This window comes from Arvicanthis niloticus, chromosome X (genome assembly GCF_011762505.2).
Source record: "Arvicanthis niloticus isolate mArvNil1 chromosome X, mArvNil1.pat.X, whole genome shotgun sequence".
Taxonomy (NCBI): domain Eukaryota; kingdom Metazoa; phylum Chordata; class Mammalia; order Rodentia; family Muridae; genus Arvicanthis; species Arvicanthis niloticus.
The window spans coordinates 36841604-36913692 of NC_047679.1; the positions used below are offsets into that span (position 1 = coordinate 36841604).

Here is a 72089-nt window from a genome sequence, read left to right on the forward strand (position 1 = left end):
AATGTTGTTGATGTCTTTTGATAAACCTACCTTTTCTGGAATATAGTGATGATAACCTTCATATTGATGTGAGAAATCCTAGCATTGACTATAATTTTCTTCTATTCATCTATTTTAACTGAGGGTAATTATAACCTTAGACAATTATTTGGGAATTATTATCTTTTCTTTCTATTTTCTGGAAGTGATTATAGTAATAGATTTTTATTTCTTCCTTATTTTTTGTTTGTTTGCTGATGTTTTGGCATATTCAGTACTGAAAATTCTTCATATATGAACATTATTTTGGGGCAGAGGATAGTTTTATTTATATAACTAAAATAGCTGTGATGTTCTATTGCAGTACTAAGAAGACTAAGGGGTTTGGTTTGGGAAAACAGAGACAGGAGAAGGCCTGTTGGCATCCTATCTGTTTTTTTTAGAATTCAAATTTATAAATTAATTACAATCTTTTCTAATCTTAGGACACCTAGAACTGGTTTTTGTTTGAATTTTCCATTTGAGTGTACTTACAAATGACTTACTTATTTACATAATCAAAAATTTCCAACATAAATGTCCTATTTTGAAAACATTTCTACATAAATTTATTTTTTTGTAAAAAATAATAAGAAAGACAATACTTCCATTTAATATTAGGTATAAAATTCCAAATATGGTCATTGTGTAATTCTTTTATCTTATGCTTTGATTGATTCATAATGAATAGTCAATATTTATTTAGTTAAGGGAATCTACTAATTCTTTAGATGAATTCAAAGAATAAAAAGTGTTGTGAATTTTAAATTGTAGGGAATAATAATAATCAAGTTTTTGCTGTTTGCTCTGTTCCTGCTGCTGCAAGCTACTCCAGAGTCTTTGGTCTAAAAACTATTTTGTTACACCTACATACTTTGTCACAAGTTTCAGTAGAATGCATGTAGCTTAACTCTTATATCCATTGACTTCATATTCATGTAGGAAAATGCAAAGATTAAGCATGACTTGATGTTTAGGGTAGAACTGTTTTGTATGATTGTTTACTTGTATGCCTAATGATGGCTGATTTGACTATCAGTTAAGAACAGTATGTAAAAAAATACTATATGTCTGTAGATTCTCCCTGTGATTTGACTTATGATGCCTCAAATATGATAACCTTTGGATATCAAGACTTCATACACAATTCACTGAAGTCCTATCAGTTTGTCAAAATTGAAGATTGTGCTGTTACTCAATTTCAGAAATCATATAGAATCATTTTACCTAAGTGTCTTTGTCTTAAGTCACTGTTTGTCTGCACTCATGGAGTATATGACAGTCTTTATTTCTCAATGATACAAAAAACCTGATCACCCTGATCTGATGCCTATGTCAATACACTCTTGCTCATTATGCATTAATACGTTGTTAATACATATTTGGGAAACAAAATCAGGAACAACCAATTAGAGGATGAAATCCAAAAGGTTTGTATATTGTTTATATCCACAGTTTTACCACTGCCATTCTCATTATATTTTATACAAACACACATTATGAAGGTTAAGAGAAAAACAACTAAGGATTAGGGGAATGTGATCTCCAAACTGAGAGAAAAATTGTGAAAGACCATACATATATTATTCAATATGTGGTAGTTGATTTTTTTCCTTTTTATTAGATGTTTTCTTTATTTTAAATGTTATTCCCTTTCCTGGTTCTCCCACCCCCAGAATTCCCCCATCTCATCCCCCATTGCTTCTATGATTGCATATGTAGTAATTATTAGAAGTCATTTCATCACCATGAAATTGGGAACAGATATCATGGGATAGGTTCTAATGATAGACACGAAACAAAGGAAGGATTTGAGCCTCTGTAGCTTATCACTTACTTTACATTTTGGCCTGATAAGATGCAAATTAATTTCACTAATCCCTTACTCATTTACTCAAAACAGAATTTTTACAATAAATAATTTTTAGTTCTAGTATTCTTTCGTAGTAAGGCTTGTTGCAGTTATTACAAATGTGAATTCTTTTCACAGTTACTTACTCTATTTTTGCTTTGATAGTCTCTAAATTTAAGAGCTCACAACTGCTAGAGAAAGGTACACATGCCAAAATTGAGGTGAGGTAAGATATAAAAGTAATTATAAACTAGAATGCCTAATTTAATCAGTATTTTTTTTTAAATCCCCAAAGGTATGGGCCTTAAATTCCTGATCTCTCCAGTACTTTAACATTAAAGGGGTGTTGTCTTTTGTCAAATGCTTTTTCTGCATCTAAGTGGTGATCATATGATTTTTTTCTTTGACTTTGTCTATATAGTGGATTACATTAATGGATTTTCATATATTGAACCAATATATGAAAACCATCCTGGGGATGAAGCCTACTGATCATGGTGAATGATAGTTTGATGTGTCCTTGAAGTCTGTTTGTAAGAATTTTATTGAGTATTTTTGCATTGATATTTATAAGCAAGATTGGTATGAATTTTACTGCAAAACAACAGTCAATATCAAATTAAATGAATAGATACTTGAAGTAATCCCATTAAAATCAGGGACAAGACAGGGAAGACCACTCTTCCCATATCTATTTAATATAGTACTCAAAGTGCTATCTAGAACTATAAGACAACAAAAGTAGATCAAGGGGATACAAATTGGCAAAGAAGAAATAAAGGTATGATTATTTGCAGATGATATGATAGTATATGTAAGAGACCCCAAAAATTCTACCAGAGACCTTCTCCAGCTGATAAACAACTTCAGCAAAGTGGTTGAATATAAAATTAAGTCTAATAAATCAGTAGCTTTCCTTTATACACATGATAAACAGGTGAGAAAAAATAGGGAAACAACTCCCTTCACAATAGCCAAAATTAATATGAAATATCTTGGGGTAAGTCTAACCAAACAAGTGAAAGATCTGTGTGACAATAACTTCAAGTCTCTAAAGAAAGAAATCGAATATCTCAGAAAATGGAGAGCTCTCCCATGCTCATGGATTGGCAGAATTAACATAGTAAAAATGGCCATTTTACCAAAGACAGTCTACAGATTCAATGCAATCCCCGTCAAAATTCCCACTCAATTCTCCAAGTATATGAAAAGAACATTTCTCAAATTCATCTGGAAAGGCAAAATACCTAGAATATAAAAAACAATTCTTAACAATAAAAGAAGAGCTGGGGGAATTACCATCCCTGACCTCAAGTTCTGCTACAGAGCAATAGTGATAAAAACTGCATGGTATAGGTATAGAGACAGGTTGATCAATGGAGTAGAATTGAAGAACAAGAAATGAAACCACACACTTACACACATCTGATCTTTGACAAAGAAGCCAAAAAATATACAATGGAAAAAAGAAAGCATCTTCAATAAATGGTACTGGTCTAACTGGCTGTCTGTATGTAGAAAAATAAAAATAGACCCATATTTTTCACCTTGCACAAAGCTCAAGTCCAAGTGGAGCAAGGACCTCAACATAAAACTAGATATACTGAATCTAATAGAAGAGAAAGTGGGAAAGAGCCTTGAACTCTTGGGAACGGGCAAAATTTCCTAAACAGAAATCCAATGGCTCATGCTATAAGATCAAGAATTGATAAATGAGGCCTCGTGAAACTGGAAAGCTTCTGTAAGGCAAAAGACATAGTCAATAAGACAAATCAGCAATCTACATATTGGGAAAACAATCTTCACTAACCTCACATCTGATAGACGGCTAATATTCAAAATATATAAAGCACTCAAGAAGCTAACCACCAAAAAAAAAAAAAAAAAAACCAACAACAACAAAAACCCCCAATCAAATAATAGGGTATAGAACTAAATCAAGAATTCTCAGCAGAGAAATCTCTAATGGTTGAGGGGCACCTAACAAAATGTTTAAAGTCCTTAGTGATCAGAGAAATGCAAATGAAAACAACCCTGAGATTCCACCTTACACCAATCAGTATGGCTAAGATCAAAACCTCAGATGACAGCACATGTTGGTGAGGATATAGAGAAAGAGGAACACTCCATTGCTGTGAGATTGCAAATTAGAATAATCACTCTGGAAATCCAACTAGAGGTTTGTCTGAAAATTGGAAATTGATCTACCTGAAGGCCCACAAATACCACGCTTGGCAATATACTCAAAAGATTTCCCACCATGCCACAGGGCATCTGTTCCACTATGTTCATAGCAGCCTTATTTGTGATAGCCAGAGGCTGGAAACAACCCAGATTTCCCATGACAGAAGAATGGATACAGAAAATATGGTTCATTTACACAATGGAATACTATTCAGCTATTAAGAATGAGGACATTCTGAGTCTTGCAGGCAAATGGATGGAACTAGAAAATATCATGCTGAGTGAGATAACTCAGACCCAAAAGGACACACATCGTTTGTACTCACTAATAAGTGAGTATTTGTCCCCTCCCCAAAAAGTACAGAATACCCAAGATATATTCCACAGAACAAAGATCAACAAGCTTTAGGGCCCAAGTGAGTACACCTCAGTCCCACTTGGGAGGGAGAAGAAAGCATCCACAAGGTGGGAGAGAGGGAGGGACCTGGGAGGGAACGGGGATGGGGGTAAGGAGAACATGATCTGATATTGGATGGGGGGGGGATGACTGAAGCCCTGAGGACCATAAGAAAGATTGAAAACAGGCAACCTTGGGAGGTAGGAGGTTGGGGGAATACTCCAAAATGTACCAGAAACCTGGGAGGTGAGAGACTTTCAGAACTCAAAGGGCGAGACCCTAGATGAAATGGCCTACAGTGGGGAGAGTGAACTTGTAAAGCCTACCTCCAGCAGAAAGACAGGGTATCAAGTGAGGGATGGGGTTGCTATTCAACAGTTAAAACTCTGACCCATAATTGTTTCTGCCTGAAGGAACTGCAGCGATGGAAATGGAGAAAAGCCTGAGGAAAAGAATGTCCTGTGGCAGACCCAAAGTGGGATCCACCTCAAAGTGATTCCCTAATGCCTGACACTATTACTGAGGCTATGGAGCACTCACAAAAAGGGACCTATCATGATTGCCCTCTGAAAGACCCAACAAGCAGCTGAAAGAGTCAGATGGAGATATTTGCACCTGAACAGTGGACAGAAGCTGGTGACCCCTGCAGTTGAATTAGGGAAAAGCTGGAAGAAGCTGAGGAGGAGGGCAACCCTGTAGGAGGACCAGCAGTCTCAATTAACCTGGACCCTTGAAATCTCTCAGATCACCAACCAGACAGTATACACCAGCTGATATAAGGCTCTCAACACATATATAGCAGAGGACAGACAGGTCTGGGTTCAGTCAGGGAAGATGCACCTAACTCTCAAGAGACTGGAAGCCCCAGGGAGTTTAGAAGTCTTGTGGGGTGGTGGTGGGGTGGGGACATGCTTGTGGAGACAGGGAGGCTGGGAGGAGGTGTGTGATGTGGAAGAGTCAGAGGGTGGACCAGGAGGGGAATAAAATCTGGAGTGTAAAAATAAATAAATTAATTAATAATAATAATAATAATAATAATAATAATAATAATAATAATAAATTATTCAGAAAAAAATTCCCAAAGGAAGAAGACATGTGTATATCTAACATATTGGTATGGTTTTTGACCTCTGTATATTTACATTTATTATAGGTGGGAAAGGAGATCCTTGGTCCCATGAAGGTTGGATGCCCAGTGGGGGGGGGGATTCGAGGGTGGAGAGGTGGGAGTGGGGGGGAAGTGGGGGCACATCCTCATAGAAGCAGGAGGAGGGGGATGGGATAGGGGGGGCACATCCTCATAGAAGCAGGAGGAGGGGGATGGGATAGGGGGTTCCTGGGTGGTGGGGATGGGGTAAGGGGATAACATCTGAAATGTAAATAAAATATCCAATAAAAAAATTAAAAAAAAAAGAAATTTGCTCTCTCTGTAGATGATTATTTTTATACTTTAGAACATTTTGCAAAAGTATAAATTTGATTCAGCTGTTTTTAATAAAGAGATGGCTGTATGTGAGTAATAATCTTATGGATATTGAAAATTTTAGCAAAATACACATATGACCAAACTTTCAAAACATGACCTTTCAGAATATCAGAAGAAAAAAAAAAAAACCTTTCACTGGCAAGATGTAATTTTCTGGGAGTTAATTTATAGCTATAAAGAACTCTATTATTGCCTTAAAAGACATAATCAAGTTTGAGTAATTCTGGCCCCCTAACCTAAAAGCAAGATTGTTAAAGTGATTTTCATAGTTCTTGCATTAAAAAAATACAAACATATTTCAAAAGTTTTTATTGTTATTGTGCATAACTTTATTTTTACTTAGAATTTTATTGTAAAGAAATTGCAAATAAAATAATGAAATTAGTCAGACCAAAAGTTTATACATTTCAATGTATACAAGTTTATTTAGTGTATATCATTTTAAAAACACAGAATAAAATTACTGCCTTAGATTATAGTAGCAGTTATATTAGTTTTATATATGCCAAACATATTTTAGGTAAGCTTATGCCATAAATGACTGTCTTAGGATTTCTATTCCTGCATAAACATCATGACCACCACGAAGCAAGTTGGGAAAGAAAGGGTTTATTCAGCTTACACTTCCACGTTGCTGTTCATCACCAAAGGACTGGAACTCAAGCAGCTCAGGAAGCAGGAGCTGATACAGAGGCCATGGAGGGATGTTACTTACTGGCTTGCTTCCCCTGGCTTTCTCAGCTAGCTTTCTTATAGAACACAAGACTCCCAGCCCAGGGATGGTACCACTCACAATGGGACCTCCCCGCATGATCACTAATTGAGAAAATGCCTTACAGCTGGATATTATGGATGCATTTTTCTCAAGGGAGGCTACATTCTCTGTGATAACTCCAGCTTGTGTCAAGTTGACACACAAAACCAGCCAGTACAATGACCAAGAGCCACTCAAGAAATAAGACTCTTCAAAAAAAATGGCTGATACAGCACACAATACACATAAGCATATTATAGTAAAATATTTTATTTTATGGACCCAATTGGTATGGGATAAATTAATTGTCTTACTGATTCACTATTCTCAGAATAAATTTCTAAATTCAGTAGTTAGGATTATTTTCTAAGGAAAAATGTACTAATTAGTATTATTCTATTTGTATTTAGGAAATGTAGAAATAACAATAAAGAAAATTTAGGCACTCTTAAACATAAATCCCAACACTATTGCAATAGTTGTCCAATTCTTAATTTTTTATCTTAAGAGTTCCTTTTACAATTGTGAAACATATACAATCATATAAAAAACAAAATTAGAAGGTAGAAGTGGAAAATATGTCACCAAGATTATGCATGTATGTACTTTGCAATAGACAAATATATCTAAGAAATTATTTTCATATTTGCATCCAACACAGAGTAAGGTTTCTTTTAGTCATACTTCTTTTATTTTGTACTAACTTATTCCTTCAGGTAGTGTACTAATTATGCATAAGTCTGCCCACTCTCACCCTATCAATTCAATATAGGCCTTGTAGTTTTAGCCAGGGCAATTAGACAACAAAAGGAGGTCAAAGGGAAACATATTGGAAAGGCAGAAGTCAAGATATCACTATTTGTAGATAATATGATAAGTGACCCCAAAAATTCCAGGAGAGAACTCCTAAACAACTTCAGCAAAGTGGCTGGATATAAAATTAACTCAAATAAATCAGTAGCCTTCTTCTACTCAAAGGATAAACAGGCTGAGAAAGAAAGAGCAAGTCTCAAATTCATCTGGAATAACCAAAAACCCAGGAGAGCAAAACCTATTTTCAACAATAAGAAAATTTCTGTGGGAAATCACAATCCCTGACCTCAAGGTGTATTACAGAGCAATAGTGATAAAAACCACATGGTACTGCTACAGAGACAGTCAGGTAGATCAATGGAATAGAAGTGAAGACTCAGAATTAAACCTACACACCTCTGGTCACCTGATTTTTGACAAAGAAGCCAAAAAAACATCCAGTGGAAAAAAGATAGCATTTTCAACAAATGGTGCTGGTTCAACAGGTGGTCAGCATGTATAAAATACAAATTGATCCATTCTTATTTCTTTGAACGTAGCTCAAGTTCATGTAGAATCTAACAGAAGAGAAAGTGGGAAAGATCCCCAAACACATCAGCACAGGGGAAAATTTCCTGAACAGAACACCAATGGCTCAGGCTCTAATATCAACTACAGACATAAATAAAATTGATTTTATTTATAAAATTGAAAAGCTTCTGTAAGGCAAAGGACACTGTTGATGGGACAAAACAACAACATACAGACTGGGAAAAGATCTTTACCAATCTTATATCTGATAGAGGGCTAATATTCAATATATACAAAGAACTCAAAAAGTTAGACTCTAGAGAACCAAATAACCCTATTTAAAAATGGGGTACAGAGCTCAACAAAGAATTCTCAACTGAAGAATCTCAAATGGTCAAGAAATACCTAAAATGTTCAACATCCTTAATCATCAGGGAAATGCAAATCAAAGACACATGCTCCACTATGTTCATAGCAGCATTATTTATAATAGCCAGAAGCTGGTAACAACACAGATGCCTCTCAACAGAGGAATGGATACAGGTAATATGGTATGTTTTCACCACAGAGTACTACTCAGCCATTAAAAAAAATGTCTTCATGAAATTCGCAGGCAAATGGATGGAACTTGAAAATATCATCCCTGAGTGAGGTAACCCAGTTACAAAGAGCACACATGGTATAGATTCACTGATAAGTGGATATTAGGCAAGAAGCTTGATACATGATACAACTCACAAACCATATGAAGCTCAGGAAGAAGGAGGACCAAAGTGTGGATGTTTCAGTCCTACTTAGAAGAGGGAACTAAATAATAATGGGTGTGGATCCCTGTTCCAGAGGGCATCCCACGAAGATCTCTGGCCCTTCCGGATGCGGGGGGTCGGGGGGGTCTGGGCCAAGGGGATAGAGTGTGAACAGGGAGGGGGAATTGCATCTGCTGCCTCTGCTGCTGCCTCCGCCAGCACCAGCGTCTCTGCTGTTCCTACCCAGTTACTTCCAGATTCTGCACCAGTCTCCCTTTGGTGAACTACTTGGGCTGGGCCGGTGAGAAGCCAGCTAGCTAGCACGAAGGGGAGGGTCCTGAAGACACTTCAGGAGAGCAGATCTCTTCCCAAGTGTTACAACCCTTGCTACAGAAACTCTTGGACAATGGGATGATCCTCACACATCTTTATTTCTCCCGAATAGGGCTCTTTTATACAGTTTTGCAGTGGGTCAGAGTCAGGAAGCAGATAACCCCTATTGGCTTGGTCTGAGAGCTTTGAGATACCTCATCTACATGTGGGAGAGCCTGAGACACTGTTCCTCATGACTGATGATGACCTTAAACCTCTCTGTGGGAGGGGCTGTGGAGGGTTGAAGCTAAATGAAAGGAACCAGGGCCCAGGAGCAGAGCTGAACACCTGCAGTCTGATTAGGGTCTGGGTTAGAGACCTGTGCTCGACCAGGCACCCACCTGCCTCTCACAACCCACTGCCCCATACATGGGAAGTAGAGGGAGGGGGAGATCTGGGAGGAAGAGTGAAGGAGGACAGAAATGGGGGGGGGGGGGCAAGATCAGGTGTAGGAAGAGATGGGGAGAAGTACAGAGTGTCCAGCAACTGAAAGTAGTTGTGTAACAGTAGGGGATGGGGAACTGCAGGCAGCCACTATAAAGTCCCAGATGCCAGGGAAGCAAGAGGTTCCTAGGACCCAACAGGAATGACATTAACCAAAGTACCCAACAAAGGGGAGATAGAACCTGTAGAGACCATATCCAGTGGTTAGGTCTGGTCTTCGTTTGACTGACGGGGGCCACTCATCTATCTCAAAAATACTAAGCCAGAATTGCTCCTATTTAAAGGAAATGCAGGGAGAAAGAGTGGAGCAGAGAGAGACTGAAAGAAAGGCCATGCATAGACTGCCCCACCTAGGGATTCATCCCATTTGCAGACACCAAACCCAAACACTATTGCTGATGGCAAGAAATGCTTGCTGAAAGGAGCCTGGTATAGCTGTCTCCTGAAAGGCTCTGCGAGCTCCTGACCAATACAGATGCAGATGCTTGCTGCCAAGCATCGAGATGAGCATGGAGACCCCAATAGAGGAGTTAGAGAAAGGACTGAAGGAGCTGGATGGGTTTGTGTCCCCATAGGAAGAACAATATCAATCAATCAGACTCCTCAGAGCACCCTGGGTCTAAACCACCAATCAAAGAGTACACACGGAGGGACCCATGGGTCCAGCTGCATATGTAAAAGAGGATTGCCTTATCTGACATCAGTGTGATGGGATGCTCTTGGTCCTGTGGAGGCTTGCTGTGGAGGTGTGATGGGAGTGGGGAGCAGCACTCTCATAGAAGCAGGGGGATAGTATAGGGGGTTAGCAGAGGGGAAACTGGGAAGGGGGATAACATTTGAAATGTAAATAAATAAAATTACCCCCCAAAAAGAAAGAGGAAACTTGAGGTATGATCAGTATGACAAGATATAACTGAAGCTCTGAATGTGTGTCATGAGGGAAGTTGTTTTAGGCTTGAAGTTTTGAGATAATCCTTCTCTGAAGAATAATTCAAAGGCTCATAATGATGGAAAAGGTAAACAACATATGGAGAACATTGAAGGCAGAAGAAAAACACAAGAGCAAGTGATGATGAAAAACCAGGTATAGAAAAGGTACTAAGAAGGCCACAAGGGATGACAAATTTGGAATAAGAAATTATTGAGGACAGAAAGGAGCTGGAGAGGTTAGCAAGATGGTACAGGAAATATTTTGGAGCTGGGAGGTGGTGGCTCATGCCTTTAATCCCAGCACTTGGGAGGCAGAGGCAGGTGGCTTTCTGAGTTCGAGGCCAGCCTGGTCTACAGAGTGAGTTCCAGGACAGCCAGGGCTATACAGAGAAACCCTGTCTCGAAAAAAACAAAAAACAAACAAACAAACAAACAAACAAAAAACAACAAAAAAAGGAAATATTCTGGAGAAATCAGTTCATTTTAAAGAAGGCAAACTAAATCCAAGATTTGACTAAAGGTACTGAACAGTGATTCAGAATGAGCAAGGGCTTCAGCTAAAATCTTAAGCTAGATTGACCCTTTAGGGTTGTCTATTTGGGGAAAAGATGGTTTAATTTTTCTATTTCTCCTTTGTTTCATCACTAAATGCAGGCACTGGACCAAGGAAAGAAGACGAAGCTTTAAATAAATCAGGTCTCTTTAAATGAAAGCAGTTTCCAGGGAGAGCTGATATCTTAGTACTTTTCTCTCTCCTGTAGTGTTTTTACCAAGTCGGCGTCCATCTCCCACAAATTGGACAGTGACAGCAAATATATCCATTTCTAATATTTTTTTCAGGTTTCAGCTTAAGTGCCATTTCTTTCTGGAAGCAATTTGGATAGCCATAAATATTTTTCTGTAACAAGAACATAACCCCCTCCGACACACACACACGCACACACACACACACACACACACACACACACTTTTTGTAAATATTCCATATTCTTGCCCTCACTGTCTGCTAACAGCATTGGTTAACCTGAGTACAATGACAGCAAAAATTGTTCAGTCATAGACTCTGTATTAACCAACAATGTCACTATGTAAAAGATACTATGAAAATACTCCTAGGAAAAGAAATGTAATTCCCAATGCAGGTTGGTTTCTACAGAAAATAACGAATAAACTAATGATGCTCTTAATAATTATTGAATATAAATTTCCTTCCAATTATACCCAGTAGGAAAAGGCTACCTTAGTGTACTCTTTATGGAGAAATATTGACATATATAACTAGTTACTATTTCCAAATGACATGGTATAAGATTTTTATGGTATTCTCTGGCTGGCCTGATATTCAGTATTTAGAGAAGCTTGGACTTGAAATCACAGAGATCTCACTGCCTCCTCCTCCTTAGTGCTAAGATTACAATGAAAGTGCCACAAACTCAGTTTTTAGAGTATTTTTTAGAAGGTAGAAAAATTTTTAGGTCTAGATAATAGTTTTCTTACATTTTTTAAAATAAAGCCACTGTTTCCAAAATAAAGCCATTGTATTTTTTAAGAGGTTTTTCAAAGTAAAATTTTACTGTACTGAGTTGGATTTCTCTTAATGGGGTAAGCAGCTTAAGAAAACTATTCTTGATATGGATGAAAACCATGATTTTTCAATAATTTTCAATAATTGAATAAATATTCTACAAATATCTGTGAAGAACCTTACAAATTTTGCTAAGCAGGATCACAAAGTGAATTTCCATATATTTGAGAGATAATTGATTGCACTATCCTACTTGTTAATGATGCTTGCCTCAACATTGCAAAATTATTTTATCTTTCTTACATTGTATATGGTCATTTTACATAAAGATTGAGCTTTATTCGGAACATTTTCTGAACTGGGAATCTGCAACTTTGGTGCATATGAGAAGTAACTAAACAAATATCAATTATATATCTTCCATAATTTTTGAGAAAAATTATCTTTAGTCCTTGATTTTGAAAGTAGTGTTCAGAGTACTACAGTGATTATATTGTGTAACTATTAGCCTTTCTGTACTATTATTATGTGTGTAATTTGTTGAGAATCAAGGAAGGAAATAATTCCTATTTATACACACACACACACACACACACACACAAAGACACACAGGCACACACACACACACACACAGAGAGAGAGAGAGAGAGAGAGAGAGAGAGTCAAATGTTGCCTAAATTGTGCTTGCTTTTTATAGACACAATTAAGTAACTGAATTATCAGTTATAGGAGTTCACAGTAAAAAAAAAAGTATCAAAGCTCTGAATGACATAAAGAAAATCTCCAAAGAATATCCCATTAAATGAAATAAATGAATCTTGAAGAAATCCATTGCATTTAGGCTGCACATGGCAACCCAACAGAAGGAAAAGATCCCCAAGACTAGGCATAACAATCAGAGACCCACTTATTCACATAGTCTAGTACCATAGAAATGCTAAGCTGAATGTTAAGTTCTTGCCTTATCTTATTATATTTTATTTTGTTATGTTTGGTTGTCATCTCTCAGAATGTAGTTCTTTTCTAATAAAAGACAGAAAGGGAGTGGATCCAGAGGGTAGGAGACATGGGAGCAACTAGGAGAAATAGAGGGAGGGGAAACTATAGTCAAGATGTCATTTGTGAGTAAAGATTCTATTTTTTATAATAGGGAATAATGCAGGAACTAAAGGTCATCACAATTATCTATCTGTAAAATGCAATTGTCATATTTTGTTCATAACTCTGTCTAAAAATTGTCTGCACAATAAATATCACCATGCTACCATGCTATCTTTAGGATCTGAATAAGGAGCCTTTCATATCCTTCTGTATGTACAGTTTAAAATAGATGATAATATCATTCTCTTTGATACAATTTAAGACAACTTGCTAATTATGGTGAATTCTTCTAAAGTAATTATTGTTCATATTTGACAAGTAAGCTTATTCTAAGCATATTATTTCCCTGTGATAAAAGAAAAATTATTAAATAATTACAGTGCTGAAGGTATTTTTCAATTTTCTCTAAGCATTTAATTAGAAAGTAAATTCTAAATTTTTAGTAAATTCTAAGGTTTTATTCTCATATATTTGTCTACTTTCTCACAATCCAATTTTAAGATGATTTCTAGATGATGTATTTATATACTCTAAGTTTACAAAATAAGACAGATATAAATTAATTTCTTTAGACTAAAACTCAGTTAAATTTTGTATTTTTATTGACTATATTCATGTTTTTGATGCATTTGTGACAATTCTTTTAAGTAACTACAGGAAAATAGAGTATATGTGATTCAGAATCAAATGTGAAAAGATTTATTATGTGTTGTAACATTATTAACATAATATCAATGGTTAGCATACTTAAGTTTGGGAAATTAAAATGATGTCTCACCAAGGGACGGTGCTACCTATTTTAAATTTATATTGTGATTACAATTCTATATGAGATAGTTATATTGTGTTTAGGTGTTATTATGACCTGTATATTTTTTTCATTTGAAAATTAATCATGACAAATAGGTAGGATTGTGTATCAAGTTGAGAAGGGATGGATTTTTGGTGGCTATTGATGGTTGCTAACTCTAATACATCTGGAATGAACTAAATTCCAGAAATGGAGGACACACCAATGAGAATTATTTTTGACTTTCTGTTCACAGCCAGTCATTGTTAAATTAGATATACTGCAGCATGTAAGTCATTCCAATAGAGCCAATATATATATATATTGATATAAATGAATATATATATATTCATTTAAATATATATATTAAATATATATTCATTTATATATATTCATTTAAATATTCATATATACATATGTATGTATTTATTATATGTTCTTTCCATAAGTTCTGATACTCTAGAGAACCATGACTAATTAAATATAAATTTGATTTGTTTTCTTAAAATGTTTTGTAAGGCATTGACAACTCTATAGCACCAATATTAATTCTATCTTTAAGCTTATTTTAGATGATTAATGATACAATAAAGATGATGAGTGTATCCAGCTTACATTCCTTTTGTGGGAAGACCATGTCTAGGGAGGCATTAAAAGTCTAAAATCACATTAAACCTCAAGAAGATGAGTGAGGGGTGCATAAAAATGGATGATGACATAGGAAAACTGCACACCTAATTACACTTAGTATTTTTCTCATCATTCCATTCAAGTCTCCGTTTTCTTCAAGAATAATACCAAATTATATTTTCATGAGAAATGTCTTCCATAGTGTGAGGAGAGCATTTTTTTTTCTGGTGATATAGGTGGAAATGGGGAAAATGTTTGTTAAGCTATGTGATAGAAACTTTTGTCTAGATTCACCAGGAATGGAACAAACACCAAGGACTGAAGAAGGCTAATTAAGGAATACATTTCAGTTTTATATGTTTTCATTATAAAAAAAAGTCAATGTTTTCAAGAAATTATTTTAGGCATGATAATTTTGAGCACAAGTTGTTATAATGAATTAGAATAAACACATAATAGAGTTCAAAGTATCAAAGCAGCTCATTTTTTATTTTTAATGATATTGCTGTCAAGAATAAAACTACTTAAAATTTATTTGCAGCAAATTTGAACTGTCCTAAATTGAGAATATGAGACCACCTAAATCATTATTCATGGTGACTGACATTTCCCTTATTCTCTACTTTGTCTTTCCTGTGAACAACAATATAATAGACAAATTGTTATGTTCAGCATACATGAATTAATTCAAATTTATTTTTGTAATGGTTCTGGATATCCTACTTATTTTAATGTATTGGAACACAAATCCACACCTGTTAACACACATTTACATAACTATAATGAAAATTTTTTCCAGATACAGTAATAACAGAGTTGTTGTGACCATAGTTGATAAAATATCTGCCTAGATAAGATATATGCTTTGCTTTCTTTCCTTTGTTAAGAAAAAAAAAAATCACACAACAAAGCACTCAAGACAGCTTTTATTCAGAAACTGCTACAATGGAAAAAAATGACTCCAGTACCCAATTTATTACAAACACAAAGCACAGAAACCAATTATGATTATAAAATGTATAAATGGCTATTCATACCCAAAAGACAGGTTAAAGAGATTACTAGGTTTAAATTGGTGGAAGAAAATATTATGAGTAGGAGAATTATATGTTGATTTACTTTCTGTGGCTAGGCTTGGTGAAGATATACACAGAAGCCAAGGTTAAAACCTGACAAAGAGACAGCTTAGAAGATGTTCTCTAATTTTAAAGAGAGAGAGCTTAGTACTTCTAACTCATTTTAACAGAGATGGTATATAGTCTTATATCACATTAGATTTTTTCGACTTCAGATTTTAGTAATTCTTAACTACAGTGGACATACAGATATGGTCAAATATATTTTCAATAAAGACATCAGAGGAGGCTGTTAAATATATTTGTAGTTTTAAAAAACATGCTACTTTAGTCTTTCATTGAACTATCCCATCTCTACCAATAGTCAAAAAACCAAAAACTTGAATGTTTCAACAAAAATCACCCTCTATTTTTCTTATTTTCTTATACTTATGCAAGTGAATACATTTGGTATACAGTGTCAAAGCCAAAAACATCAAAACCAGTGGACCAAAGAGTGAAGGATTTTTATTAACTGCAGGTAATACAGCACAGCACTCAAGGAAATCATGCTTTCTGCCAATAAAAATAAGTTGAAACATTTACTATAGCAGTGTGTACCTATTCCATTCACTTGGAAGAGATACCTTAGAAAGGAAACCTCACTGCCTATGCTTAATTTGTACTAAGCATACTTCTGAGCATGTTCATTCAGGGCCATAATTCAACAATAAAAACAGTAGAAAGGAATGTCCCCATGCATATTAGAGCAAAATTGTAAGGGAATGGGCAGATGCTCAACAGGGAAGGAAATTTGCTAGCCTCATCTTGCTTCTATCATCAGTTAAAAAGGTGGACTAGGAGAAAAAAAGCAAAGGTGGAGCCAGCCAGACTTTTGAAAAGATTAACCCCTTTTCCTAGCCCTGTTCCAGCAGTCTCAGCCTGTATGTCCTTGTGCTAAGAAACATTTCTCAAATATTTTATTTTTCATCAAGGAAAAACACCCTTAAAGAGAATGAAAACAGATTTCTTGGGTATCTTGTACTTTTATGGCTAATAACACTTTTGTAAGTTGTTAGAGCAAGGGAGTTCCTAACTAAAATTATGATATGGAAGCTGGAGAACTGGCTCAGTGTGTAATTGTGTTTGCTTCCCAAGCATGAAGAATTGCATTCAGATCCTAGTACCCTCATAAAAAGGTGGATGTGGTCATGCAGATTTATAATAGCAGCAGTGTGGGAGGTGAAAGCAGTTAGATCACTCAGATTTGTTGTAAGCATAGCTTCACATTCAGTAAGAGATACTGTCTCAAGAAATTAAAGAAGAGAGTGACAGAGCAAGTCATTTAATATCCTGTTTCAGCTTCTACATGTATGCACAGGTGCTTCAACACACCTGTGTTGATCACACCTATGTACACACACACACACACACACACATATTTCTGTGTTGCAAACATCTTGCAAACTGAAAGCTTTCCAGGAAGGAACCAAACTCTTCTTAGCATAGGGATGTTGGGTAGAACTAAGAATACTCTTTTGTTAATTTTTTTTTCACGCATAAAATCCATCCCAACCACTGTTTCTCTTCTCTCCCCCCTGCTAATTTTCTCCACCTACTCTCTCCTCCAGATCCATTGCCCTTATGTTTCCTTTTAGAAAACAGCAGGGTTCTGAGTGATATCAACTGATCTTGGCATAACAAAATGTAATAAGATTTTTAATGTAGATGTGAATAGGGTTGCATAAATAAGGCAAAAAAACCCACAAGAAATTGAGTTTTGCAAGAAGAAATTTAATGATTCCCTGGTGCAGTAATAACACTTTCTTTGGTGGTATATAAAACATGTAGTAGGAGTTTATGTTTCAATACTATGAATATCTAAACTCTCAAGGAATAGATAATGAATCTCTTGCCATATAAGCACTCCGCAGACCAATAGGCCTACTGTGAAAGCAGAGATATCCTCATAAATTGGTACTCCACTACATTCATGCTCTTCCCTTCAAAACCCCAACACTGAGCCTTCTCTCTTCTGAATGCCCAATTTGTATTCTTCCTTAATGTGGCATAGTAATGTGGCTGGAAATGCTGACAGTTCCTTCTGGCAGAAATTTAGGCATGGTGGCTATGGCTACAGCGGCTCATTAAAGGCATTTTCAGGGTTCTTCATGGCATGGCCCTAATGACTTGAGAAAGTCCATGGGTTTCCAAAATGGCTTTATTGGCATGACTGATGATGGTTGAATCTGGATGTGCACCCCCATGAAAATCAGGGAAAACCTGAGTTAAATAGAGAGGGAGAGAGGGGGGAGGGGCTGGAGAAGAATACTTAATTGGCTCTGCCTTCTGGCCTTCAGGCATCTCATTAGTATGTAAATCTTTCTAGGGCCTGAGGCTTCTGGTCATGCCCTCTACCTGTGCTCTTTGGGCAGGGCTGCATTGCCCTGAACTTGACTGAAAAATGCAGGTCAATGGATTTCCATGCCACATGTTAGGAGCCTGGATTCTGGGAGCACAGAGGAATAGATGCCTGTCCCTTACAGCAATGGATACCTGTTGGGTCTCCAGGCTTTCCAGCCAGTGCTTCCACCAAAACCAAGACCCCTTTCATGGCCCTACATAGTAACACTGAGAAAACAATTTTTCTAAAGTTTTCCTTTTCTCCCCCACTCTTGATAATGACTATGTTTACAATAGTCAGGTGCTCTTTTGTGTTACATGCATTCAAACATTATAAAAGACCTAGGATCTTGTTGGGAGCTGACAGAAGGTGGCTATCATCCTTGCAGCCATCTTGAGCCATATACCCTGACAAGAGACTTGATTACAATAGCCTACAACAGCTGAGCACACTCTGATAACATCTTGTTTTAGATACCCAGGATTTTCCCTTGGGTGTGTGAGACTTAAAGGTGTGTGACTTAAGGGCGTGACTTAGAGATCAGATTTAGAGACAAGACCTAAGGGCATGACTTAAAGACTTAAAGGTGTGGCTTAGAAGTGAGACATATAAAGGTGAAAGGCAGACAAAAGAGATTATTATTAAATATTAGGCACTAGGGATTAGGCACTTAGCACTTGGAGTAAGAACTTGGAACTGGGAAAGAGACTAGCAACTGGAACTAGGATTAGGTGCTAGGAACTAGGGACTAGGAACTCAAGACTTGGGACTTGGACTAGGAAGAGAGACTGAAGAATAAACAGGGTTGAATCATACTCTGTCTGGTCTCTGTTCTTTATGTCTGTCCTCACTTGCTGAACCCTGACTCTCAGACTAGAGCAGCTTTGGTGCAGTGCAGGCTCTAACAACTTAGTTCCCAAGGCTTTTGGCAGTGCTTGTTCCAACATTGACAGAGCTGGTCCGAGACATTTTGGTCCCCAAACGTGGGGTAGTGCGGTTTTTGACATTTTTGGCACCCAACATGGAGCAACAAGAACAAGAGACTCAGTGAGGGAAGTTACTGGAAGAAGGATCTGCCAAAAATTCAGAAGTGAAAAGAAGGTGATCACAGCAGGAATCTGCAGCATCGAGAAAGGTAAGTCATGTTAATGAAAATGAGGCAAGAAATAAGTCAGCCTGAACTCAACTCTCTGTTCTTGTTTTGTTGTTTACTACTCACATGTGTTAATTGTCTGCTTTTGTTTCGTTGTTTGAATGCTATTTTTCATGTACAAAATAAAAAGAAACATATTTTTCCGAAATTAGAATCTAAAATACAGCCAAAGGTTAATGACAATTTGTTAGAGCCAGATTGTGCTGACCTAGAAGAAGAGGCAGCCGAACATTACAACCCTGAATGGCCCTTTTCCGGAAGACCCCCTTCCTACATGCCTCCGCCTCCAAGTGCTCCTGCAATGAAGATTGCAGTTATAGATCCCAGATGGGAGTTACAGGAAAAAATATCTGTTCTTAAACAACAAATAGAGTTAGAAAAAGAGTATCAGGACTTAATTAATCAGCTACAAAAATTAAAGACAGAGAAGATGTCTTGAGAGGTAAACTGCAAAAATCCCCCAGCTCCTTGTGTTCCTCAACCAGGAGTCCAAAGGCAGTCCCTATCACCTAGCTTAAGATTAGCCACAGATCATCCAGAGAAGGGAGAGATTGAGGCTTTCCCTGTATCAGAGACCAGAGACGATCAAGGGGTTGCTTGGAGACATCATACAGGATTCAATTTTCAAATTATTAAGGAATTAAAAATGCAGTATCATAATACGGTGCCACTGCTCCCTTTACTCTTGCAATTTTAGAGATTGCTGCAGAGGAGTGGTTGACTCCTAGTGATTGGAATATGGTAGTGAGAGCAGTTCTTAGTGGTGGTGACTCTTTTATTTGGAAATCAGAGTATCATGAGAATTGTAAAGAAACAGCTAGGAGAAACATTCAGGCAGGCAATGGTTGCTCCTTTGATGCCTTAGTAGGAGAAGGGCGATTTGCTTCTAATGATAACCAGATGCAATATGACCCAGGCTTATTTGCTCAAATTCAAAATGCAGCCATGAAGGCTTGGCGTAAACTTCCAGTAAAGGGAGACCCTGGTACATCTTTAACAACAGTCAGGCAAGAGCCTGATGAATGATTTTCTGACTTTGTTCATCGATTAATGACAACAGCAGGGAGGATTTTTGGTAATGCAGAGGCAGGTGTAGATTATGTGAAACAATTTGCATATGAAAATGCCAATCCTGCCTGCCAAGTGGCCATTAGACCCTACAGGAAAAAGACAGACCTTACAGGGTATATCAAACTCTGTTCTGACATAGGTCCCTCCTACCAACAGGGCTTAGCTATGGTGGCAAGGACAATCAGTAAGAGTTTTTTTTTTTTTTTTTTTTTTTTTTTTTTTGGCTAGTAGAAACCAAAAGGCCTGTTTTATATGTGGCAAGCCTAGACACTTTGCAAGAGATTGCAAGGCAGAAAATGAGTTAACCCAGAGACAGCCCAGAAAACAGCCTGGGCTCTGCCCACTTTGCAAACGAAGGCATTGGGCTAATGAATGTAGGTCCAAAAGAGACACAAAAGGAAACACCCTTTTCCATAATCAGGGAAACAGGAACAGGGGCCAGCTCCAGGCCCAGAACCAACACAAGCCAAAACAGGCTTATGGAGCACTCAGTTTCATACCAGCAAACACCAATCCCTTTCAGAACTTAGTTGAGCAACACCAGGAAGCACAGGACTAGACCTCAGTTCTGCCACTCACACAGTATTAACCCCAGAAATGGGACCTGAGGCCTTACTTATGATTTTTTTTTAAATTTCCTTGGTTTCTGTTGTTATCACTCTCTTTTCAGTTCTGATTTTGTAATTTGGATACTGTCTCTGTGCCCTTTGGTTAATCTGGCAATGAGTTTGTCAATCTTGTTGATTTTCTCAAAGAACCAGTTTCTGGCGGTGTTGACTCTTTGTATAGTTGTTTTTGTTTCTACTTGGTTGATTTCAGCCCTGAATTTGATTATATTCTTCAGTATACTCCTTTGGGTGTATTTTCTTTTTTTTTTTTTTTTTTTGTTCTAGAGCTTTCAGATGTGCTGTTAAGCTGCTAGTGTCTGCTCTCTCCAGTTTCTTTTTGGAGGCACTTAGAGCTATGAGTTTTCCTCTTAGCATTATGTTCATTGTGTCCCACAAGTTTTGGTATGTGCCTTCATTTTCATTACATTAAAGAGCCTTTAATTTCTATCTTTATTTCTTCCTTGACCAAGTTATCATCATTGAGTAGAGCATTGTTCAGCTTCCATGTGTATGTGGGCTGTCTGTTATTTGTGTTATTTTTGAAGACCAGCCTTAGTCTGTGGTGATCTGTCAGGATGCATGGGACTATTTTAATCTTCTTGTATCTGTTGAAGCCTGTTTTGTGACCAATTATCTGGACAATTTTGGATAAGATACTGTGAGATGCTGAGAAAAAGGTATATTCTTTTGTTTTAGGATGAAATGTTCTGTAGATATCTGTTAAATCCATTTGGTTCATAACTTCTGTTAGTTTCACTGTGTCTCTGATTAGTGTCTGTTTCCATGATCTGTTTATTCATGAGAGTGGGGTGTTGAAATCCTCCACTAGTATTGTGTGAGGTGCAATGTGTGCTTTGAGCTTTAGTAAAGTTTCTTTTAGCAATGTGGGTTCCCTTGCATTTGGAGCATAGATGTTTATAATTGAGAATTCATCTTGGTAAATTTTTTTCTTTGATGAGTATGAAGTGTCCTTCCTTCCTTCCTTCCTTCCTTTCTTTCTTTCTTTCTTTCTTTCTTTCTTTCTTTCTTTCTTTCTTTCTCTTTTTTGTTGAATTTTGGTTGAAAGTTGATTTTATTCATTAGATTGACTACTCCAGCTTGGTTTTTTGGGACCATTTGTTTGGAATTTTTTTTCCATCCTCTTCCTCTGAGGTAGTATCTATCTTTGTCACTGAGGTGTGTTTCCTGTATGCACCAAAATGCTTGGTCCTGTTTATGTATCTAGTCTGTTAGTCTATGTCCTTTTATTGGGGAATTGAGTCCATTAAGGTTAAGAAAACTAAACCTCAATGGCCTGGTATCTTGCTGTCAAGCAAAATAGTCATCTTGTAGCTTCCTTCTTCAGACAATTTTAAGGTGTAATGACCTATTCTGTCCTGTACCAATCAGAAACTTGTCCAAATCTTCTCCACTTATCATTAACATGTGTTCTCCAGTTTATGTATTTAATTAAGATAATTGATTAAAATAAGGTTAATGCTTATGAGATAGAAACTCTTTGTATTAAGCAATATTACTATTATCAATATTCTGACAACACTACTGCTTTAACATTTTTTCTAGCACAAGAACCAACAAGCACTTAATTAAGATAATTAATTAAAACCTGACATAATAAAAGCTTAATATATGATAGCTATCATTTTTATTATTCATACCCAGAAACATTCACTGATGATATATAGTTTTTGCTCCAAAGTAAATGTTAATATTCCACATGAACTTTGTTTAAAATAGAAGAATATATTGCAAATATACTATATAATTCAGTTTGGCCATATAAATTTTCTCAAAATATGTCCGACTCATTCCATGTACAGCTTTCTAAAAACAGATGGGTGGGTAATAGTTTCCTACAAGCTCTTGCTCCTTAGAATTATACTGTGTTTTATGTTTCTGCATAAAACTTCCTTATCAACATGCTAATTTTTTAATTTCTTAATAAGGAAGTCATATTATTTCATGGGTTGATTAGAGGTGTGTTTCTGACAACACTAATTCACCAGCAACAGCATGAGTATTTGAATAAAATTGTTATACCTATAATAATCAGGCTAGTGTTATTTATTTATAGGAGGGTTAGTTTAAGTCCTAAATTCTGGAAGCCTGATTTATTGATTTTGCTGTGCTTTTCTGTATATGTTGCAAGAAGTCTGTTAGACTGAGGAATGTAAATACTCAAACATTATTAAGTTGACTCAGAGACTGTGACCTCCTACACTATGGTTTGGGAAAAGATCCTAACTGCTGAGGGCTATGCAGGAGGAACAACAAATGGCTTTAGAACTCATGGAATGCAGCCCGTGGTTTACCACAGCCACACAATGGAACTTTGGTGTGGCATGGCTCAAGGACTATGTGTTGTGAATACTTTATGCTGTTGTGGTATTCTTTTCTGCTTGCTGTCCTCACATCTTTCTTAATCTAGAATTATATGTAAACTTGAAGGGGTCCTCAAGTCCTTGCCAGGCAGAGTCTCTGGAAATCACAATCATAATCAGGCATTGTTGCTGGAGCAGATTAATGATCCAATCACTACGATACAGAAGAACACAGAGATGTATATTGTCAACAGTAACTACCACCCTTAGAAAACATTTGGAAAAATAAAATTGTTAGTACAGATAGGTTGACATGTTTTAACTACTGGCTTTGGTATAAAAAAATCTTAGGAAAAAATTTGAAGTTCAGAAGGCACACTCTTATTAGTTAAGCTAGGGACGTTTTATGGTTGGGAACAAGAATAGTGATAGCACTGGCTGACATGACTCTGACTGAGGCTGAACTGGCCATGATTAATTTCCATATACCCATTTTTGCACGTAGCATCATGATATGATTTATTAAGAACTGCTGATGAGAATTCTGAGGATTTAAAATAGATATGACTGATTGTTTGCAGAAGTTTAAATTTGTCATTTTTTTAAGATTCTTAAAAGATTACTCTTAAAGATAAATAATAAAATAATTACTCCTTTCTTTGTAAACCCAAATAACTAATAAGAGAACAAATCATTCCTAAAAACCCATGTACATTCATAACAAAGCAATTTGTTATATATTAACAAAATATAATCAAACAAGGTAGTTAGGTAGTTTCTTCAGCCAGTTTCTCTTACTGGCAGGCTGTTATTTGGGTTTACAAAGAAAGGAGTAATTATTTTATTATCTAACTAGTCATATATATATATATATATATATATATATATATATATATAGTTTTTATTGACTTGTAATTTTGTATATGCATATAATAAATTTTTGTGAAGTTGGCCTCCCATTCTCCTTTCTAGTTACTTTCTATTCCTCTTATCTGTCATGAGTCATCTACTGCCTTCTTCAACCATTTTTCCAAGGATTTGAAATTCTCTCTAGTACTGAATATTATTTTTCTTTGGCAGGAATAACATTCTCATTCAAACAGAATTTATCTCAACCATATAGTAGAAAATATATACATTATATACAGTAGTGAGCTCTGTAGAGGCAATAAACCAAGATGTCTAGTGTCATAATGACATTTAATTACCCAGAAAGATGTTTCAACTAATGATCTAAAAGTATAGGAACATTACCATGTAAATATCCAACAAGCTTAATTGTTCTGTTTTGATTTAGTTTTGGTTTTTACCATCAAATGGCTTTAGTTATAGCATTTTAAAATACCTAACAGTTCTTGGAAATTATAATGTGGCCATAGAATTAACATAATACCTTCTACAACATTTCATGAATACTAATGAGTGTAGATGTAGTAAGATAAAGATTTTGAAAGTTTTAGTTACAATATAGGCTACTACAAATAAAATGTGTGAAATGATGAATATATAATACATATATATGAAATGAAGATTAAAATAAAATTCAAAATAATTTTAGTTAAAAACATATCATATTAAGTGAAATATTAATTATGGAAAAATATTGTAAACAGTTATTATGTTGATGCAAAAGGAAAGTATAAGTTTTCAGTTTGAACAAGTAAGCAAATTATTTCTATATATTTTCACCTAAAATTTTTATTAGAAATTTTCAGGTAAAAACATTTTTCAAACTATTTTTAGAAGCCTATTACTATTGTTTATTTCAGAAACACATGTATAGAGGGTATACCATCATACAATAACAACCACTTGTATCAAGAAGAACTACTGATCTCAGAATCACTTAATTAGGAAATTCCATTTGCGTAAGCTTATTAATTTTTCTTTAACAGATAAATAAGAACATCTTAGCATTTCTTAAAATTTTTAAATTTTTAATTTTTCTAAAATATTTACAACTGCAGAAATAAAAACAAAAAGCTTCTGGAGTCTTACTGTATGTACCAGTATGTTTTCTGCATGAATTGTTTGATTTAAAGGGATTATATTGGGATAACTATGGCCAGGGTCTGTAGCATGAAGCAGTTACAGCTCTGGAGCTCAACAACAATGCCAAGATGCCTACCCTGAGCTTGGACAAATAAAAGTATTCCTCTGGCCCAGTGACTGAGGCTGTAAAGGTTGTAATTTACACTGAGCATTGCCACATTATCTATAAGCAGGTGTGCCAGAATTAGAAAGAATTGAAGGTGGCTCTCTAGGAGAAATTCAAAAGAGAAAGTACCAGGAGATCCTTATCATTAACAAGTTGTGGTATACATTCCACATCAAGAGCACAGTGAAAGGTGACTATTAGAACATGCTCAATGACCTGAAGCTAGACTACCTGGGCTTCTACTCTATTTACTTTCCATCAGCCTTTCAGATGGAACCTGACTATTTTTTATTGGAAGCATCAGGCAACACATTTCCCAGTAACACCAATTTTGTGGACACATGGATGGTCATGGAACAGTTAGTGAATGAAAGTCTGGTCAAAGTAATTAATGTCTCTAACTTTAACTGAGAAGATCACAAACCCTGTTTGAAATATACACCCACATCAAGTGCCATCTATACCTAACTCAGGAGAAGTTGATCCAATGTTGTCATTCATAAAGCATCATGGTGTCTACCTGTAGTCTCATTAGTTCTTCTGAGAGTTATAGGGCCAAATGGATCACATACTTCAACATAAAACAAGATAAGCTGAAACTATTAGAAGAAAAAAATGAAGAATAACCTTGAACTCATTAACATAAGAAGAAGACATTCTAAACATAACACTGTTAGCACAGGAACTGAGATCAACAATTAATAAATAGCACCTCAAGAACTGAGAAACATTTGCAAGACAAAGGACACCATTATTTGGACATATTGTCAGTATATAAAAGAGAAAAAAAGTTTTACAAACTACACAAATGTTAAAGATAATATATAAAATGTATAAAGAAGTCAAGAAACTAGATATCAAGAAAAATACCACAAACAATGCAGTGCCAATCTAAACAGAGAACTCTGTCTTTTTTGAGGGTTTTTCATTCTTTTTGTTTTACTAGCATTTTTTACATTTTATTGGTTATTTTATTTATTTACATTTTAAATATTATCCTCCTTCCCAGTTTACCCTCTACAAGCCCCCATCTCTTCCCACTGCCCCCTGCCACTATGAGAGTACTCCACTACCCACCCACCCACTCATGCCTCACTGCCCTACCATTCCCCTATGCTGGGGCATCGAGCCTCAACAGGACCAAGGGACTTCCCTCCCATTGATGCCAGATAAGGCAATCCTCTGCTACATACATAGTTGGAGCCATTAATCCCCCATGTGTACTCTTTTGTTGGTGGTTTAGACTCTGGGAGCTTTGGGGGGTTCTTGTTGGTTGATACTGTTGTTCTTCCTATGGGGTTGCGAACCCATTCAGCTCTTCAAGTCCTTTCCCTAACTTCTCCATTGGGGTCCCCAAGCTCACTCTAATGTTTGGCTGTATACATCTATATGTGTATTGCTCAGACTCTGGCAGAGCCTCTCAGGGGACATCTAAACCAGGCTCCTGTCAGTAAGCATTTCTTGGCATCAGCAATAGTGTCTGAGTTTGGTGTCTGGAGATGGGATGATCCCTAGGAGGGGCATACTCTGGATGGAATTTTGTTCAGTCTCTGCTCTACTCTTTGAGTCCTGGGAAACTCTTGGCTCTGGAACTTTCTGGTGGCTACTCCCAGTTCCCCCTCCCACACTGCTACACATCTACTTTCAAATTCCTGACCCTCTGTACTTCTCCCCCATCTCCTCCTCTGAACTGGTCCCCACTCGTCCCTCCCCTCCTATCTTCCTTCCAGATCCCTCTCTCCCTCTACTTCCTGGAAATTACTTTCTTTTTTCTTCTTAGTAGGACTGTAGCATCCACACCTTGGATGTGGATAATCTTTCTTCTTGGGTATCATTTGGTCTGTGAGTTGTATTGTGGGTATTCCAAGCTTCTTTTTGGCTAATATCCACTTTATCAGTGAGTACATACCATGTGTGCTATTTTGTGACTGGGTTACATCACTCAGGATGATATTTTCTAGTTCCATCCATTTACCTAAGAATTTCATAAAGTCATTGTTTTTAATGGCTTCCTTGTGTAAATGTACCACATTTTTCTGTATCTATTTCTCTGTTGAGGGACATCTGGGCTGTTTCCAGCTTCTGGTTATTATATATAAGGCTGCTATGAACATAGTAGAGTGGGTAGGTCAGTGGGAGAGCACCCTCTTGGAGGCAAAGCGGCTGAGGGCTGGGGTGGGGAGTTGCAGAGGGGATATAGGGTAGGGGAACTTCATTTGAAACATATATAAATAGAATAATTACAAACAAATTGAAGTAAAATATATTAAAGTAACCAAACATATAACAAAACAAAACCCTGTTTTAAATGATAACAGGTATAAAACATTTTTTATCAGTTATGTTTGTGTATTTGTTTGTGTACCTGTTTGTGTGTGTGTGTTTTGTATGTATGTGTATGGTTGTTCAGGCACACATGCCAAGACATATTTGAGAACGTGTGAAGACAGCTTGTAGGAGTTAGTTATCTCCTGTTTCTAAGGATTCCAACTCATTAGCTTGTGCAGAAAACAGCCATTTTGCCAGCTGAATTTTGATTTATTTTTAACACAGAGTCTCAGTTTATAGCTTTGACTTCACTCAGACTTGTAGTTATACTTCTGCTTCCACTTCAGACTTGCTGGGATTATAAACATAAACTCACATGCTGAGCTTCTTAGTAAGCAATTCTTGAAAATTTTAAATTTAGTCTGAATATATGTTTCCATGAAGGAATTTTCTGAACATCTATTTTTCCACAGTGATTATTTAGTTCAGATATGTAAATACTAAGAAAAATAAGACATTTAATTACAAGTGCTAATTTAAATGCCCATTGTGTCAACATTTCTTTTGTTTGAACTAATTTTGTTTCCTCAGTGTCCATCAAAGTATTATTTACAAAGATGTTTCAGATGAATGCTTAGTAATAAGAATATTTATAAAACAAACATCTTTATTGTGCACTTATTAATATGTAGTGATGAGCTCTATGATTTCATGCATACTAATTTTACCTAGAGTATTTTATAACTAAGCTGGGATGCCAGGAAGTCTTAAATTTTGAGTGCAGTTTTGGCTCTATTCCATATGGAGACTAATTTTGGCTACTGCATGACTAATGAGATCAGTAAAGTTTAAAATAAGCATAGCATGTGCCCTGGCTTCTGGTTCTGAGTTTTGTTTTGCCATGTTTGTTGCTGTTGTTTTTCTGCCCTTCCTTATGGGATTTTTTTTTATCTTTCTACTGAAAATATGCATTTCTATACTTGCTACATTTTAAAAGTCAAGCATTACAAAGCCTATTTTGGTTTGAATAGGAAAAGTGTTCCCAAGCTGATGGTGATATTTTGGAGGTTCTAGAAATTCAGGATGTTGTGTCAAAGAGGATTACACTTCTCTTAATCTCTTCTTAATGGTCTCTGGCTTCTGTCCCATTTTTGTTACCCCACAATAATATCATTTAGGCCAAATACAGTGAGTTCAGCTAAATTTGAGGGAAAAAATTTGTATATGTGAGCCAAAGTTTTTTCAATCCCTTAAATTGTTTATAATGGAAATTTGGTACAAGAATGAAATGCCTAGTTAAAAAAATTAGTGTTTTTTCCTCCTTTTCTAACCTATATAGACCAACTTACTCTTGAAAATATTTTCAAGTGCACTTTATGTCACATCTGATATAGGAGACATAAGTAAGGGAAATTATCATTTAATAAATAGTTGAAGTGTTCTGTGGATAGATAGGTTTCCACCACCCTTTCATCACTGTGTGATTTAACACGGAGGAGAGAGCTAATTCAAAGAAAAATTCACAGTTAGAGCCTATGGTGGCAAAATCTCAACAACAAAGAATGTAGAGTACACACAGCGTCTTCTAATGCTTTCCAAATCCTATTCATGTGCAGGTAATGTTAACAATTTTAAAAGCATTCTGCAGTGCTTTGATAGTCTTTATCCTGACTGTTTTGTTGAAAGATTGACTGATTCAAGTAAAGTAGAAACATTTCAGGTTTATTTAGGTAAGAGAAGAGATAAGATTTTTGAAGAATTTTGTTTTGAAATTGGTTCCAAGTAGCAAACCCTGGTCTGACACATACTATGCAGTTAGCTGGTGATGGACTTTACCTTCCAAAATTCTTGAATTTTAAGTATCACCATACATGTCTAAAAAGAATGTAAAAATAAACTCTAAAACTTGTATTATAGCCTGCATGTTTTAAAGCCCATTTGATTAAGAGGATGCATGAAAGAAAACAAATCCTATCACAGTTGTATTACAGTAAACAATGTCATGCTTAAAAATCCACATACAACTTTTCCATTTTTCAAGATTAGGTTAAAAATTCAAGAAGGTGATATTTTTCAATAAAATTTTCTCCTTAATATTTCTTGGAATAGAATAAAATGTGTAATGAATTTTAGGTTTGCTTTTGATACATATACTCGTTTGTCTGATAGTTTCCTGTTTAAATTTTCATAAGCATACTTGAAATGCATGTATTTAAATAGTCATCATTCATAATGAAATGGTGTAGTAAGTATTGAAAGAAAAATATAAAAAAGAGGAAATGTATTTTAGATCACATGTATTACTGTGATAGATTGACTAGAATCAAATGCATTCTTTCTTCTTTTTATTTATTCTTCTCTCATATACTATAACCTAACCATAGTTACCCCTACCTCCATTCCTCCCATGTTTCTCCTCCCACCTCCACCTTTCCCCAGATTCATTATTCCTCCTTTTCTGTTCAGAAAAGAGCAGGTATCCAAGAAATATTGATTGAATATGGCATAACAAGATACAGCACAGCTAGGCCCAAATCTTCCTATCAAAGCTGGAAAGGGCAACCCTGTAGCCGCCAGCAGCTACAGGTAACTGGATTCACCTGAGAGGAAGGCTGGGAATGAAAGGGAATGGAGGGCAAGAGAAACGTGGGGCCAAGACAATGGATTCTGATCAAGGCCCGAAGTTTAATATTTTGCTTTCACATATAAAGGGGGAGCCCCACCCCCCAGAGTCTCTTCTTGGTTCAGCCCAGAGGATAGGTGAGGAGATAGGAGCTGGAAGGTGTCAAGGCAAGCTCAGCAGGTGGTCCATTCTTCTTAGCTCCTGTAACAGACTGCAGGGCACCAGGGCAGCAATGCCTCCCAGGTCTCACTGTTGTTTGGTCTATTGTGGTAAACAACTCATTCAGGCCTGCTCAGGCTGGCAGGCTGGCAGGCTGGGGGAAGGGCACACAACCCAATAGAGGGAAATGGTCACAAGAGAAGGCAAAAGAGTCAGAGATGGCCCCTGTTTTCACTGTTATGAGTCCCACAAAACCCCAAGCCAAACAACCATAAAAAAATAGTGACAATTTTGGTATTTTAGTTACTTAAAAATATACAGAAACATTAAATATTTGTGTTTTAATCCCAGGTATGGGATATGGGGCTGCTTCAGATTGTACACAGCAACTATGATTTGCCTCATGCAGCGGTGTGATTTTGTCAATGGCAGATAGTTCTTGTGATTATGTAAGTTTGGAATTCTAGGGAATTTTCTGAAGGTACATAAATACTAGGGCCCTGAGAGGTATGGGGGTTGTTGTTGGTCGTGGTTTGTTAAGTAGCTGTGCACAAAGAAGAAGAAAGGAGAAGAAATTAGGTATCCTGATGATGAAATTCAAACTTGTTTCAAGGAACTTGATACCCCTAATCAACAGGAAGTAGTTAAAAAATAATGTTGCCTGCTTTTCTTTCTACCCTTCGTTTCTCTTTTATGTATTGTTAGGGGGTTGATAGGGTTGAAAAACTGTGGAGAAGGGTGGAAGAATAGCAAATGTTGGCTACATAACATATATGCAGAGAACCTGGCACAGAACCATGATTGTCAGCTACATCTCTGGAAGCCTTTATGAGCCCTGGTTGGTTGATTCTGTGAGCAATTTTCTCCAGGTGTCCAATTCCTCTCTGGCTTCTAAAATCCTTCACCTTCTTCCACAGAATTTCTCCCAATGTTTGGCTGTGGGTCTCTCCATCTGCTCCCATTAGCTGCCCAAGGATGCATTTCTGATGACAACTGGTCTAGACACCAATCTACGAAAAGTTCATAGTATCATTAGGAGGCATTTTATGTTTTATGTATTTATTTATTTTATTGATTTTTGCCAGTAATGTTTGTTTTGAAGACTCCCAAAGTTGGGAGTCCCCCACTCAAGTCTCAGGAAGTCACGGCCACCCATAAACTCTCTCAAGACACTCTACCTGGATGCAATCAGCGGAGGCTTTATTAGGGAAGTTGGTTGGCCAAGGTCAAACCATGAGCTCTCCCAAGAACAGAGTTTGACCAAGAGTGGCAGGCTAAGAGGTCTTTTAAAGAGGAAAACCACAAGCCAGGGGAGTGAAGAGGGGGTGAGGGGTTGCCAAAGATACATAACATAAGAATAGCAAAACATTTCAATGGAACACACCATGAATGGTTTATAGTTATGAAAATTACTCAGTACACTCATTCTTCTCAAAAATGTGGTTTTACCATGTCACTGTGCCCTACCCTGTCATTTATCAACTATTTATTAACTATTTCTCACTTGTTCCAGCCATAGAGCCACAGCCTAGTCATTGTGTTTCGCCACCTGAATGACTTTCGTTCTTTATAGCCAGTTCCTGAAACTGGCCTGGCTCGCTTCAGAAAAAATTTTCCATGTCCCTAAAAAAACTTAAAAAGAATCTATATACTTATATTCTATAAAAATGATTTTTATAATTTTTCATTCTTCAGTTTCTATTCTAGATCTCTGTGTCCTGGATATCCAGGTAGTGTTGGGCATGGTCACCCTCTCATTGGAGCAGGCCTCAAGTTAGACCAGTCATTGGTTGTCTACTTCCACAAGTTCTGAGCCTCCAGTGCCTGAACACACATGCAGGCATCACAGGTTGTAGGTCAAAGGCTTTATAGCTGCTCAAGTGTCCTAGTCCCATTACTGGAAGCCTTCCCTGGTTATATAAGATGTCCAGTTCAGATTCCATATCCTTCATTTCTAGGAGTCATTGCTCACCCTACAGATTCCAGGAAGTTTTCACTGTATTAGGGTTCAACATGCCTCCCCACCCCCCAGTTTAAGTAATATCTCATATTTTCTCCCTCTATCTTTCTTTCTGCCACTTGAAGTCACCTGTTTCAATCCCCACCAGGCCCCAGTTCACTTGAAAAAAATTATTTTTTCCATTTCCAGAGAGATCCATGTATCCTTATTAAGGTACTTTTTGTTACTTAGCCTCTCTGTGTCTGTGTACTGTAGTGTGATGCAGTGTGATTATCCTTTACTTAAGAACTAATGTCTACTCCACTTATAAGGGATTATACACCATATTTGTCTTTTCTTTTTGGTTTGAGTTAAGGAGTTGCTCTGTGTCTTTTCTTTTTATTTAATTTTTTCTTTTATTAATTATTTTATTTATTTACATTTTTATAGGAAAAAAAAAAACTCTGTGGGGGGGAGGGAGTCTGGCAGCGGTGTTCCAAGGTGGTCCTACAGCGGGTCTGGGGCGGAGGGTACCACATTCATGCAGCAGTTGTGCGCAGGTGGTGGCAGCTGCGGTTAGGGGTTTCAGAAGTTGGCAATCTGGCAGCGGCAGCCCCAGGTGACACGTGGAGTTTCCCAAAGCTTTTATTGTTCATGGCATGATGAATGGATATAGGTGGTATGCGCTTCCCTGCCAAAAGCCAGGGGAGCCTGACTTTTATAGGGAGGGGAAAAGGGGAAGGAATAACTTAATTAGCTATACCCCTGGCCTTTTGATAACTCATTAATATTTAAATCTCTGGAGGTGGAGACTTGTTAACCACGCCCTCTACCTGTGTCCTACATGATTGATGGGTGCAGGTTAAATTGAGTTACCTCATCCAAAGCCCAACACATTTTAAGTCTTTTCCCACTTCCAGGTCTCCCCTCCACAAACGCCTCCCTCCATTCCTGCCCCCCACCCCCACTTGCCTCTAAAAGGGTTCTCACACACCGATCCACTCCTGGCTTAGCCCTCTAGCACACCACTTTGCTGGAGCAAGAAGCTTCCACAGGACCAAGTACCTTTCCTCCTACTGATGCCAGATAAGGCAGTCCTCTGCTACATACATAGCTGGAGCCATGGACCCACTCATGTGTAATCTTTGGTTGCTGGTTTAGTCCCTGGGAACTCTGAGGGGTCTGGTTAGTTGATGTTGCAGTTCTTCCTATGGGATTGCAGTCCCCTTCAGCTCCTTCCTCTAACTCTTACATTTGGGTTCCCAGGCTCAGTTCAATTGATTGGCTGTGAGAATCTCCATCTGTCTTAGCAGAGCCTCTCAGAGAACAGCTATACCAGGCTCCTGTCTGCAAGCACTTCTTGGCATCAGCAATAATGTCTGGGTTTGGTGTCTGCTGAAGGGATGGATCCCAAGTCGGGGAGGTCTCTGGATGGCCTTTCTTTCAATCTCTGCTCCATTTTTTACCCCTGTATTTCCTTTACACAGGAACAATTCTGGGTTAAAGATTTTGAGATGGGTGGGTGGGCCCATCCTTCAACTAGGGGCCATGTATATCTACTAGAAGTGGTCTCTTCAAGTTCTATCTCCCCACTGTTGGGTTTTTTGGTTAATTTCATACCCATTGGGTCCTAGGAGCCTTTCACATCCCTGGAGTCTGGTACTTTCTAGTAATGCCCCACCCTGATCCTCATCCCCACTGCTACATATTTCTGGTCATTCTCCTAGTCCTTTGGACTTCTCTCCTGTCTCTTTCCATACCTGACCCTGCCCTCCTTTCAATTCCACTTAGAAGGGGAAACAAAATAATCAAAGGAGGCAGAGGGAGGGAGGGACCTGGGTGAGAGAGGGGAGAGGAAAGGAAAAGGGGGCAGGATCAGGTATGGGGAGAGACAGGAGAGAAGTCCATGTTTGTCTTTATGTGTCTAGGGTGCCTCTGTCAGCATTTCTAGTTCTATTTATTTGTTTGTAAATGTCATTTTTTATAGAGTTGACTAATGTTCCAGTGTACAAATATACTGCATTTTCTTCTATCAGTTTTTCAGTTGAGGGGTATCTAGGTTGTTTCCAGTTTCTGGCTATTATGAATGAAGCTGTTATGAACATAGTTGCCCAAATGTTCTTAGTTCAGCAGTTAACAGGTGTTTACTTCAATGCTTAGTTTATTTATTATTATTTAGTTCAGATATTTATACTTGAATGTTATCTCAGTAGATTTGTCCTTCTTTTTAAAAAAAACTTACAATTATTCAAATTTAAAAGCATAAAAACACGGTGGAGTAAGACATAGTTCAGTGAAAGGACACTCATCTAGTAAGTAGTGTTCTGGATTTGGTCACCAGTACTAGAAAAAAAAGTCAAGAATTTAAAACATGATCAAGCCATGTAATTGTGAAATGTTAGATAACTAAATAATTTTTAGTGAAAGGATGATTCTTGAAAGGTTTTCATTAGGTTATATAGCAATGAACATTATAGAATAAATTTATAGTCTTAATATTCTTAAAGCTTGAAATACTTTACATAGCTTTATTTAGGGTCACTTTATAATGCTTGTGTCAAAAGGCATAATCAATTATAGGTCTGATATCACATCAAACTTTAAAAGTGAGGTATTGAGAAAGAGATTTATTCTCATGTTTAACTTATGCATTTTGCTACTTTTTGACCCTCATTCACTTTGAATCAAAAGATTGACACACTGGTAAACAGAGTTTATATTTGAAAGGTTGGCTAGGATATTTGGCATAACACAGGTGCATTTAAACTTCCTCAGGTTTATTTATTTTCTTAAATATAAACCCTATAAAAGTCTACATAGTTTTTAGTTGCCAATATCATTAAATATAATATTTTCCTTTATATGATTTTGTATCAGTTGTGAAGAATGTGAACTTCAACAACAGTAATTTTCTTTTTTATTGGATATATTATTTATTTACATTTCAGATGTTTTCCCCTTTCCACATCCCTCCCATAAAACCCCTATCCCATCCCTCCTCCTCTATTTTGCTTTTATACCATTTTAATTATATTTGAGTATTAAGGTCAGTTCTAGGTTGAGAAACTAGCAATGCAATAGATGCAAATAGTAAAGAAACAAGCAAGACAATAAACACAATAGTCAAAGAACAAGCAAAGCAATAATCAAAGTCCTATGATCACTCCAGTGATCACCATTTCTAAGGGATTATCAGGATAATCAAAATATCTGAGACAACTTTCCTGTCCTAGCCTGAAGTCATTTTCATGTCTGAAGCCTACTTACTTCCTTGACCTAGCCTAAAATTTAGATTCCTGTTTGAAATTAGTTCTTTGTTCTAGCCTAAGGTCAGATTCCTGTGTGAAGCCCATTTCTTTGTCCTTGGCCAACATCAGATTCCTGCCAAGCAGCCTATTTCCTTGTCCTTGGCCAATGTCAGACTCCTGCCAAGCAGCCCCCAAATCTCTCCACATCTCCCTTTTTTTATTTCCTAAATAGAACTGACTCTGTCTTAGGTTGCTCTGACAAGATTGCCTTCCTTACTTGTCATGGAATATGCATTATCAAAAGCAATACAGTTCTGTCTTAGTTTAGTAAGGCTCTGACCAGAATTTTACCTGTCCTTGGCTTGCTAGCACCACTGCTTCTGCAATTGCTGTGACACAAGAAGTTAAGACGGATGCTTTTGTTAATCATTTGGAAAAAAAATATTACTAATGTGTTGAATATATAAAAGTACTTTTAACTTGACAATTAAAAGAGCCACAGCACATGCACTAACACTTGTTTGAATTCCAGATCCTATCCCAACTTTATCCCTTGGTAACATAACATTATAGAGAACTGCAACTAACTTCCAAATATGTCTCTAAAGATGTCCAGATCCAGCCTTCCAAATGAAGACTGTTATTTTCAATATTGGATTGAATTTTAGACCAGTACATGATTGAGTCCAAATAACTCTTCACATTTAAGAAAAATACAAGAGTCATTATAACTTCTCTTTTCCCCAAGGTCTAAGGTGCTTAAGGGGCTGGCAGCCCCATGGGGAAAGTGACAATATCAATCAACTGGAGCTTTCAGGGTCTAAACTACCAGCCAGTCTGGGAACACACATGAAAGGGACCCATGGCTCCAGTTGTATATGTAGTTGAGGATGGCCTTGTTTGATAGGAAAGCCTTGATCCTGGGAAGGCTGGATGCACTAGTATGGGAGAATTTGAGGGCAGAGATGTGGGAATGGGTAGATAGGTAGGGGCACACCCTCATAGAAGAAGGTGGAGGGGGGATGGGATAAGGGGTTTTGGGGGAATTCAAAAAGGGGATAACATCTGAAAGGTAAATAAACAAAATATCCAACAACAACAAAAACAACAACAACAATAATAATAATGATAATGATAAACAGATAATGGAACTGGCTATTGAGACCTTTTGTCAACAATTTAATATTTAATATTGCCCATATTACTGGGATTCCTTATAATCCTCAAGGACAAGTTATTGTGGAAGTGGCCCATGGAACTCTAAAACAATATCTTCATCAAATAAAAAAGGGGAAAGTATACACTTGTTCTCTACAAATTTATTTAAACCATGTTCTTTTTATTTTAATTGGTTTTTAAAGAAAATTGGATGCCAAGGAAATTTCTGCTGAGTGTCTATGGCACTCTACAACTAGGCATACTTATGCCTATGTGAAAAGGAAGGATCTACTTACTGGCATATGGCATGATCAGGTATCTAATATGGGGAAGAGGGCATGTTTGTGTTTTTTTCTGCAGGATGCTTAAGGAGCATGGTGGCTGCCAGAATGATTGGTGAGACATGCTGATGCCAGGACAAAGAATGATGCTGACCTGTGAACTTGCTGAGTGCCCTGACAATGGTGACTGGGAAGCTGTATTGGAAATATGTTCCTGAACCACATTTGCTTTCTTATACCCCAGATGGGACAAATTGCCTTGCCTCAAGTTTTTAGACCTTGTGGAAAAAGCAATTTTCAAATCAGCCCATTATCATAGCAGCAAGAATGTCAAGTGGTCATTTTCTAATTTCACTTAGCTTTTTCATCTGAGAAAAAAGGTCATGTTTATATTTTACTGAATGTATATCAAAATATGGTAAACTACCTAGGAGATATCTTGCCTTTTCTGATTTTATTAAATTTTCTCATAACCTTAATCTTATATGAACTTTAAATAAAAATTCACAATATAAATTGCATTTAAACATCTGAATATTTTAGAAATAAGAAGAGTATTAAATAAGAGTCTACAAACTAGCCTGCTGATCAAATTAAAATAGCGTTTAATTTAACCATTTTTTATTGGCACTGTTTTGGTAACAAACTTTAATATCTGTGGCAAATGAGTAATTATATGAGTTTCCCCTCTCTGTCCACTCCCCAGTGTTTATTTTTATTTTCTCTTTTTCAGTGAGATTCAAGCATCCTCCTTTATGTACTCCTTGTTACTTAGCTTCTTTGTGATTTTAGATTACAGGATGATTATTCTATACTTTATGGCTAATATCTACTTATTAGTGACATTAGTGACATACTGTATTTGTCTTTCTGGGACTGTGCTACCTCACTCAGGATATTTTCTAGTTCAATCCAGTTGCCTGCACAGTTAATTATGTCTTTGTTTTTAATAGCTGAGTAGTACTCTATTGCACAAGTGTACCACATTTTCTTTATCCATTATTGGTTGAGGGACATCTATGTTGTTTCCAGTTTCTGGCTATGAGGAATACGGCTTCTAGGAACATAGATGAGCAAGTGGACTTGTGACAGGGAGAGGGCCTCAGGAGAAAAACAGAGGGGTTCAAGTGTGGGGGTAAAAGAGGGAGAAGAACTGGGATTGATTGGGGTGGCATCTCTTAAATGAGCTAGAAATGTAGGATAAGCACACTTTCAGGAACTTATAAGGGTGAACCTAGCTAAGATTCTCAGCAATAGGAGATATAGAACTTGAAATATACACCTTATTTAACCAAGCAAGACCTCCAATGGAAAGATGGGAACACCAAATCACCTACAAAATCTTTGACTTACAATTTGTCCTGCCTACAAGGTCCAAAGGGATAACATTAGAGCATAAATTGAGAGAATGGCTAACCAATGATTGGCCCAACTTGAGAATCATGCCATAAGAGAGAGAGAGTCAACACCTGACACTATTAACAATACTCTCCTATACTTGCAGACAGGGTCCTAGTAAAACTGTCCTCTGAGAGACTTCACTCAGCAGCCGATGGAAACAAATGCAGAGAACCACAGCCAAACATTAGGTGAAACGTGGAGAATCTTGTGTAAAAGGCCGAGGAAGGAGCCACAGAGTCAAGAGAACCATAAGAAAACATGCAGAATCAACTAGCCTGGTCCTACAAGAACTCACAGAGATGGAACCACCAACCAAAAAACACTCATGGGATGGATCTAGGCCACCCTACACAAATGTAACACATGTGCAGCTTGGTCTTCATTTGTGATCCCTAACAACTGCAGTGGGGGCTGTCTTTGACTTTGTTGTCTTATTATTGACCCCTTTTACCTGATGGGGGAGCCTTAAAAAGGCTTGAAAGGAGAAGATGCACCTAATCTTACTGCAACTTGATATGCCAAGGCAGGTTAATATCCAAGAGAGGTCTCCCCTTCTCTTATGAGAAAGGGAAGGTAGAATGGACAGAGAGGAAGTGACACTGAGGGACCAGGAAGAGAGGAGGGTGGGGAAGCTGTGATTGGGATATAAAGGGAAGAAAGAAAGAAAGAAAGAAAGAAAGAAAGAAAGAAAGAAAGAAAGAAAGAAAGAAAAGTTATATGAGGGGTTGAAGAAGTAGATCAAAAATTAAAATCACTGGGTTCAATTTCAAGCACTCACTTAATGGTTAACAACTGTCTGCATCTCCAGTTTGATGAGATCCAAAGCCCTCTCTGGCTTTCTGAAACAGCCTCACACACTTTCTGCACAGAAGACAAGCAGGCACACACTCATACACATAAAAACATATTAATAAAAATTATATGAGATATTATGCAAATAATTTAATATAACGATAGGAATAACATGCATAATTCTTTGAAAAGACTGCATCTTAAATTTTTATTTCTAATGAGTTATAAGGCTAGTTCACAAAAGTAATATTAAACATGCCATTTAATTTTTTAAGATAATCATACAAAAATTTAAAAAATTAAAACTTTTTAATTCACTAAATTTAAATTCACCAAATTTTTTTAAATAGTATTAACTTTTCAAATCTATATAAATATGGAAATATGTAGGAAAATATTCCACACCTAATACTGGGGTTTGTTTTAATAACTTTTGATTTCTTAGGCAAGCAATACCCACCCATGGATATTATTGTGTTCAAATTTATTTATTTATTTATTTATAAATTGCTCACAGTTTATTTATAAACTACAAAGATATATTTACTCTGGATGGCACATTTAAATTTTCATTTTTTCTTTGATGTTTAACTTAGCTAAAAGTTTTGATTGCTCTTCTTTCAGAAATGATCAGAGATGATGATTCACTATTTTTACAGTTGGTAATTTTAAACTGTCTATCTTGTATCCAGACTAAAATAATGCCATGATAGAACTGACTATCTTAATTTCCATTTTAGAATTTAAGAGAAAAAAATCTTGATGTGAATTAATTTGATGAATATAGTTATAAATGCCTTTTGGCATATATGTTTTAAATATTTGAAATTGACTTTCTTCATATTGCAATGTGTAATGATTGCTTCGACTCATCAGTTAAAATAGTGAAGTAAGAATTACTCATTAATTGGATTAATTTTCAGAGAAATTGATAATCTAACAGAATCTAAATATACAATGGCCAGCATGTTAAAACACAAAAATTAATCAATCTTTCAAGCTAATTTTGTCAGTTTTACACATTAAAGAGCATGATCACAAAATCTGGTGGTAGTTTTCCAAACCATTACTGTTTTTATGTCTGTTGAATTATAATAGATGTGACTTTATTGTTGATAACACTTTTGATGGTATTTAAATTATTACATAACTACTGGTGTTTTTTCTATAACTTTCATTTCAAACTAAGAAAGTATAGTGTATTAGTACTGTATTCAATAATGTTTATTGGCTTATAACAGTAACTTTTAATTGCCTATTACCTATTTTCATTTCGTTATAGAAAAGTATTAAGCCAATAAATAATCCCACTCATTGATTCTAGAGGCACTAAAATATCTTTTAATTCAATTTATTTAACTCATTTCAGCACTCTATGACAAGAACTGTCAACAAAATGTTGGCACTTCAAACCTTTGCTATGATTTGTTTGTTGACAATGGTAACAATGTTATTGCTGAGCTAAAAATATTTGCTTATGTTCAGTCCCCATTGTACCCTTTTCCCCTTCTGTCAACTGTTTCCAAATTCCATCTGTTGTATACCTGAACTGATACAATGTTGTGAAGAAGAATTACCATGTTATTTTTAAAATGTAGAAACATAGTTCACTAGAGTGAAAGTATCCAAAATTTAAAAATTAGTTTCTTTCCCATCAATATTACATGCAGTTCAAATTGAAGTCTGTATTTATGGTTTTCCTTCTAAACTCTCATATGTGTTTTTTTTAACAGAGTGTCTGTATTTGATGTTTACTACTAATACATTGAAGAGCTTATTTTCATATTGTTTAATATTTCTTTTGTAGCCAATCTCTGCCTTCAAAATTTTATTCATGTAATTTCTGGTTTCATTGATAATAATCACCTGCCCCAATATGGTAAAAAGCTATATAAAAATAGAAATAGAAAATGTTATTTTCCCCTTCCACCCCTGGCCCAGATACCTGTGGCTGGAGCAGTCTCTCAGCTGATCTGCTTCCCTCTGGAAACTGAGTTCAGAGGTACCCTAGGGAGGTCACAGACCTCAGAGCTGCAGAGGTACCCAAGAGAGGTCAAGGACCTCAGAGCTGCAGACATCCTAGAGAGGACATGGCCCACAGAGTTGCAGAGCAGGGGACACCATATCCTGAAGCATCCTAGAGGAGCAACTACATTCAGAGCAGCAAACACCTAGCTGGTCTACTACTGTGGAGACACCATATCCTGAAATATCCTAGAGGAGCCACTGTACCTAGAGCAGCTGGAGCTCAGGATCATAGAGTCATTCAGACCCTGAGGAGTTCTGACAAAACCAAGATAACTGGAAAGGTAGACTGCAGTCAGAACCAGTGAGTGCAAGTGGCACTACAGCTAACCAAATGGCGAAAGGCAAGCATAAGAATGTAAACAACAGAAACCAAAGTTACTTGGCATCACCAGAACCCAGTTCCCCCACCATAGCAAGTCCTGAACACCACATCACACCAGAAAAGCAGGACTCAGAATTAAAATCACTTCTCATGATGATGATGGAGGACTTTAAAAAGGGCATAAACAACACTCTGAAAGAATTTGAGGTGAACGCAGGTAAACAGGTAGAAGCCTTAAAGAAATGCAAGAAAAAAAAAACCAAACAGATGAAGGAATTAAACAAAACTGTCCAGGATCTAAAAATTGAAGTAGAAACAATAAAGAAATCTCAAAGGGAGACTACCCTGGAGATAGAAAATCTAGGAAAAAGATCAGGAGTCATAGACGAAAGCATCACCAACAGAATATAAGAGATAGAAGAGAGAATCTCATGCTCAGAAGATACCATGGAAAACATAGACACAATGCTCAAAGAAAATGTGAAATGCAAAAAGCTCCTAACACAAAACTTCCAGGAAATCCAGGACACAATGAGAAGACCAAACCTAAGGATAATAGGTATAGATGAGGGGGAAGACTCCCAACTTAAAGAGCCAGTAAATAACTTCAACAAAATTATAGAGAAAAACTTCCCTAACTTAAAGAAAGAGATGTCCTAAAATATACAAGAAGCCTACAGAACCCCAAATGACTAGACCAAAAAAGAAATACCTCCCTTCACATAATAATCAAAACATCAAATATATAAAACAATATAAAAAGAGAAGATACTAAAAGAAGTAAGGAAAAAACGCAAAGTAACATATAAATGCAGATCTATAAGAATTACACCAGATTTCTCACCAGAGACTATAAAAGCCAGAAGAACCTGGACTGATATCATACAGGATCTAAGAGAACAGAAATGGCAGACCAGACTACTATACCCAGCAAAACTCTCAATCAATATCGATGGAGAAACCAAAATGTTCCATGACAAATCCAAATTTACACAATATCTTACGACAAATCCAGAACTTAAAAGGATAATTGGTGGAAATCTCCAACACAAGGAGGGAAACTACAACTTAGAAAAACCAAGAAAGTAATCTTCCAACAACCCTAAAACAAGGTAGCTATACAAACATAACTCCACTGCCAATAACAAAAAATAACAGGAAACAACATTCATTTTTCCTTAATATCGCTTAATATCAATGGAATCAATTCTCCAATTAAAAGACATAGACTATCAGATTGGATACATAAACAAGACCCAACATTTTGCTGCATACAGGAAATGCACTTTTGTGAAAAAGACAGACACTACCTCAGAGTAAAAGGTTGGAAAACAATCTTCCAAAAAAATGGCCCCAAGAAACAAGCTGGATTAGCGATTCTAATATCAAATAAAATCATTTTTCAACCAAAAGTAATCAAAAAAGATAAAGAAGGACACTTCATAGTCATCTGTTGGGGCCCAAGCTCGGGTCCCTGTTCGGGCGCCAAAATAATGTTGGGGACCGCACTAGTCCCACGTTGGGGTGGCCAAAAAATGTCTCGGCCTGAGCAAAATGTTGAGGCCCGGGCCTACCCACGTTTGGGTGGCCACTGTATCCCGGCACAAGCTGCTGCTCCGGTCTGCAGGTCGGGTTTCAGCAAGAGCAAGGGTGATGGCAGATTCTACCTAATGTCTGAGATTCGTCTCTGATGATCCCTCTATAGTCTCTGATCTCAGTCTATCTTCTCTGATCTCTGGTTCTGTCTTTTATAGTCTGACTTCTAAGCCACACCTCTAAGTTACACCTTTAATCATGCCCTTAGGTCTTGTCTCTAACTCTGATCTCTATACTTCTAAGTATACTATTAAGTCACACACCTTTAATCTCACACACCTTTAATCTCAAGGTATCTAAACCAAGATTATCAGAGTGTTCTCAGCTGTTGTAGGCTATTGTAATTCAAATCTCATGTCAGGGTATATGGCTCAAGATGGCTGCAAAGCTGATAGCCGCTTTCTGCTAAAAGTCGGCCCCCAACATTCATCAAAGGAAAAATGTACCAAGAGGAACTTGCAATTCTGAACATCTATGCTCCAAATGCACGGGAACCCATATACATAAAAGAAACTTTACTAAAGCTTAAAGCATACATTGCAACTCACACAATAATAGTGGGAGATTTCAACACCCCACTCTCAGCTATGGACAGATCATGGAAACAGAAACTAAACCGAGACACAATGAAACTAACAGAAGTTATGAACCTATTGGACTTAACTGACATCTATAGAACATTTCATCCTAAAACAAAAAATATGCCTTTTCCTCAGCACCTCATGGTACCTTCTCCAAAGTAGACCATATAATTGGTCACAAAACAGGCCTCAACAGATAAAAAAAGATTGAAATAATCCCTTGTGCCCTATCAGACCACCATGGACTAAGACTCCTGTTTGACATGGACAAAAACAAAAGAAAGCCCACATACACGTGGAAACTGAACAATGCTCTACTTAATGATAACTTGGTCAAGGAAGAAATAAAGAAAGAAATTAAAGACTTTTTAGATTTAAATGAAAATGAGGACACATCATATCAAAATTTGTGGGACTTCATGAAAGCAGTACTAAGAGGAAAAATCATAGCTCTAAGTGCTCACAAAAAGAAAATGGAAAGAACGTACATTAATAAATTGACAGCACACCTGAAAGCCTTAGAACAAAAAGAAGCTAATATACCCAAGAGGAGTAGACAGCAGGAAATAATCAAACTCAGGGCTGAAATCAACCAAGTTGAAACATAAAGAACTATACAAAATATCAACAAAACCAGGAGCTGGTTCTTTGAGAAAATCAACAAGATAGACAAACCCTTAGCCAGACTAACCAAAGGGCACAGAGACAGCACTCAAATTAATAAAATCAGAACTGAAAAGGGAGACATAACAACAGAAACAGAGGAAATTTAAAAAATCATCAGATCCTACTACAAAGGCCTATACTCAACAAAATTGGAAAATCAGGATGAAATGGACAATTTTCTAGACAGATACCAGGTACCAAAGTTAAAAGAGGAGCAGATAAATCATCTAAACTGTCAAATAACCCTTAAAGAAATAAAAGGAGTCATTAAAAATCTCCCCACCAAAAAATTCTGGGGCCAGATGGTTTTAGTGCAGAATTCTATCAGACCTTCCAGGAAGACCTAATACCAATTGTCTTCAAACTATTTCACAGAATAGAAACAGAAGGAATTAGATCCAATTTGTTCTATGAAGCTACAATTACACTCATACTTAAACCTCACAAAGACCCAACAAAGAAAGAGAAGTACAGACCAATCTCTCTTATGAATATTGATGCAAAAATACTCAATAAAATTCTTGCAAACAGAATCCAACAACACATCAAAGCAATCATCCATCATGATCAAGTAAGCTTTATGCCAGGAATGAAGGGATGGTTCAATATTCGGAAATCCATCAATGTAATCCACTACATAAAGAAACTCAAAGAAAAAAAAACCACATGATCATCTCACTAGATGCTGAGAAAGCATTTGACAAAATTCAACATCCCTTCATGTTAAAAGTCTCGGAAAGATTAGGAATTCAATGTCCATACCTAAACATAGTAAAAGCAATATACAGCAAGTCAGTAGCCAACATCAAACTAAATGGAGAGAAACTTGAAGCAATCCCACTAAGATCAGGGACTAGACAAGGCTGCCCACTATCACCCTACCTATTCAATATAGTACTGAAAGTCCTAGCTAGAGTGATTAGACAACAAAAGGAAGTCAAAGGGATACAAATAGGAAAGGAAGAAGTCAAAATTTCACTATTTGCAGATGATATGATAGTATACTTAATTGACTCTAAAACTTTCACCAGAGAACTCCTAAACCTGATAAACAACTCCAGTAAAGTGGCTGGATATAAAATCAACTCAAACAAATAAGTAGCCTTCCTATACTCAAAAGATAAACAGTCTGAGAATGAAATTAGGAAATGACACTCTTCACAATAGTTACAAATAATATAAACTATCTTGGAGTGAATCTAACCAAGCAAGTGAAAGATCTGTATGACAAGAACTTCAAGTCTCTGAGAAAAAAATAGAAGAAGATCTCAGAAGATGGAAAGATCTCCCATACTCCTGGATTGGCAGGATTAATTTAGGAAAAATGGCCATCTTGCCAAAAGCAATCTATAGATTCAATGCAATCACCATCAAAATTCCAAATCAATTCTTCATAGAGATAGAAAGAGCAATTTGCAAATTTATTTGGAACAACAAAAAACCCAGGATAGTGAAAACTATTCTCAACAACAAAAAAACTTCTGGGGGAATCACCACCCCTGACCTCAAACTATACTACAGGGCAATAGTAATAAAAACTGCATGGTATTGGTACAGAAACAGGTATGAAGATCAACTGAATAGAATTGAAGATCCAGAAATGAGCCCACATACCTATGGTCACTTGATCTTTGACAAAGGAGGTAAAACCATCCAGTGGAAAAAGGACAGCATTTTCAGCAAATGGTTCTGGATGTCAACATGTAGAAGGATGCAAATCAATCCATTCATATCTCCTTGTACAAAGCTCAAATCCAAGTGGATAAAAGACCTTCACTTAAAACCAGATACACTGAAACTAATAGAAGAGAAGGTGGGAAAGACCCTGAAATACCTAGGCACAGGGGAAAAGTTCCTGAACAGAACACCAATGGCTTATGCTCTAAGATCAAGAATTGACAAATGGGACCTCATAAAATTGCAAAGCTTCTGTAAGGCAAAGGACATTGTCAATAAGACAAAATGGCAACCAACAGATTGGGAAAAGATCTTAACCAATCCTATGTCCGATAGAGGCTAATATCCAAGTTATAAAAAGAACTCAAGAAATTATACTCCAGACAACAATATAACCCTATTAAAAATGGGGTACAGAGCTAAACAAAGAATTCCCAACAGAGGAAACTCAAATGGCCAAGAAGCACCTCAAGAAATGCTCAACATCCTTAGTCATCAGGGAAATGCAAATCAAAACAACCCTGAGATACCACCTCACACCAGTCAGAATGGCTAAGATCAAAAACTCAGGTGATAGTAGATGCTGGCGAGGATGAGGAGAAAGAGGAACACTCCTCCATTGTTGGTGGGATTGCAAGCTGGTACAACCACCCTGGAAATCAGTCTGGTGTTGTGAGGGTGGGGAGGGGATAGTGGGGGGTAGGTAAGGACTGTCTCATAGAAGCATGAGGAGGGGGGATGGGATAGGAGGTTTCTGGGTGGTGGGAGGAAGTGGGGTAAGGGGATAAAATTTGAAAGGTAAATATAATACCCATTTAAAAAAAAGAGATGAAAAAAGGAAAAAGAACAGAGAAAAAGAAAAAAGAAAGAAAAAAAGAAAAATAGCAGGTTTAATAACACAAAGGGAAGAATTTAGAAATTGAAGAGGCAGTTTATGTTAATGAAAACAGCATCATAGGAACTGGAAAATCATACCCTCATAGAAGCACAAGGAGGGAGGATTGGATAAGGGGTTCCTGGGTGGTGGGGGGAATGGGATAAGGGGATAAAATTTGAAATGTAAATATTAAAACCAATTTTAAAAAGGGAAAATAAGAGAAAAGTTTTTAGAACCAAGATCTTTAAAAAATGTCAGCCCTCTAGGAAAAGTTTTTTTTCTTGATACTAAAATTTGTTCTGAGAATTGTATATTGCAGAATACACAGCCTTGGTGTATCTACTCATCAAACATACTGAGCAGACCTGCCCAAACCTCTGATGTCCTGGAATTCCATCTGGATGCAGTGAAGACACAGGGTCAGAGGCTTATCAATTTACTCTTCCCCCCACCCTCTTCTAATATCTCAATGCCCTTAATCAGCTTGAAGAAGTTAAAAAAATTCAGAGCCCCTATTCCCTGGGCTTGGGTACTAAGGTGGTTAATATTGGTCTGTCTTTCTAGGGGAAAGTAGTGGTTTTGTTGGAACAGGGAGCATTAGCAAGAAATTATTGCATAGCCATAACCTATTGGTAGAAATCTGTATAATTAATATCAAGATGAAGTTATAATTTCTTAAATGGTACAAAATTTACTTTGATTTCAAATTTAAGGTTTTTATTGGTACGAGCTTCTTATTGATATAAAAGTGAGATGAATATTGATACTCTCATGGGCATTGTGCCTGTATAACACATTTAGGAATACAAGGCTTAGACCCAGTCCTTCTTTAACTTTTTTAACTGATTTGGGACGGTTAGCCTATGATTTAAGGGACTATAGCAAATTCATGGCTTTGAGTTTATTGTTAGGATGTTTTCCATATTTTATTTAGAAATAGCTGAGAGGAGTTAACAGACAACAGTCCAGGTTTCCTTACATGGATAGTTGGTTTTCAAAACGTCAGAAGACCATAGAATTGATGTTACAAATATTTATATATTAATGTTCATTCTGATTAGAGACCTGTCTGCTCCTGACAGCTTCCTGTCGTGGATTCTAAGAAGAAATTGAGCAACCTTGGGGTTACTCCAATTGTGCGGTAACAGCCACTAGACAAGAATTGCCTCTTTCCGTCTACAGACAAATTACTGTCCAGAAAAGGACACACTTGCAGAATAGTTGACTGATTATATCTGCCTAGACAGAGTAATCAGCCCTTAATAATTCTGCATCACTAATGTCTGTCAGATGATTCTGGGCCAGAAGGCTGAAGATTTGATGCTCCAACGTTCGGTAGTATAGGGGCTTTCCAGGTGTTCAATGGTCTCTATAAATTGGCTAAGTTTTAGTAGCTATGCTTAGTGCTTCTCATAATTTCAGTTAATTCAGTCATTCTGGATTTCTGATGGGGTTGAAGACCTATCTTCTCATAGCCAATCCTGGCTATTTACTTTGAGAGAAAAGATCTCAGTGATGGTTTTCAGCTGACATTCATTCTAAAGCCAAGAGAAAATCCAGGTTCAAAACTAATTGTTTTAGTTAGGGGAGATGACAGAGGTTCTGGTTAGTGAACAAAATGATGGACTGGGTATTAGGACTATCTTGTACCTCACTGGTACAATTAGGAATAATTATGCTCTAATTGAATTTTGAGAGAAAAGTTTTATTTTAACAGGAAGGATGATATGTAAGAGGAGCTGAGGGGGAAGGAGTACCGAGAGGAAGAAAGGGAGTAAGGAGAGGAGAAGATGAAGGAGAGGAGAAGTTAGGTGATGAGAGAGAGAAAGAGAGAGAAAGAGAATGGGGGGGGCATGGAGGCAGATGTTCATGTGTCTCCACCAGTCAAAGATAGTTTATATATCTAGGTTGAGTACTGGGTTACACTTCTGATTGAGCATTACCAAACTTATAAGCCTTTGATTAACATTTTAAAAAAATTGTATAAAAGCAAAAAGGAAAAGTGGGCATGGGATAGAAGTTTCCTAAGGAGGGGAAATGGGGAAAGGGGATGGCATCTGAAATGTAAATAAAATATAAAATAAAAAAAACAAAACAAAAAAAGCAGAAAAAAAAAAACCAAAACAACAAAAGAAGAAAATGTTCTTTTCCTCTATGGTGTATGTTTCCAATAGAGCTTTCTTTTATGAATTTGTAATGTACTTATTATAACACTAGACATTTTGATCTCTTATTTAAAACATGCAGAAAGCAATATAGTGTTGAAGAAAGAACATTGAGTCTATATCTATGTTTTATTAGCTGTGCATATTATTTCAATTTTTAGCCAGTCTAATGGTATTATTTTTTGTAGAATATGAAGTGCCACAAGTTTTACTTTGTGAAATTCAAGAGATCTAAAGAATAATATTTTATCATCACATTTTTTTCTATGTAAAACAGTGAGATAACTTAAAATTAAAATATTTAACATGGAACTTAATAAAATTGAATTTTTTCAATTCAACTCAAATGGAAACAGAAAGAAGAATTAAAAAATAAACATGCTATTATCTAGTATGTGAATATTTTTTTAAAAATATGTGAAATTACTATAAGCTCATCATTTTTCAAAAGTTTTCCTAGATGTTACCTTCTTAGGAAGACATGTTATATATTTGTAAAATAAAAACTTAAACTGTTATTTGTCCAGAATAGCTATGGAGTCTGTCAATTAGATAAAAATTGAAATTTGAATGTCATAAAGCTCATAAGAGTATGATAAAAAGAATTATGAAATCCTCAGTATTTAGTAGTCACAAGGAAGAAATGAGCTGTTTGTTGTCCCATTTCAACCACTGTCCCGAAACTAAAGATGATCTCTCTCTATGGATTATGTCTGGATAAATGAGGAAACCTGTTGTATAAATTATTAATCTAAATTTGGATTTTCTACTCCTCCTTTGACCATTTTGTTTTGGGATAAAATACATATATAACATTATATTTATAATTGGCCTTAATCATCACAATTGCTGGGCAAATATCTACCCTCTATTCTATTAAAATTTATGTTCCTGTTGATAACCCAGAGTTATTACTTACTGTGTTTCATGTGGGCTGCATGATTTTCTGACTAACCTAAGGCATAGCAGCTTTTCTTTCCTTTTTCGTCTTCTCCTATTCATGGTTCTCTTCCTTCAACCAGGTCACTCCAAACCAAACTTTGTTTCAGGAAATATTTTTAAAATGTACCATCCTGTGCTAGTGCTGGCTACTCTCTACCTAGGCAGTCTGGCTGCCTCCATGGCTAGCCCCAGGCAGCAGTCTTCCCAACTCTGATTCACCTGCCTCAAAGCCCCTTGTTCCTTCCCAGCCATCTACATCCAGACTGGCTTTAAGCCAAGAAATCAAAACTCTAGGAGCTTATAATTATGTCAGTTTTATATATCAATAAATTCTCAGTTCACAAGATGCCCACACAATAATTTCAGGGCCAATTGATAATGATATAATTGCCCATCTAGATAAGACAAGTTGTCTTGTAATTATCCATCGCTTATAAGATATTCATAGCTACCTGTGGCTATTTAAAGCCCCACCGAATCTAGATTGACATTCTCTTCCTCCATCTTCCGTCAGTCTCCTCTCTGTCCTCTCTTTCCAGTCCCTAAAATCTCCACCCATCTACCCAATCACTGCCCAGTCACTGTTTTTCACTTTATCTTGTGCCTTTCCTCACCTGCATATAGACATAAATCCACACAACTACCTTCAATCCCTCAAGTAATTGATTATAGCCAACTTTATTTAGCCAATAATTAGAGACTTTCTTCCAACCACAGTATATATCTTAAGGATCTGTTTGTAGAAATTGTATATTCCACTGTAATTGTACCAAATAATTTAATGAAATGTAACAATTTCAGAGTAAAAAGAGCTATTAAATTTCCATAGGGTTTAACATATAATTGGTTACTAATTTCTCTGTGCTCTCCTTGGGAGAAGCATAGCATATAAAGACTTAAGTAAATTTTAACAAGCCTACCGAGCAATTATGGATATTGGGACTGATTTTTCAACACTTAATAGTGAGAAAAGCCTTGGTCTCTAATTCTCTGAATTAGTTAAGTGTTATGCCTTTAAAAATTATTTCACTCAATATCACATTTTTAAATTTTTATATCATTGTTTATATTTCAAATATTTCTAATTAAATTTTGGTTTTAAGGCTCACATGGGTTCCAATGCACCTAAAAGATATATGCATATATAGGCGGTAGTGCAACTGTGTTTTATTTCTTCACTGAAACAACACCAGTTGGGAATAACAATGAAATCTTGAAGGCTGTAAGTAGACATCCAGACCTTCCCTATGGCATAGTTAGTCTCCTTTATATGAATGCTTGATTTTTGGCATGTTCTTAGTCTTACCAAGTAGGGTATGAATACAAAAGCCTGAATCACCTTCCAGCCTTCTCTGGCATAACTTCAATAGGCAGTTAAGGAACTTCATTCTAGTCTGAAAAATGGGAAGTTAAAAGTCCATTTACTAATTTGATGTTATTGTAAAGGTTGATGCCAGAGTTCTTCCTACAGTATGCACTTGGGAAAACCATTACTACCTGAAACTTTTCTACTAGGTTGAGATTCCTTTGTTTTTTAAACTGAAAAGAGCATATTTCTTATTTTTATTAAAATATCAATTTTCCTATTTTTTCAATATAATGTAAAGTTATATGAGGCAAGAAGATCTAAGGGATTCAATACCATATAGCTCCTTGTTTTCCAAGGTCTATAGTATGTCACCATTTATTCATCTTTTAAATTTCCATGTATAAATTTGTTCAGAGGATTTTAGCATTGTACAGTGAAAGAAATAGGATAAAGTATATTTAATCCAAACCTTAAAGATCAATAAAAATGTTTTCATATTTGTTAAAATTATTTCATAAACTAAGATAGATGCCTTCAGTTTCCTTTAGCATCCTTTTCATAGATTCATATCAGAAGTAAAATGGAGTCCAGAGGTACTAGTTTACTAGATACAAGAGAAAGCTGACTTTCAGCATGCTTCATAAAATCCATTCAAATGCTCTCTTATCTACCTTTATCCTTAAACAACCAAGATATATTCTAGATATTTATGTTTCAGAGTTTAAGATTAAGACTGATACAACATGGTGAAGCACCATATAGTGGGTACTATTTGGTTGCTGGGTTCTCAAACTTTCTTGAGCCATAAGCAAAGCTGTTAGTCATATCCTGTCTTATGTGTTGTGAAATCCCCACTGATATCTACTATTATCTTAGCTCCAAGAAATTATACTTAAAATATTGCTGAACTTTTGCACTTGGGATGGGAATAGTCACAAAAGTCAATAATCCCATACTGAAGAAGCTGTCTTGAGTTTGGAGGCTATTTAGCAACATGATGAGTTTCAGGCCAACTAAGACTACATAAACAAGACCCTGTTTCAACAATAACAACCACAAAACCGCACATAAATATAGCTTTTCAACAAGAGAATAATTATAAATAAGTAAATCTCATTTTCTGGTATTAACCACTCAATAAGATAATACAAATTCTATAGTCTATCTTGTTTCAGATATTTTAATGCACAGGGTCCAACATGGATTATGGCAATATATTTTTATTGAAGACATAGTATATTTAATAAGATATCCAGTCTACTATAGGAGGGACAAATATCAGAAATGGGTTATTTGAGTCATTAGCCAATGGAATCACATAGCCTCCCAAACATTGTAGTCTATTACCAATATTCTTGGCTACCCTACAAAACTTGATGGTAATGCCCTACTGCTGAAGATACCATATGATTGTGTCATAGAGCATAGTGAAATTGGGCTGAAAGGATAATCACCCCATTTCAAAATCCAATAGTCATTTTTGAGAAAGTTCTCAAATTGACAGCCTTTATCTTAGGTAGAACAACTTTAAATATTTTGAAAACTATTCATGAAGATTGCATATAATGATGTTTTTCATAATGAGAGGGTTACTTTACAATATAAACTGACTTAGGTATGTCTCAAAATAAAATGTTTAAAAATGTGTTAAAGATTCAAGTTAAGATTTCATAAGACATTGAGTGGCATTGTGTCTGACACACAAAAATACTTATTTTTAATATTTCTGAGAACTATATCATATTACATGTCCATAACACATTAAACATAAATATTTTATATATAATTGTAATGTATTCAGATATAAGTGGTAATACTGATAAATATGCATCTAGGTAGTTTCCTGGTATTTCAGTAGGTTATATAATTTGTAGTTGATACTTAAATGACAAAGACTCTAAATTTGTGAAAGTGAAGCATTAAGCCTTAAGTAAATGAAAAGTTCTTGTATTCTGGCATGAAGATTAAGGTGGTTGGCATTGTTTAAATTCTGATAGCAACTAACTATTGGGGAGTGTGGCTATAGGAAAATTCACTTCTATTTTGTAATTCAGTTTGTTAGCTTTATGTTGCTTTATATAACTTAGGTAAAGTAAAGTGGTCCTGGGGAAATTTTTTTCTCTAGACCTTGGTAAATTATAGACTTAATTGACTCAATTAGGCTAATTTGTCATTTATCAATAAGTTATTTGTATGTAGTTGAAATGAATCCAGTGAATAGTACTTGAAAATATTCTTAAGTAGTGAGGGAAATGAATTACATTGAACTTGGTGGGATAGAATAAATGGCTACATTCAGAAGCAGAATTCAAAACCACTAGCTGAATCTCTTTGTGTAACTGAGTTATAAAAAACAAGCCACAGCTTCTTTTGTTGTCATGCATGTGAAAACTCCACAGATGTTAATAGTAATTTTGAGGTCTAAGAATCATAAAAGCTTTATTTAGAGTTACTTCTTACACTATCAGCATTAAAAAAAAAAGTACATTGAAAGACAAGTAATGTCTCTTGATATATATCTTCCAGGTTAAGGGATTGGTATATCCAGTGCTGAAAAAAAACCTGATTTTTAGTCATCATTCATAGGAAAAATCTTTTATCCTATACTGGTCACTGACATGAAGGTTTATTTTTAATAGATTTTTAAAATTTTATTTGACTTAAAAAATCAAAAAGTATAATTTTAATCATCAAAGAAATTCAAAGCAATGTGCTTATAAAATGCACAAAGAATAAATGTGAGTATTAGAAATCTACATATATGAATCAATGTATGCAAAATACATATAGTGGTACACATATTGATTATTTTGAAATGTGCTGCATACCACAGCATGGAATAAGTTTAAAATGACAAGAATGGAGAATGACTAGATAGAATCTAGCCTTTATTTTGTGCTCATTAATTTTCACTCTCTAGGAATGGGGAGATGTAATTAAAAGCTATTTAATCCTGACACATGATTAAGATAATCCTAGATAACTTGATTAATATTAATTTGAAAATATTATATAATATTTTCAACATATTCTTTTACTCTGTAATTTTCACTTAAATATTTTTATGTTAGTTATTTGCACTCATATCAAATAAGATAACTTATAGTTCTAGCCAGATTGAAGAAGCACCCTCTTTCTCTTAAAATTTATCTTAGTTACTTTTATATTGCTGTGATAAAACACCATGACCAAAAGTAACTTATAGAAGAAAGATTTTATTTTGGTTTATGTTTCCAGGGTGATAAAGTCAATCATGATAGGAGGCATGGTGATATTTAGTAGGCATGGCAACAGGAGCAGGTAGTTGAAAAATCATATCCTGAACAAAAGCATGAAACAGAGTGAAGTGGAAGTATGGTGAGGTGTTCTGCGCGCCTCCTGTGTCCCCTTTTGCCCGAGGAAGAGAGACACGAGAGGCAGAATTCGGGTGGTTACCACAGCGAGGCTTTAATCTTATATCAGCAGAAGTGAGGACCACGGAAGGGGCAAAGACAGGAAGAGGCACAGCTTAAATACACCCTAGAGTGACGTGTTCACTTCTGATTGGCTGTTCACTCATCACCCAATATTACGCCTCGGGATTGGCCAGTGACTTTGGCGGGCTTTCTGCCTTTGCACCTGCGCAGTTAATTGTTTACTAGTGGGGAGGACACGATGTCCGCGCCATCTTGGAATGGTGGGTGTTGACACGCTCACTGCGGCTCCCAACAGTGAGGCTATGAACTCTCAAAGCTTGCCTCTAGTTATGTAATTCTTCCAGCAAGGTTGTACCTCCTCATAATGTCTCCAAATAGTATCATCAACTGGGGACCAAATATCTAGATCCCTGAATTTATGGAAAACATTATGGATTTAAAACACCTCAGGACTGGTGGTTGGCTCCCAGCATCCACATCTGCATTGGTCAGTTGCTGGCAGAACCTCCCAAGGAACAGCCACACAAGGTTCCTGTCAGCAAGTGCCTCTTGACCACAGAAACAGTGTTGGGTTTGGTGTCTGCAGACAGGATAGATCACCTGGTGGGTGGTCCCCGGATGGCCCTCCCTTCAGTCTCTGCTCCATTTTTTGTCCCTGTTTTTAGCACCCTCATAGAGGCAAAGTGGAGGGGAGAGAGGGTAGATGTGGGATGGGGGTTTGTGGAGGAATAGCTGGGAAGGGGGATATCATTTGAGGTGAATAAATGGAATGATTAATAAAAAGCTAAAGTAAAAAAATATGGTACATTTACACAACGAAGTACTACTCAGCTATTAAAAACAATGACTTCAAGAAATTCTTAGGCAAATAGATGGAACTATAAAATATCATCCTGCCAGAGGGCCTGCAGGGATCTTTTTTCTTGAGGCAGCTGAGGGGGAAGGGAATCTACAGAAGGTAACAGGGCTAAGACTTTGTCTTATGAGATAGTTAGGATTGCTGTATAATAATAAAAGGTTTACTTATCTAAGTTACTATGCTACTGTAGCTGACCTGCCTTCTGTGATACGCTGAAGCCAGAAACTTCAATCTCTGGCACTTAATACCTCATTCTAAAACAGCAGGAGATTAAGTAAAGGATTAATTACTAGAGACCTTTCCCTTTTGTCCAGATGGCTCTTGCTTGTTGGGCTAGGGGGACGTTTGGAATATTAAAATTCTACTGAACCAGGAGAAGAGAATCACACTCACAGAAGGAAAAACTTTTACATAAGCAAATATAAATAAACTCATATAAGTACATATACAGATTCAAACATGGCATTTATACATTTCCATTCAAATCAGTTGGGCTCAGCTTTCATGCATTCTCACAATTACATACTTACACACACTCATCCTTCCATATGCATATAGAGCAAAAGACCAAGCACCACTGCAGAAATAACTCACTCATTCTGGTTGAAAAATGAGCTCCAATCTTTATTGTGCTGTGAAAGAAAAAGCTTCTGCCCTTTTAATGCTAAATAAATTAAACCCAAGTTTTTAAGAAAAAAAAAAACTTGTTCTTTTTAATAAGACATAGCCTGCCTTATTTTGAAGAAAAGACCTGTTCTGTCCCATCAAAAAGGGAAGCCTACCTGCTCCTCCTGCTCTCTGCGGCTTCTATTTTTTTTCCTTTCTTCTGCATTCTGCACATTACACTCTTAGGTTTTTTTTGTTAACTATAATTTCTAACTTATTGCATTCTCCATTCTCCTTCTAATCTTGCTCTCTCCTTCTGATCTGATGTCACAATAATGCTCTAACTCTCAATGCCTTTTCTCCCAATGCTGTGACTATACTTCTAAGTTCTTCTTGCGTTAAGTTCTGTCTAAAAACTCCTCAGTTCAGTTCCTCTCTCAGCTCAGTTTGTCTCAGTTCAATTCGCAGCTCAGTTCTCCTCTGCTCAGTTCTGACTCTTCTCTTTGTTCTCAGCACATAAACATCTTTCAGAATACATAATCACATGTTAAAAAACTCATCAAAACTTCACACACAAAATCAAATCATAAATTGAAATAGAAGTTTACAACACAGAATGTTTACATGCATATCCATTAGGAGTAATTATCTGGCTAAACATCCATCACCTGTCACAGCTCCATGGGTTCATTGAAGGTTTAAAACCATAACTAAGTTATTAGTGAAGTTTTGTATAGATAAATCCAGTCAATATTTTATCTTCAGTCCTAGAACCTATAATAAATCATTAGTTCCCTTTTTATGACCTTTGGTTAATTGTTTTACAACCTCTTGGAATGTGCTCTGAGTAGAAGAAAGTCTGGTTACTATCTAAGAGCAATAAACTGATGACATTATGGAGATTGGCAGAGTTCTTATTACAGTTTTGACTATCAGAAAAGGACCTAATAGCAGTCCTATTATAAAAGAGCTTAATAATCACTGATATAATTTTAGGAATTTTTTATAGGATCATCTAACAGTCTCAATTAACCAGGACCCCCTAGATCTCTCAAACACTGGACTACCAAAATGGCAGCATATACCAGATGATATGAGGCCCTCAACACAATACAGCAGAGGACTGTCGGGTCTGCATTCAGTCAGAGAAGATGTGCCTAACCCTCAAGAGACTGGAGGCTCCAGGGAGTTTAGAGGTATGTAGGATGGGTGGTGGGTGCTGGGGACATCCTTGTGGAGACAGGGGAACTAGAGGAGGTTTGGGATGTGGAATAGTTGGACTGGGATGGGAATAAAATCTGGAGTGTAAATAAATAAATGATAAAAAAGACTTAAGAAGTGATCTATATACATATATGTATGTGTATATATACATATATATGTGTGTATATATATATGTATGTATAATCACTACAAGACAGTACATCAACAGGAACTGCAGAAATCTGCTTCAAAAAGGTAGGCTATTACTTAGTGACTGTTATATATGTTTAGTATAATGTCAGGAAAAGCATTTTAATAGCAGGAATCTTTCCTAAAATGAATTCCCTTCTGCCGTTGTCTAATAAGGCAGAACCTGTCTCAGATTATATAATAATCTGATGCAGGCCATCTCAGGAAGATCACCTGCTAGTTATTAGCTCATCCCTTTATGATTCTTGACATCATCCTGAGTGAGGTAACCCATATGGTATGTATAAAAGAACACATAAGGTATGTACTTACTGATAAGCAGGTATTAGCCCAAAAGCTCAGAATACAATTCACAGACCACATGAAGTTCAAGGCCAAACTGTGGATGCTTCAATCCTTCTTAGAAGGGGGAACAAAATACTCACAGGAGGAAATACGGAGACAAAGTGTGGAGTAGAGACTGAAGGAAAGGCCATCTGGAGACTGCCCTACCTGGGGATCCATTCCATATACAGACACCAAACCCTGACATTTTTGCAGATGCCAAGAAGTGCTTGCTGACAACAGCTTGATATAGCTTTCTCCTGAGATGCTCTGCCACAGCCTGACATATATAGAGGTGTATGTTTGCATCCAACCATTGGACTGACTACAGGTTCCCCAAGGGAAGAGTTAGGGAAAGGACTGAAGGAGCTGAAAGGGTTTGCAACCCCATAGGAAGAACAATAATATCAACCAACCAGACCCCCCAGATTTCCCAGGAACTAAACCACCAAACAAAGAGTACACATAAAGTGACCCATGGCTCCAGTCATATATGTAGCAGAGAATGGCCTTGTTGGGCATCAATGAAAGGAGAGGCCTTTGGTCCTGTGAAGTCTTGATACCCCAGTATAGGGGAATGCCAGGGCAGGGAGGTGGGAGTGGGTGGGTGGGGGAACACCCTCATAGAAGCAGAGGGAAAACAGGGAAAGGGGATAACATTTGAAGTGCAAAAATTAAAATATCCAATAAAAAGGTAAAAAAAAATACCCCCCAAAAATCATACAACTAATGCTCGAGTACAAGAAGTATAAGGAAGCTCTGAATAGTAGAATGAAAATGGGAAGGATAATGAATGGAACATAAGAAATAAACAAAGGAGTGATTTTCCTCACATTTCTTATTGCATCCATATGTCTTAAACAGAAAAGTCCAATTCAGAGTCACCAATAAACAGAAATTAATACTGAAGTTGAATCTTAAGAGTTCTTTTAAATGTGTAGCACAGGCTGGCCTCGAACTCGTGATCCTCCTGCCTCTGCCTCCTTCAGCAAATCCTACCGGTGTGCGCCACCACAACCGGCATAAAAAAAAAAAAAAGAGTTCTTTTAAAAGTCAGTTGTATGCTGTTTGGTTGGGGCAAACGTGAAGAAACGCTTCATTGAAGGGAACACAGGTGTAGAAGGCTAAGACAGACTCTTGAAGGAATGTTTTGCTAAAAGCACACAGAGGAGAGAGGATGTTCTGCTAAAACAAGCACGTGAGAGACAGACATATATTGGTCTGCCTTGCATGGTGTAGTTGGGCTGCATTTGTAGGAACTCCATAGAGAGAAATGCACCAAAAAGCTTCTGCTTTTGTTGCTGCTTCCAAGGACTTAGCTGATTGGATGCACATGCTGCTACAAGACCCACACTGAGGCATGACCTGTTCTGAGGCAAGACAAATGATGAAGCAAGGCATATGGAGGACATGTGATGTTTGGCATGTATAAATAGGATTCTAGGGAATGACAGAGACAGAGCTTGGCTTGCTGGTACAGCTAGCTGTACAACACTTGTGGGTCTTCTGTCTTGCTTCCCTAATAGAGGGACAGCTGAGAACTTCTGGTGTTCCTGCTGGTTCCTCCTGCTGACTAGAGGGGAGGCTGAGGCCTGGCTGTCTCTGCTAGGTTTGTCACCACTGTTGCCAATCTGATTGTATGGAACTTAACTGCTGGTGTATTTGTGAAGTGCTTACTAGTGGATCAAGCTGCCTCTGCCTGCTAACCTGTGAACTAAACTTATGATTTCCAGACAACACAAATGGGAGTTGCTCCAAAAAACCTTTCTAAACAAGTCCATTTCCCTGAATTCTTTCTTTTCCACTACCTCTGGTGGGTGGTGGGTTACAAGGAAGGTTTAAAAACCATCATTAAAAATAGGATTTGAAAAAAAGTAAAGTTACACAATATATGTTTCCTTAATGGGTGAACAACATAAATTTATTTAACAATAATTTTCCTACTAAGCCAAAACAAACATAAAAGCCAATGTCCTCTATCTCATGTACTACTGGTTCCAGCAATTTCCAAATACTAGCTAATTGGCTAATCTAGCACTCCCCACTCGACCACAGAAGAAAAGTATAATCTTGATTCCCACTTCTGCTGGAACCAATAAGACTCAGGTCAAGAGCTAATAACCTCAAACCTGGTGGCGAGCATTTTCTTTTTTTTTCACACAGGAATGGTATTGTTGATGCTAGTAGATGATCTTCAGTGACTCCTTAAATAGAAACAGCCCTGATACCAATTACTCTACCCTGCATTTGTCAGGCTTGTAAGCCAGGGTACAGTGAAACCACCATACTGGATCATCCAGAAGACAGAAAAACAGCAAAAAGAGGGAGAGTCTCATCAGCTTTAAAGAGATAACTTGAAGTAGGAGAGGGCCTGTAAGCTCCCTAAGCCTGGGATTTAGAGGAGTGGAGGGGGTCTATAGGACAGGAAAACATGGCAGCTATCATGCAAAGTTTGTTTTGTTGTGGGATTGTTTAATAGGGAAACAGATGATCCATTGCTGAAGGTAGTGAACTATATACACAGATAAAAGAAAATAATGGCTTTTTCTGTCAAACAAAAACCCATTTCACAAGATTTCTGAAGAATGCTAAATTTGGGTAGCAATTCTCCTGTTTATTCACTAAGAGTCTGGGCTGAGGTAAGCATAGATGACATTTAGGACATTATCAATAGCACTGTGTAACAGTACTTTGGATAGTTTATTGGTATTTTTTTCTGAAATATCACCCCTCTACACACCAATCCCTTCCAACACACCTGCCCCAACACTAGATAGACTAGAAAGAAGGGTAGAAGGGTAAGAGGGTGTTGATATTGTTATACTATGTCCTGTTGATTAGGGCAGTTGAGTTCCTTGAAGCAAAGTTGATCTTTGTCATCAGAATATCTCCAACCAGCAATCAGAATCTAATATGCAGCAAAAGCAATCAGCAACTAACAACAGCAGCAGTAGAAACTAGCAACAGCAGGGATCAATAGTAGCAAGGGCAGACACATGGGGAGAACAGCAGCCACCAGAGCCTCTCAGGCTCTGGCATTCATATAAACTCATAAGAATCCCCAGAATTTCAAATTTAAACTATGTTCAGATAGCAGAATCACACTGGTCAGTGCACAAGATAGATCATAGTAGCAACCCATTATACCACACCTGGGATTAAAACAAAAACATATTCACATAACATGATTTGGTTTTTAAAGAAACCAAAATTCTCACTATAGTACTGCCATTTGGGGGGGGGGGGGGCTCTACATGGACTTAATAAGACTGAGCAGGGAATTGATTTATTTTCTATTAGCTAGTGGCAATTTTGTTACATTTCATCCTATACAGAATTTGGTGGGTTGGATAAATTCTTCCACATGGACAAAATATATAATCCTACATAGATTAAATAATAAGGAACAAAGTGCTAAATGCAGAGTAATTAGTAGCAAGAGCCACTGTTCTCTCTCTCAGAAGCACCATCACTATAGGAAATAGAAATTCATAGGAAATAGATACCTCTCTAAGAATAAAAAGCAAAAAATGTGTAGGAAATTACATCCTTGTAAGTCCATTTACTTCTATTCATTTTCTGTCATTAGATGCATCAGGAAGCTGAGTCTCTACTACCTGTAGCTACAAAATACAGAGTCATAAAAAGCCACGGTAGGAGCTCAACTTTCATATTCATTCAGAGTCATTAAGGAAGTAAGAACTAATACCACCAATGAATAAAACTAAGCAAATAAAAATCTTGAATGCAGAAAAAGATAATTCAAGAATAGCAGAAAACCTAAGCTGATACCATACAAACAAGAAAGAAGTAAAACAGTGAAAAATAAATAAGATACACAACAACAACATCTACACAATGAGCATACTCGCACAATTGCCTATTTTAGGCAATGTAAAACAGAATAATAAAAAGAAAATATTTTGCCATCCAACCTTTTAAATGGTGACTAAACAGAAATGAAGTGACAACAGAAAGCTTATACCAAAGGTAAAACCTCTAAAACACACACACACACACACACACACACACACTCATCTTAATCTCAGGAACCTATCAATAATTTATATGTAAAAATTGACATCACATTATGTTTCCTGAACATTTTAGCTCACATCCAAAAAATCATTCCTAGGTTGATGTCAAAAAACATTCCATTTATTAAAAAAGCAATTTAATGGAGTTAGACATTTAATTATTTCTGAAATAGGTCAATTTTTTGTTGTTGTAAGGAAAGAATTTCATTTTCTACTTATAGATATATACTTTTTACCAGTATCACTTAATTAATACACATGGTCAGTAGTGACCATAATGAGAGTCACTTCAGAGAACTAATACAGGAAATATTTCTCTTGAAAAAGAAATAAAAGAAAAATGATAGGTGTGAATCAAGAATAGTAGAGGTAACAAATTTTCTGAGTTGGCGTACAAGTGGAAAAAACAAAATAAATGGTAGTTATTATCAAAGGACTAGACCTACTTAAAACTTAAATAAATATAATAATGAATATCTGTAAGCAGGAAGTTAATTATCCAGTTGAAAGACACAAATAGTGAGGTAGGAGGAGAACATTGCTGAAATAATTTCCTTAAGTGGGGAAAAGGGGATGAGATATCCTAATGAGGTGGACGAAATTTACTATCAGTAGCAGCTTAAAATATTTCTTGAATAACTGTATGGCAGAATTGTGAAATCACAGGAACAGAGAAAGATGAAATATGTTAGTCTATGTCAATATAGAGTTATTCTCAGAGTAGAAAGCTAGGTTAACCTTGAAAATAAGCAAGGGGAAGTTTTAAAATATAATACTAACTAGGAAAAGGTAAAAAAAAAATCTCTGAATTTTTTAATTCCTTTGTTTTGTAATGTCTTGACACGAGTATATTGTTTGTCCTGTTTCCTCACTAGTTAGCAGGCAATTCACTATGGTATTCTGGTCTGAATTAATGCTAAGTAATTGATTAATATCTAGGCAAGAACTTAGTTTTTCATTTGCTGTTACTCCAGTAATGGATTTTTTTCTGATCTGTAACCACTTATGCGTGAATACAATCATCAATACAAAGGACCTGAGAATTATTCTAGTTCAATGATATGCTGGATGATATAGACTGGTAATATGTGACTTGGTCAAAGACTAGATACTGTTGAAAAATTGCTTTGAACACATTCATCATATTCCCTATTCAATTAAGTTTATTAAGATACTTTTACATTTACATATTTAATTTTATGTGTGCAAGTCATTTGCATGTATGTACATGAGAGCATCACATAACCACATGAATACCATGCCAGTAGAGGAGAGAAGATAGTGTTGGATCCCCTGGAAATGGAATTATAAAGAGTTGTTAGTTGCCATATGGTTACTGGGAATTGATCCTCATCTTCCAGAACTGCTGAACCATCTCTCCAAACTCCAGTTCATGAATATTATATATTTACTAGTATCTGGTTCTTTTTTCAAACACCTTTAAAATGAGTTACTATTTCTTTGAGAATTTTATGCAATGTATTTTTATTATATAAATCCTTCCCCAACTCCAGGTCTGCCCTCATCTCCTTACAAATACAATGTTTTGTCTACTTTGTTTATCTGATAAAAATCCAATTTGTTCTATCCAAACTCTCTTGGATATGTGGCCTACCATGCAGTGTGTTGGATATACCAAGGACCACAACCTTGAAGAAAACTGATTCATTGTCTCCCAGTATCTATCAGTTGCCAATCATTCCTTGGGTATGGTAGGATTTTTGTGACCACGGCCCCTTCTCATTCTCAGGTCTTCTCTGTCTTGATCAGGTCTTATGCATGCATTTATAACTGTTATAAGTTCCTGTGTGTAATGGCACAGTTGTGTGAGGAAACTTTCTATTGTAGTCATACACAGCCTCTGGCTTTTCCAGTCTTTTTACTCACTCATCATGATGATCCCTCAGCACTGGGGAGAAGAATATAATACACCTGTGATACTTAGGGGCATGGTAGTATCTTTACCATGTGAATAGGACCTCTAGTATAAGATACTTGAGCATATAAGCAAGAGAGACAGTTTAAACTTATAAGTTTGAATAGACCCTGGGCTATACAATGAGACCCTCACTCAAAAATAAAAAAAACAAAAAACAAAAAACAAAAACAAAACAAAGGAAAACACAGTAAGAAAGAAAATGAAACGTAAAGATAGTAGTACCTACAAGAGATCCCGTGGTAGTTAAGCCATCAAGGTGACATTAAGACTCTTTGCTTTGACTTTATTTCTTTTCAGTGAGAAAAATTTGTTCTCCCATACATAATTAGAAGGCTCAAATAATTGAACTGTATATTTAGTACAAAAATTATCAAAATGATGACAAAAAGCAAATTTTCATGTTTAATTGTTAATGATCTTTTGTGGTTTATATAATAAATGAAATAGTTTTATACCACTCTATTGATAAATTCATGTGATTTAAGCTAATGTACTACTCTGTTTCTTCTAGAAAATATAACACTTTCTTTCATTATCTTTTGGTATATTTTGGACTCAAGTTAGAAAACATGTTGCATTTCCATTGCAAATGATTACTCTTTTTTTTTTAAAGATGGGAGAATATAAGTAACATTCAGTAGGAGCCATTCCAAACACTTCACATTTTAACATAATCTGGGATAGAAATGTCTGGTGTGTTACTGTCTTGGTGTTGGAACAGGAGCTGTGAAGCACAAGGTGAAGCATCTAGTTCACTGCAGTGGACCTGAGGTTAAGATCTGCTTCCATGTGTATGTGGGATTTCTATTGTTTTTGTTATTACTGAAGACCAGCCTTAGTCCATGGTGATTTGATAGGATGCATGGGATTATTTCAATCTTTTTGTATCTGTTGAGGCCTGTTTTGTGACAGATTATAGGGTCAATTTTGGAGAAAGTACCATGAGGTGCTGAGAAGAAGGTATGTTCTTTTGGTTTAGGATGAAATGTTCTGTAGGTATCTCTTAAAACCATTTGGTTCATAATTTCTATTAGTTTCACTGTGTCTCTGATTAGTTTCTGTTTCCATGATCTGTTCATTGATGTAAGTGGGGTGTTGAAGTCCCCCATTATTGTTTTGTGAGGTTCCATGTTTGCTTTAGTAAAGTTTCTTTTATGAATGTGGGTGCCCTTTCATTTAGTGTATAGATGCTGAGAACTGAGAATTCATCTTCGTAGAATTTTCCTTTGATGAGTATGAAGTGCCCTTCCTTAACACTTATGAAAACTTTTGGTTGAAAGTCAATTTTATTCGATATTAAAATGGCTACTCCAGCTTGTTTGTTGGTATCATTTGCTTGGAAAATTGTTTTCCAGCCCTTTCCTCTGAGGTAGTGTCTGTCTTAGACACTGAGCTTCATTTCCTGTATACAAAAGAATGCTGGGTCCTGTTTACATATCCAGTCTGTTTGTCTATTTCCTTTTATTGGGGAATTGAGTCCATTGATTTTAAGAGATATTAAGGAATAGTGATTGTTGCTTCCTGTACTTTTTGTTGCTAGAGGTAGAATTGTGTTTGTGTGGCTATCTTCTTTTAGGTTTGTGGAAAGAAGATTACTTTCTTGGTTTCTCTAGGGTTTAGTGTCCATCCTTATGTTTGAGTTTTCCCTCTATTATCCTTTCTATTGCTGGATTTGTGGAAATACATTGTGTAAATTTGGTCTTGTCATGTAATATCATGGTTTCTCCATCCATGGTAATTGAGAGATTTGCTGGGTATAGTAGCCTGGGCTGGCATGTGTGTTTTTATAGTGTCTGTATGACATCTGCCCATGATCTTCTAGCTTTCATAGTCTCTGGTGAGAAATCTGGTGTAATTCTGATAGGTCTGCCTTTATATGTTACTTGACCTTTTTCCCTTACTGCTTTTAATATTCTTTCTTTGTTTTGTGCATTTGTGCTTTGATTATTATTTGATAGGAGGAATTTCTATTCTGATCTAGTATATTTGGAGTTCTGTAGGCTTCTTGTATGTTTATGGGCATCTCATTCTTTAGATTAGGGAACTTTTCTTCTATAATTTTGTTGAAGATATTTACTGGCTTTTTAAGTTGAGAATCTTTGCTTTCTTCTATACCTATTATCCTTAGGTTTGGTTTTCTCATCTTGTCCTGGATTTCGTGGATGTTTTGGGTTAGGAGCTGTTTGCATTTTTCATTTTCTTTGACTGTTGTGTCAATGTTTTCTATGGTATCTTCTGCACCTGAAATTTTCTCTTGTATTCTGTTGATGATGCTTATGTCTATGACTCCTGATCTCTTTCCTAGGTTTTCTATCTCCAGGGTTGTTTCCCTTTATGATTTCTTTATTGATTCTATTTCCATTTTTAGATCCTGGATGGTTTTGTTCAATTCCTTTGCCTATTTGGTTGTGTTTTCCTGTAATGCTTTAAGACGTTTGTGTTTTCTCTTTAAGGGCTTCTACCTGTTTACCTGTATTCTCCTGTATTTCTTTAAGTGAGTTATTTGTGTCCTTCTTAAAGTCCACTATCATGAGATATGACTTTAAATCAGAGTCTTGCTTTTCTGGTGTGTTGGGGTATCCTGTGGGCTCGCTGTGGTGAGAGAACTGGGTTCTGATTATGCCATGTAGTTTGGTTTCTGTTGCTTATTTTCTTGCCCTTGCTTCTTACCATCTGGATATCTCTAGTGTTAACTGGTCTTGCTGTCTTTGACTGTGACTTGTCCCTCCTGCAAGCCTGTGTGTCAGTACTCCTGGGAGAGCAATTCTCTCCCGGATGAATTTGGGTATGGAGAGCTGTAGCACAGTGTCAGTTTTGAGAGCAGAAGGAAAACTGAAGAATCCTGTCTCCGGCTATTTGATTCTTGATGACACTGGGCTGGTCCCTCTCGGGCCAGAAATTTAAGCAGAAGTGGTGCTATTACCCGTGCTGACAGGTGTGCCAGCACTCCTTCCAGACCAATTCTCTTACTGCGGTATTTGGGTATGAAGTGCTGAGGCAAAGGGCTAGCTTTGGGCATTGTGGTGCAAGATCAGCCCCAGGTGCAGATGGAAACCAGAAGGATCCTGTCCCAAGCTGCTCCTCGGTTCCTGTGTCCTGAGGTCTCTGGGTGGGTCCCTCAGATTAGAAGTGGTGGTCTTACTTGTGCTCACAAGAATGGCTCCACTCCTGGGGGACCAGCTCTCTCCAGGTGGTATTTGGGTATGGAGCACTGTGGCACAGGATCAGCTCCTGGTGCTGTAGATACAAATGATTACTCTTAATCTTTTCTCTGTGGATCTTGAAATTCTCCTCAGGGATCTGAAAAAAAGACAGTTCTACTTTTTTTTCTTCAATAATTTATTTATTTTTATTTATTTTAAATCCTGGTCACAAACTCTCTCCCTCTTCTCTTCTCAGTCCTGCCCTTAAATCCCTCACCACATTACCCTCTGCTGTTCTCTTCAGGCAAGGTACCCCTTGGGTACCAAAGCACCCTGGAACATGTAGTCTAAGCAGGACTAGGCATATCCTCTTGTACTAAAGCCCAAGCAGTCCAAGTGGGGCAATGGCAAGAAACTGAGTCAGAGACAGCCCCTTCTCTAATTGTTAGGGAATGCACATAAAGATCAAGCTGCACATTTGCTACAAATGTGTTGGGGGTCTAGGTACAGACCATGCATGCTCCCAGTATGTTGGCCCAGGCTCTGTCTCCCTGGATCTAGGTTGATTCTGAAGGGTTTTTTTTGTGCTGTCATTGACCCCTCCAGCTCATTCACTTCTATCCCTGACTTCTCAACAATATTCCCTGAGCTCTGCCTGATGTTTGGGTGTGGATCTCTCTATTTCCCTCAGATGCTAGGTGAAGCCTCTCTGGAGACACTTCTGTTAGGCTCTTCTCTGAAAGCATAATAGAGTATCAACAGTGGTTGGCTGCCTCATGGGATAGGTCTCAAGTTGATACAGTCATTGAAATACCTCTATTGTTAAGGGAAATATGAGGTAATATGAAAGTCTTGTAGAATTACTTTGGTTTTGAAAGTCAATAACAATTCATTACTTCATGAGAGTTTTATTGTAAGCAGTCTCATCTTTTAGTAAATCAACACAGTGAAATTGTACACAGGAGAAAACCCGAAATGAAACAATTATTTATTCAACAACCTGGTTTAATCCAAAAACAATTATGTTTAATGAAGGAGCAAGAAAAAATGTGAGGACATACTCCACTCTTACATTTACATAAAATTCTAGTGTTCAATGTATGATGCGACATCAATGAATGATGTATCAGAACAAAACAATGCTTATCAGTAGATGAGGAATTCTCAGTGGATAAGAAATCATTACAAAAGGACCTAAGGAAATGTTGGGCGATGCAGATTTGCAATTACCTTAAATGTAGTAACAGTACCAAATGTGAATGCATATGTCAAAAGTTTGCAAAAACTTTAAATTTTGCATTCTAAAATATAACAATTTGATATATCTCATTTATATACTAATAAAAGTGTTGAGATCAATTAGTTTAACATAAGAATATGAATCTCTGTTTGCTGAGATACCTATTTGTTAGAAAACCAGTAAACTCTATCTTTATTCAAGTATTTCCAACTTCACATGCAATGAAGTAAGATGTGCTTACATGGAAAAAATCAAAGGAAAAGAAAGAAACCATAATCCACTTGACCAGTTGCTGAGTGACAAAAGACTCATCCAGAATGACAGACTCTGTATGCAGAAGTTCTATGTAGTCATAGCTATAATGAAAAGGGCTCAGGAAGTAAGAAAAGTTCAAAATACATTGATATTAATTCTTATGGAACAGATCCTAGGTCACAGACGTGTGACATACATGACTCAATATTTTCTAAATTCCTCCTTCTCATGGATGTACAGCCATAAGAAACTGGAATGCTTCCCTTTCAAGAGTTGGAATATAGTCACGGATTGGTGCAACATCCCTTAACATGATTGATGGTATAAGCTTTTTTCTACATGAAGTTTTTTTTTTTTTTTAATGGTATTGGGATTGGAATCAGGGTCTCATAGATAAGTCTCTATGTAAGTGATTGAATACTAAGTTACATTCAAATCCTCTTACTCTCTGTTTTCTGAAATTAAATTTGTGCTTTTCTTTTACTTGCAGGGTTCAAAAGATGATGGTTCTAAATAAGATGTGCCTAATGCTATTTGGGGACTTATTAAAAAAAAATGGCAATTATCAGCTATCTACTTGAAGAAGTAAAGCTTAAATGTTTTAAAGGAAGAAAACTTGAACTTTTGTCTTAAATTAACAAATTTGAAAGTAAGAAACCCTAAAGTCTTTTAATGCATGAAAACATGAATTCCCATTAACTACTAACCCTACCAATTAGTTGATCAATTCTGGCCTACATGTGGCATGATTTTTAGGGAGATTCAGGAGAAAATTATTTTTCCCTATTAAGTACTGGACAAAACTTACACTAACCACATGCACACCACAAAGATGTTCACATAAAAGCCTATAATTTGCCTAAGAACACATACTAGAAATTGACAATTACACCAAAGAATATTCAAATTACTCTCTGATACCTTGCTAGTCTCTCTAACACACAAAATTCTGAGTTATCCCTCACATCAAGGATCCCATACCTTACTGCTGAGAAATAAGAATTTTTTCCCAATCATCTATCTCCAGATTTTAAAAACTACTACTACTACTACTACTACTACTACTACTACTACTACTACTATAAGGTGGAAGAGGAGGAGGAGGAGGAGGAGGAGGAGGAAGAGGAGGAGGAGGAGGAGGAGGAGGAGAAGGAGAAGGAGAAAAAGAAGGAGAAGGAGAAGGAGAAGGAGAAGGAGAAGAAGAAGAAGAAGAAGAAGAAGAAGAAGAAGAAGAAGAAGAAGAAGAAGAAGAAGAAGAAAAAAATAAACAACAACAAACAAGGAAAGACGTCATTTCACAAATTAGGCCAGTATAGAAAAAGAAATTCACAGGCAGGATACTTAATAGGCTGGAGAAATCCATCTTGGCTATTAAATATAGTCAGGTGTCCATGAAAATTGAAGTCTCTGACATTTGCAACAGATACCACCCCAGGTGTTTTCTTCCTGAGAATAGGCATGGTTACACTAAAGCCAACAGAGATGAAGGAACAAGAAGCCCTGATAGGTTTAAAATATTCAAAAAGTCCCCCCAAAATTCCTGAAGACATAGTATATTGTAATGGATGTAGTACATTCCATTAGTTCCTAAGTTCTCTACTGTTTTGAAAGCAGCTTAAAGGATACTCCAGTTATCAAGCTGTTTCAATCATGAGATCTTCAGCCAAGGTGACCTTTCATATGGTAATCAAATGGCAACAAGTGCTTCTGGGTCCCACATTTGTTAAGCACATGCAATCTTACTCCAGTGTGATACTAGTGGTGGATGTAGCTAAGACTTTCCAGTGAAGAATTTTCTACTTGGACCAGTGGTGCTTTGGTTTAAACTTTCTTGTTTGTATCAAGTTTGGACATACAGATAAGCTTTCCCACACTCACTGCACAAATAGGGCCTCTCATCACTATGAATTCCTTTTTTTACTATCAGGGAAGTTTTTCTAGCTAATATTTTCTCATACTGGTCACACCTATGGGATTTTCTCGCACTGGGCATTTCTTGCATGTACTAACTGTAACTTTGCTGGTCAAACTTGTCAAAACATAGAGACATAGTAATGATTAGTGGACCTTTGCTTTTGAATAATTCCTGAGCACATAAAGCGCAGGAGAACCAGAACTGGGTAGACTGCCTCAGTCCATAATATAGATCTGGCAAAATTTCACAAACAACAGAGAGCTGGGGAATATGATAATTTTTGAGGAACACTCTGCTCTGGTTTGAATGAGTCAGGGTGGAGTAACCCTAGTGTTTCATTCATTGATCAAAGGCATTAACTGAAAAATGATAAGTGACTTCTGAAATTTATGGACCTGGAAGTTGCACATAAACTGCAACCATTAGTTTTAACAGTAAGTTCTTTCTTTAAGTTAGATAAAAATTCTGCCAACACCTAGATCTTACAATTTATTAAATTCCTACATATTTATTTTACATTTTTATTTAAATTTATAAGTGTGATAAACACTTTTGAGCATCCTGTTAGATACTCTTTGCACTGGCTAGTTTTTAGTTAACTTGACACAAGCTAGAGTTATCTGAGAGGAGGAAACTTCAGTTGACAAAATATCTCCATAAAATAGGGCTGTAGAATTTGTCTTAATTAGTGATTGATTTGGGAGGACCCAGTCCATTGTTGGTGGTACCAGTACTGGGTTGGTTGTAATGGAATTTATAAGAGTAAGCCAATAAGCAACACTTTTCCATGGCCTCTGAATCAGCTCCTGCCTCCTGGTTCCTGCCATATTTTGAGTGACTGTTCTGACTTTCTTCCATTAAGAATGATGTGGAAGTTTGCTAAACCACCAACCAAAGAGTATACTTGGAGCAACCTATGGCTCCAGCTGCATTTGTAACATATCATGGCCTTGTCTGACATTAATAGGAGGAGAGGCCCTTGGTCCTGTGAAGACTCCATGCCTCAGTGTAGGGGAATGCCAGAGCAAGGAGGTGGGAGTGTGTTAGTGGGTGGGGGAGCACTCTCATAGAAGCACGGGGGGGGGGGATGGGGGATTCAGGAGGGGAAACAGGGAAAGGGGATAACATTTGAAATATAAATAAATAAAATATCCAATAAAAAAGAAAATAAACTCTTTCCTCCCCAATTTGTTTTTTGGTCATGACTTTTTGTCACAGCAATAAAAACCCCAATAAGATACTTACCAATCATTTTATCCAGGAAAATAAAATCGGGTTACATAAGTGTTCAGAAGAAGCAAGTTACTACAAATACCACCGCAATCATTATGTGGTGTGATTAGATTCAAGGTACTGTCTCAGCTTCCTTTTGCTAATATGAAAACTAGATACCCTGATTAACAGAAGTATATCTCATCACTACTTGTATTTATCTTCTTCCTTTTCATCCCACACCAAAGAGATAGAGCTGCTGCGAAAGAATACCAAAAAAAAAAAATAGATGTGTTTAGTAGACTGACTAATTTAAAGTATTTCAAATTCTTCCTTTCAGTCCATGACATTATAAACAGATTTTGCTGCACTTGCT

General features: G+C 36.6%; 2 pseudogenes; both read left to right on the top strand.

Annotated features, from left to right (window-relative positions):
* The window catches only part of LOC117694905 (actin-related protein 3-like), a 7204-nt pseudogene extending 2249 nt beyond the window's left edge, over nucleotides 1-4955 (top strand).
* An 18652-nt stretch (nucleotides 4956-23607) lies between these two features.
* Nucleotides 23608-32150, top strand: LOC117694906 (aldo-keto reductase family 1 member B1 pseudogene; annotated as a pseudogene).
* The last annotated feature ends 39939 nt before the right edge of the window (nucleotides 32151-72089 follow it).